The 72,089-nt window shown below is 34.7% G+C and overlaps 6 protein-coding genes across 15 annotated transcripts in view; all 6 read right to left on the minus strand.

Annotated features, from left to right (window-relative positions):
• Positions 1–4,424: 4,424 nt before the first annotated feature.
• On the minus strand, positions 4,425–8,938 carry LOC148606657 (transport and Golgi organization 2 homolog). Its single transcript, XM_088545920.1, has 3 exons — positions 7,761–8,938; positions 6,234–6,337; positions 4,425–5,147 (listed from the first exon to the last, which is right to left on the minus strand). Exons 2-3 carry the CDS (start codon positions 6,314–6,316, stop codon positions 5,009–5,011), a joined length of 222 nt encoding a protein of 73 aa, XP_088402046.1. The 5' UTR covers positions 6,317–6,337; positions 7,761–8,938; the 3' UTR covers positions 4,425–5,008.
• Positions 8,939–11,983: 3,045 nt separating this feature from the next.
• On the minus strand, positions 11,984–21,169 carry LOC148606658 (transport and Golgi organization protein 2 homolog). Of its 2 annotated transcripts, none has more exons than XM_088545903.1 (8): positions 21,145–21,169; positions 19,575–19,733; positions 17,753–17,869; positions 17,048–17,162; positions 15,389–15,459; positions 14,582–14,738; positions 13,034–13,153; positions 11,984–12,505 (listed from the first exon to the last, which is right to left on the minus strand). In XM_088545903.1, exons 2-8 carry the CDS (start codon positions 19,711–19,713, stop codon positions 12,367–12,369), a joined length of 858 nt encoding a protein of 285 aa, XP_088402029.1. In that variant the 5' UTR covers positions 19,714–19,733; positions 21,145–21,169; the 3' UTR covers positions 11,984–12,366. The 2 variants fall into 2 exon arrangements, with proteins under 2 accessions (XP_088402029.1, XP_088402028.1); XM_088545902.1 differs by having other exon boundaries at positions 21,089–21,169.
• A 2,466-nt stretch (positions 21,170–23,635) lies between these two features.
• On the minus strand, positions 23,636–26,436 carry LOC148606659 (uncharacterized). Its single transcript, XM_088546140.1, has 2 exons — positions 26,376–26,436; positions 23,636–25,083 (listed from the first exon to the last, which is right to left on the minus strand). Exons 1-2 carry the CDS (start codon positions 26,434–26,436, stop codon positions 23,636–23,638), a joined length of 1,509 nt encoding a protein of 502 aa, XP_088402266.1.
• Positions 26,437–37,753: 11,317 nt separating this feature from the next.
• On the minus strand, positions 37,754–46,948 carry LOC148606660 (transport and Golgi organization protein 2 homolog). Of its 6 annotated transcripts, none has more exons than XM_088545344.1 (9): positions 46,793–46,948; positions 45,107–45,265; positions 43,920–44,000; positions 43,311–43,427; positions 42,606–42,720; positions 40,956–41,026; positions 40,151–40,307; positions 38,802–38,949; positions 37,754–38,275 (listed from the first exon to the last, which is right to left on the minus strand). In XM_088545344.1, the coding sequence occupies exons 2-8, from the start codon at positions 45,243–45,245 to the stop codon at positions 38,850–38,852; spliced, it is 780 nt and encodes a 259-aa protein (XP_088401470.1). In that variant the 5' UTR covers positions 45,246–45,265; positions 46,793–46,948; the 3' UTR covers positions 37,754–38,275; positions 38,802–38,849. The 6 variants fall into 6 exon arrangements, 5 of the variants coding, with proteins under 5 accessions (XP_088401470.1, XP_088401471.1, XP_088401473.1 ...); XM_088545345.1 differs by having other exon boundaries at positions 46,737–46,838; XR_015915193.1 differs by lacking the exons at positions 45,107–45,265; positions 46,793–46,948 and adding an exon at positions 44,315–45,100 and having other exon boundaries at positions 38,802–38,964.
• A 2,317-nt stretch (positions 46,949–49,265) lies between these two features.
• LOC148606661 (uncharacterized) lies at positions 49,266–51,894 on the minus strand. Its single transcript, XM_088546141.1, has 2 exons — positions 51,837–51,894; positions 49,266–50,713 (listed from the first exon to the last, which is right to left on the minus strand). The coding sequence occupies exons 1-2, from the start codon at positions 51,892–51,894 to the stop codon at positions 49,266–49,268; spliced, it is 1,506 nt and encodes a 501-aa protein (XP_088402267.1).
• An 11,484-nt stretch (positions 51,895–63,378) lies between these two features.
• The window catches only part of LOC148606662 (transport and Golgi organization protein 2 homolog), a 9,435-nt gene continuing 724 nt past the window's right edge, over positions 63,379–72,089 (minus strand). For 2 of the 4 annotated variants that reach the window (XM_088544164.1, XM_088544165.1), the window contains exons 2-8: positions 70,968–71,126; positions 69,172–69,288; positions 68,467–68,581; positions 66,819–66,889; positions 66,014–66,170; positions 64,428–64,547; positions 63,379–63,900 (exon numbers count right to left, since the gene is read on the minus strand). In XM_088544164.1, coding sequence (XP_088400290.1) covers positions 63,762–63,900; positions 64,428–64,547; positions 66,014–66,170; positions 66,819–66,889; positions 68,467–68,581; positions 69,172–69,288; positions 70,968–71,106 — 858 coding nt within the window. In that variant the 5' untranslated portion in view covers positions 71,107–71,126 and the 3' untranslated portion in view covers positions 63,379–63,761. Of the gene's footprint in view, positions 63,901–64,427; positions 64,548–66,013; positions 66,171–66,818; positions 66,890–68,466; positions 68,582–69,171; positions 69,289–69,780; positions 69,862–70,175; positions 70,907–70,967; positions 71,127–72,089 lie in introns of those variants that run through there. The other 2 variants (XM_088544162.1, XM_088544163.1) reach the window with 2 other exon arrangements.

Below are 72,089 nucleotides of genomic sequence, written 5' to 3' on the forward strand. Positions count from 1 at the left end.
AAGGTTTTGTTGGGAGCAATGGACTGGTATCATGGACATGAAGTGAATGCTTATGCGCTACGATTTGAAGCGGGAACCAGATCAACAAAGATTTATTTTTATCAATAACTCGGCCTTGCCAGCCACACTATAAAACGTAATTTTTTCTCATTTCATTCAACTCTACACGTTAACGTACTCCCAAATAGAGAAGAGAAACGCTGTCGGACCCACATGGGGTCTGGGAATAGGCCAGAGCGTCATCAAAGCAGCCCAGTCTGTAGTAGAACATACTCTGACCGAGTTCTTTGGTCAGCTACAGTTGCGATCACTTCTAACCTCTCTTCGATCCTGTCAGGATTCGCTGTCATAGAACAGTTCTAAACTGTTAGAAACTGTTCTGACCCGCGACACACCTTGTCAGAGTCTGTCAGGACTTAAGACAAGCTCTATCATAATCTGCCATGGGTCCTGACACCCTCCTGTCAGGAACTGCTCTAGGTAGAACAGATACGTGGATTAGAAGTGTTCCTGACAGATTCTGACAGTCATTAGCTCGAGAATACTTCCCTGACCGAATTACATACAGTACATGTATGTGATTACGGAAAAAAGGCGTATTAGTACGACGTGAAGGAAGCCTTGCTATGTTTAAACTTGAATTTTTTTTTTTCAATTTATTACCCGATTTTTATGTATAGCATGCAGTACCAACAAAAATATTGCCTGCCGTACGTGCTACCCCCTGACAATTTCAAACAATTAATACAGAAATTTTAGACTTTTATGGAACTTTAAAGTGCTCACACTCATATACATTTTGTAAGAAGAAGATATTTTTTAAAGAATTCTGACTCCAACAAATGTGTCACTGCCACCCACATTATAGTTATATTGAAAAAAATAGCATTTTAGTTATTAATTTTAGACCCTCGTGGAAATAAAAAGTGTACGCACTCATACATTTGGCAAGAATATGACATTTTTTTTAAAGAATTTTACTCAAATTAAATTGTCACAGTCACTATATGATAGTTAAATTGAAAACTTTAGCATTTTAGTCATTAATTTTTTACCCTCATGCTACTTTGAAGTGTGCGCACCCATACATTTTGCAGTAAAATGACATTATTAAAGAATGTTGACTCAAAATAATATGTCGCAGCCACCACATGATAGTTATATTGAAAAATTTAGCATTTTCGTCATCAATTTTAGACCCTCATGGAAATAAAAAGTGCTTGCACTCACACATTTTACAAGAATATGACATTTTAAAAGATTTTTTTCTCAAATTAATGTGTCAGGGCCACTATATGATAGTTATAGTGAACAATTTAGCATTTTAGTCATTCATTTTAGACCCTCAAAGCAAGTGTGGGCACTCATACATATGCTAGAACTTTTTACTGAAATAAAGGTGTCACAGTCACTTATATGAAACTCACATTTTTAATTTCTACATTTTCTACATATAAGATCTAGACCATGTCGGGAAACCGGAAGTCTTCAAACTCATAGACTTAAACTTGGTCAATCTTAAACTACGTGTGAATTACCAAACATCTGAAAGTTATCTGTTATGACCTTTACACTTAGAACAGAAACATAGACCTTTAATTTTATAGGAAAAAAAATGATTTAATTAATATCAGTTGTATGAGAGAATGTAAACAAAAATTATAAATGAAAACAATGATATTTTTGAACGATGAGCGACTGGACCGTGATCGACGAAAATTGGAACATAAACAACGATCGAGTTACTGTGCGATGATGATCACGACGAGCTCTATAAATAAAATTGGAAATTCAATGTAAATTTTGAAATAAAGATTTTTTTTTCTAATCGGGTTAGCTAATTTACATTAGTCACACGGTTTCATTAATTAAACGCGGACTTCCTGTTCTAAATTACGTCACATGGAATAGAAAGATTTAGTGTCAGGAACTGCCCTGGGCTATGACAGTTTAAAACAGCTTTTCGTAGTTTCTTTGTCATGACCCAGGACAGTTTCTGTCAGAGTCTGTCAGGCAATAGGGGAACATGTGTCCTGACCCAGGACAGCCTCTGTCAGACCCTGTCAGGATCTGTCAGGATTTCTGTTCTATCTGCTGTCGTAGAACAGAAATCCTGACAGATTCTTACAGAATTTAAGAGAGGTTAGAAGTGATCGCAACTGTATCCCTAAGGCTGGGCTCCGCTACCAACACCAGTTGGTTCTACTAGCCACAAACATCGACCATTAGAGGCCTACATTGGTATTCAAGTCGTTAAAAACCCCAATCACCACGATTTCATTCTATAGAAACATGTACATTGCTGTCGTAAAAAAGATTTTTACGAAGAAAGATTAAACATATTTGTTAAGCAATTTCTCTGAACAGTTCCATACACGACGCGGTTGTGTTGTAGGCAGAATCTGGTAGATTTATTGCGATTATTAGTCGCTTGTATGGTTTAACTGGTAAAAATGCATTGTGTACGTCCGGTGCTTGTACCACTAGCATTTATACAATGTGGTGAACTTCTTCGCTACATTATTCCATAATAATATAGATCAACGTAACATGATTAATATTTTGGTTTAGTTGCACATGAAGGTGTACGCCAGTGTACCAGAAAATTAACTTTCGAAATTCCAACTATTTCAGATATCTTACTATAACGTCTTACTGTTTTGCGATTTTACAGTGTAAACATCTTATATTTATCTTGGTATACTTAATCATTGGCTTGCGAAATACGTGTATGGTTAAATTGCACACTGCTACCGCTGTTGATTTTATATTTCCTCAAACAAATGGAATAATAGTAATACGTTACAATGCAATACCCACAAAGTTCTAATTCGGGTCGACTTACATGAATATCAAGGAATATAAATAAAGAGCATGAGAATGACTCTTTTTACTTTATTATTCATATCGTTCATAAATACAAAAATACCAGTTTACATGTATATATTGTAAATTTCGATATGCTGTACAAGTGTTTCAAGGAGTAACCTCTCATCAGCAGCATATCTTTCATATTTACAATACAATGTACTTCGTGACTGTGTATGGATTTAAAACTATACTGATGAAATGACTTCTTAAGATTGTTTCAGTGCCCCATCAATAACTAAATACGTACATTGTTTTTATTTCAAGCAAATAAAGTGTTATTGTATTTATAATTCTGTTCGAGAAATCCCACTTAAATACGCCATTATTGTTGCTAATAGCCAAGTATTGATAAATGCTGCTCATTATGGTTTTTTCTTGTTTCTCTGTTAAAGGAGAAGACCAAATTATTGTGCAAGTCATAAATATCGAAACTAATCTTATTCTCTACATCAGAGTTCCAAACTGTTGTATTCAGTGTGTACCTGATATGATAAGCTTTCAGATGATACCCAGTTTGCATATACTGGCTAAATCAAAAAAAAATATACAATGCATCCTAAGAACTACTTTGGTTTTTACGGACTACTTTCTGGTATGTGCAGGCGACTGGTTCCCCTTAATAGTGGTATTATACCTTTACATTTAAATGATTTGTCCAAAAACCGAAGAACCCAGAATGCATTTCGGCGTTACTTCGGATATATCGGGTTTATTTTACGCGAACAACGTACAAACCGAGAAGTTGATCAAGCAGACGATTCTCACCGGAGTTCGACGGGAACTTACGAGCTTCGTTTGTAAACAAATCGTCCCGTAGAAACCAACATGGCGGATATTAGTACGAGTTAAGCCAATAAGCGACTCGTTGTTACCAACACGTCATGCATATATGCGAACTGTCTTCAGATTAAATAAAAGAGAGAAAACTCTAGCGGTAAGACCCGACGGTTTAAGAAGTAGAGCTTCAATTCGAAAATGTGCTGTATGTGACGTCGAGTATAATCGAGATTTATTATTTGGAAATTTGAATTGCACCAGCCTATGGGCGCCACCATGATTGGTTGAGCCGTGAGGTCACGAAGTCGGTTTGTAAAGTAAAAATAAATAGGTAATGAATTACGATGTGCGAAGGAACCGCAAATTTAGGACTTTTCCTCTATAATTTCAAATGCAAAGGTGGTCTTTCCCTTTAATAGAAATCCAAATTTCTCACGAAATTGAATATAAACAGACCTCGGGTAGGAACGACAACTTTCAAAGAATTTACACGGGAAATTGGGCGTAAATGTGATTTTTGTTCAAACTAAGCAACAATCGAAATTTGGCTTGTTTACAATATCACGACCGGTTCATTTAATGCTGAATTAAAATGATATCAGAATGGAACAATTCGAATTTTTGCCACAAGTGGAAGTCGTTTTGTAATACATTGCTACGACCGGGCCAGTCGTTATAAATACATGTGTAGCATAAACATAGATTAGAAGCAATAATCTTGCTGTTCTATATCTATGTAACGCAGAGTATTTTTTTAGGGTAAAGTTGGCGTCATTATTACATCTTAAAAAATACCAATGATAATCTGAAAGTCACAAGAAGAAGTTTTAGAGATTGTTAATCGTCTAAAATTTTTGTCAGGCTATAAAATAAAAAAAAATTTTTGTATAGGTAGTAAAAATATATATGCTTCGTGCTTTAATTTCAAAGAAACAAACCAGCGTCTCTTTTGAAAAGAGATGAGTACATCAAAATAACATAACATATAAGACTTAATATGTCTACGCACACTCCCAAAATTAAATTGTTTCCACAGTTATTTACTGCAATATTTAAAGACACCTACAGTAAATGACTTTGCATGGCACACTATTTTCAAAAACATATCCATTACAAGTTATTTTCTTTACTGCAAGATATTGCATTAAAATATTTCAGTTGTTTGTAATATGACAGAGATTATCACAACTGCCCAAAAACATATCTATCATTTTATTTCCGTTTGCCACAAAAAGACCTAGTGTTTGGTTATGCAGAAGCGTCAACATCATGGACCTATTGAATTATCATTTCAGTTTTTAATTTTTGTCGATATTGTACTCCACTTGCGACGGTGCCAAAATGTATCGAATTAGAACTTTCATTCATTTCTAGAATTGAATTTAAACTGGAAGGAGTTTGTTTCCCACTCAACGTTGTCAGGGTCTCTTGGTGTCTTCATTGTTTTCTCTATGAATTCACAATTACCATCATAATCAACTAACACTATGGAATGTGTTCTAAAATTATAAATTGTGTAAATGTGTAATATACATTTAGATCCTTACAATGTCGCCAAAAAGCAAAAATCCAACAAATGTCTTTTGTGTTCTCTTTTCGTTTGTATGAAAGAGTAATCAAGGGAACCAAGGTTATAGCGGTGATAAAAAATGTAATCTAGGGACAAAGACCAGACATGAAAAACAGACACACACGACAAAGAATATAAAGTATCTAAAATCATACCAAATAAGAAGATGTTTTAAAAAATGTTTCTATGAGCAGGATCAGGTGAACCGGTTAGTCATATATGTTTTACAAATGTATAGACCCCGCATGCTCCCAGTTTTTAGTGGAGTCCGAGTTACTCATTTAATTTTGTTACTTTGTACGTATGATTTTAGTTATTTTATGTTCTTTGTTGTATTTGTCTGTTTTCCATGTCTGGTTTTTGTCCCTGGATTGCATTCTTTTGATTAGCGCTATAACCTTGGTTCCCTTGATTACCCACATACATGTATGAAAATTTAGATAAAAAACATATTAAAGAAAAGCATACAAATAACAGCTAAATGGAAATGTATGTAAGTCATAAGATTTGATCGATGAAGATTGTATAGTTTTTGTACGAATTTCCGACGTATGTTTACACGTGTCGTTTAAGTTTCCAAAAAAACCGGTTTTAAAATTATAATTTCACTTCTTTTTCCGACGCAGTCGATATAGTTTCGCTTTTTATCCTTTGACCTTAAAGACGCTCTCCCTAGGAAACACAAGTCATCTGATTAAAATTCTGTTTTAATACTCTTTCATACAAACGAAAAGAGGAAATTAAAATTGATTGCCATGCGTTATTTTCTGATGAAAATTATAAGTAAAAAAAGAACAAATTTGACTGCGTCGGCTATGTACTTGTTTTTAATATAAACATATTTTGTACTCTTAGTGTGTCCAATTGTTAGTCCAGGTTGTCACTACTTTTAGTCTTTGTGTGTTAAGTTCGGTTTGAGGGTCTTTGTAACTTGACATTTTATTTACAGGTTCCGTTTCAATCATTCTAGACCAATGTCAGAAATTTAGCAATGTTAAAATGAGATAGATCCAACCTAGTTCCGAAATCGAGGAAATAAATGGAGAACTTATGTCGACAAAATCTTCCTCCATATTTGCATGCGCTACCTGTTGTCATAATTGACGGTCATCTGGATATCTAAATAGAATATAACCAGTGTCAGCAAAACATTGGAATGATTCAAAACAAGAATAAATGGGCGGGGTTGCCTTAAAAATTTCAATATTATTAATTCATAACAATATGCGGAGGTCAAAGTGTATCATGTAATGATATATAGTTGACACCTGTATAGTAAGACATATCTTTTTATTGCAATAGATTTCATAAATCTAATGCACATTTTGTGAATACTTTCCAATGGAATAATCAAGTTATCATTTTTTTGTCATGCGTCGCGCTTGGTTGTGCAACTTCTATAAAGTTTCCACAGTGACACCTTTTACAACAGTGTATAGTCATGTCCCAGATAGGATCGATAAAATGCTTGAAACGGTATATATATATAGTTTTTTCCAATTCTGTATATTTTCAGCATCATTTATCCAGAACATCAATGTTTATATAAGGTTAACATTTAAGCTGATAATCATATGGCGTCACCAAATGGTTGCCGACTTTAGTAAAATCGGTCGGTTTTCTTAAAAAAGGAGTCAATGCATTCTATTTCAGACTTTTTGTGATATGAGTTGTTTGAATTAAAACTGTATCTCCGGACCATTCAATCACCTAATGACTAAGCTCCACACAGCGACAGACGTGCGTTTTCTTTTCAACTATAAGTGCTGCAGACAGACCTTTCAAAATTATCGGGCGTTATTAATACCATAGGTCGTTTGACAATCGGACAGCCAGTCCTCACAGAAAATGAAAGAATCCGATTGTAACACGACGTATGATTTGAATTATGCTCGAGAATTTTGAAAGGGTCTGTCTGTTGCAGTTAGTAAGAAGGAAAGAAGGAAACAAACGTCTGCCGCTTTGTGAAGCTTGCTTCTAGAGATATTTCGAACGTCACACACTGTTGGGAGCTAACCAATCACCAACCTGCCAAAAAGGCAAAGGCGTATACGGACCAAATTACTGAAAACATTGGATTTCAAAACTAATTGTGTAAATCATGTAAAGATTCTTTTGATTTCTTATTATCAAACTGAGAATTTCATCAAGGCGTTCCTCAACACAATTTTGACCAATCACATAACTTTAAACTGACGATTTGAGAAAAAACTCAGGATTTGAGGAAATTCCAAACTTAAGATTTTTTATGGTAGCCAGCTGTAAAATAATTGTCGATCAAGTTCCATATATGGCAACCGATATATGCAATATTATTTACATGATAAAAAAAATCTTGTGGTTAACAGGAAATTAATATCAAGCAGGAACCAAAACTGAGTCTCGCGTACACATACAAGTGTAATAATTTAGACAGAATGATAAAATGACGGACGGACAAGATGTTTTCAAGAACCACCTACAAGCTCACTTGGTGATCAACATTGCACCGATCTTTGTATTACATATACGATAATGTAATATATGTATATAATACATGTACCTTGTCTCGTCTTTTAAAAGAGCGACAAGTTCTTCCACAAGTACTGTTTAGTGTTCTGTACTATTATGTTTCAGTACAATACTCTCAAATCTGTCTTTATTTTGTTCTGACTTCTTCCAAGTTGTATCTGGTGATGCGTTGTCACAGGTAAAGATGCCTGTAATGAAGGGCATATTAATTCAAAAATGTATAAAGCACAGACTTTCGAAAAAGGATGACTGGAATATATTTTTAGAAACATTCTGGCCCAGATTTTGCCTACGAATTAATATAGAAAGCATCTAGGAAGAAAAATTGAATTATCGTTCGCTTAAAAATTCCAAGTTTTGAAAATCAAATGGTTTGAGCCTAAATTTGTCAGATACCAGCTGGTCTGAATTACTGTTGCGATCTCTTCTAACCTCTCTTAAATTTTGTAAGAATGTCAGACTCTGTCAGTATTTCTGTTCTACGACAGCAGATAGAACAGAAATCCTGGCAGATTCTGACAAGGTCTGACAGAGGCTGTCCTGGGTCAGGACACATTTTGCCCTATTCCCGGACAGATCCTGACAGAAACTGTCCTGGTCGTGACAAAGAAAATACGAAAAGCTGTTTTAAACTGTCATACCCCTGGACAGTTCCTGACACTGAATTTTCTATCCTGTGTGAGGTAATTTAGAACAGGAAGTCTGCGATTTATAAACGAAACTGTGTGACTAACGTAAATTAGCAAATCCGATTAGGAAAAAATCTTTATGTCAAAATTTACAGTGAATTTCCAATTGCAATATATATATAAAGCTCGTCGTGATCATCATCCCACAGTCACTCGATCGTTGTTCATGTTCCAATTATCGTCGATCCAGTCCAGTCACCCATCGTTCAAAAATTATCATTGTTTACATGTATAACTTTTTTTACATTCTGTCATATACCTGTGATATTAATTAAATTGAATTATTTTATTATAAAATTAAAGGTCTATGTTTCTATTCTAATCAATATAAGAGTAAAAGTGGTAACCGATAACTTTAAGATGTTTGGTAATTCTCACGAAGTTAAAGATTAACAAAGTTCTTTTAGAGTGAAAGCTACTTTTAATAACATAAGGATCACAAATCATTCTAAAAAATGTTAAAATAGACAATTTTTTCTGTTCTGTAACTCTTTTTTTTTAATTTTATACAACAATAACTGACAAACTTGCAAATATTATTTACTAGTATTTCTGTATTAAAAGTGCCAGAACATAAGTACCATTTAAATATACACCATTATCTGACCATGATAGTGGTTTTGTGGGTCTACTCCAGAATTCGTCCCGATTATTGGCGATAATAATACGATATTTCCCTTCAAATCGGTCATCACTTAAGTACATAAACAATAAGCACATCGGTAAGTAAACTGTAAACACCTTTATCCGTAGTCTGACTGAAAACAGAAAAAAAAGTGCAATTCGTGTACTTGATTTCTGAGATTGTTCGGAATTACCGAACCCGGACCGGACTTATTTTATTAATCATGTGACTGTATCAGACAGGCCCGCAAAAATTGGCCAGAAAGAGTAATCAAGGGAACCAAGGTGATAGCGGTAATCAAAAGAATGTAATCCAGGGACAAAGACCAGACGGCATCCATAAGAACTTTAAAGTTATAATTCCAATTTATGGAGCGTGGTTCACGGACCTTTAGAAAGGATTTTACGCGGAGATTCGTTTTTGATAATGGTTAAATCTCCCGTAACGACGTCACCAGAAGGACCATATTTGAATGGAGAGAACAGTCAGGTGGTTTAGTCTTGAAGTCCTCAATCTCGAGGTTCTGCAATAGCCTTTTATAATTGAAAATGTTGGATGCAATGAGTGAGGTATAGGAATATGAAATAATTGGTATGGATTTGTCTTTGGAATATGGGAGAATTTTGTTGGTAACGTTTTTGTGATGGAGGATGTTAGCCAAATTAATTACATCTATACCTTTGTTGACAAACGGTAGTGGAAAAAATGATCGTTTTCCTTCATCTTGACTTTTCACACAAACTGGTTTAAAGAGTCTGTGGAAACCAATATCCAAAATGATGGCAACAAGTCTGTATAATGATGAAGTGGGGTCAGAAACAAGAGTGTCAAGACTTGTTTTGTAAAGGGAGTGTAGTAGAGTGAGAGGTATAGAATAAAGTTTGGTGCTAATGTGATGAAGTCCAAGAGGTTTTTGTATGAAAGGAAGGAGACCATCTATGGAGACATCATGTAACTTAGGTGACGTAAAGTGGCGATGGCCATGACTCCTTTCCCGTCTTGGATTTTTGTCAAATAAATTCATCACATTTATGCTATTGTTATATTGGCTTGAAAGGTTTCCTATACTTTTGATGTTGTCATTGCATCCGTAAGGTATTGCAATACCTAGTCTGCGTATCCAGTACTCCTCTCTTTCCCTACGATAGTTTTTACTTAGAACGGGACGATGTAGGATGGTAATTTTTTTTTCTAAAATACGAACTTTCATGTAGAGGATTGAATGATTTTGTCGATTAATGTGTTGATCAACTGTCGAGAATTTGATGGTGTTAATTCCCGAACGATGACCGCACATTCTTTTATAAAATCGTTCTTGCGTTTCTCCGACATATATTAAACCACATAAGTTGCATTCTAATCCATGTATTAAGTTTGTTGATTTGCAACTTAAGTCATCGTGACTTCTTGTATGGAAGGTTTTGTTTGTAAAGTAACTGGAGAAGTAAGGGTTGGTTATAAGAATATTGCATGTTTTGCCATTTTTAATACCACATTTTGATATGGTACAATGTGGTTCGTCATCGTTGTAGTCAAGTATTTCGTTTAAAGTGATGGAAAATGGTTTGATAATTTTAACTTTACAAAGAATTTTTCTACTGGAATAGATGGTCTGCAGACTGAACGTGTAATTGGCTACTTTTATTTGAATTGGTCGGGGTAGTTTCCATACCAGATGTGAGCGTGCTAAGATTCTAAGATTCCCATCTGGGGACACCACATACTCACAAGAAAACAGTGTGTCCGATCTGCTGTCAGGTTCGGACCTTTTTATACTGGATGACGTCCGAGCCAGTTATTCTTTCATTCCTCTTGTTAAAACCATTAATTTAACGATTATATTACTGGGTTGATAGTACCTTCGGGGACAAAATCCACCAGCAGAAGTATCGACCCAGTGATGTAAAATAGTAATCAAGGGAATCAAGAGTAATCAAGGGAACCAAGGTTATAGCGGTAATCAAAAGAATGTAATCCAGGGACAAAGACCAGACATGGAAAAAAAACATACACAACAAAGAACATAAAGTAACTAAAACCATACATACAAAGTAACAAAAGCAAATGAGCAACTCGGACTCCACTAAAAACAGGGCGCATGGACCAGGTGCACCGGTAGGGTAAGCATCCTCTGCTTTTCTAGAAACACCCGCCGAGTTGCTCATAAAAAGTCAAGTCCGGGGTAGACAAACGAGGAAAGGAAAACTATGACCCGTTGAATAAATCAGGTTTGAGTATTTGTGCAAAATTGGTCGTAAGTTATGACTTCACAATATTTTGATCAAATATGACGTCATGACTAAAGACTAATATTACACTTTCTTTATTCACATTACAACCACTTCAAATTTGATCAAATGATAGGGTACAATTAAAGGATCAAACACGGAGAGAAATATTTGGACAGTACTTAAGGATGCACTGTCAGTTTTCATGTTGCAGATTGATGCACCATAACGATCCACGAGTTCATGAAGACGACCATTAAACTTCTGTAGTGATGACATCAATCAAGTATATTTTATTTTTAAATATTGGCATAAATGGTGAGCCTGTGGTAAAACAATGGTAAACAGGAGTTTTCATGTTTTTTTCGATTCATATAGGGCAATTACGGTCCTTTTTTACTTTATCGTGACCTATTTACGGTAACCTTAGACCAGTCATATTTGTCTTTATTTGGCTCTATACTTTACGTTCTGTCTGTCGAAATGGTCGCTAGTTTAACTTAGTGCCTTGTATTATTTATAATGAAGAAGAGGCAAACTAAGTAAAGCGATGTTATGTATGACAATAGTTATTGCATTATAAGGTCACAGTGTTCACACATGGACAGGTACAACCTTTCATTCATTGACAATTTAGTGTTTGTTTCCATGCATGAAGACGCACGTGGCAAGTACTACCGTGTACATGTGTAAGTAACTTTATGCAATATAATAAAATATAACGTTTAATATTTTTATCAAAATATAAATTTGGTTTTCATTCACGCTACTGAAATGAATGAAAACAGCTGATACACATCGGAATGCTACGTGTGTCTATTTACATGATTTAAGGTGTGCAGTAATTTAAACACACACACACAAGCCACGTCCAGTAAGTTGCAGCAATCGAAAATCAACCGGTGCTGTGGTCTCAAAATCTTGTAAGGAAAACATTAAAATCAAACAAAATTTCGATTTCTAAAATACTAGTAGTTGGAATGTCTCTACCTAAGGTTTTTGTATTGAAATCATTTCTATACTGATGATAATAATGAAAAATTGGAATAAGATTATTAATCACAAATGTATACTTCTAAAGAAACACCAAAGCGTCTATCCCTCTCCAGAATTGAATTTAAACTGGAAGGAGTTTGTTTCCCACTCAATGTTGTCAGGGTCTCTTGGTGTCTTCATTGTTTTCTCTATGAATTCACAATTACCATCATAATCAACTAGCACTATGGAATGTGTTCTGAAATTATAAATTGTGTTTACATGTACAAGTTAGATCTGACCACAGTATTTTTAAGTTGATATCTCATTTTGGTCAACATGGTATATGTTGAGGTATTCCATGGGGAGAATGAATGTATTATTGAGTGAATTTGATGATGTTTATGTTTGTTGTTTCCGTCCAATTTTTTTTCCTTAAATTAAAGGAGGTGGTTACGACCTCGTTTAACTAGTTTACCCATGTATATTTCATGCGTCTATCCGTCTGTGTGTCCTTATATTTTTTTAGTTTGATTTTGAAGAATTGTTATTGTTCTGTTATGCTGATTTTATCATAAGGCCTTCAAGAGCTTACTTTAATGTGTGTTTACACTTGCTTAAGACTTTAGCTGATATCAGAAAGTATTAACAAGTGTGTACTTAAGTTATACGCTGGTTGGTTTGTAACATTTCATCATATCTATTTTTCCAATTGTATTTTTGAGGAATACATCTATTTACAATGTATTTATTTATTGCTGTCGATCATGTAACTAGCATATTATACCTAGTCCCAAAATCAAGTTTTGGCGAGCAAACAAACGGAGAACTTTGTTCAGAAATTAAATCTTCCTCCTCCATATTTACCAAAGCTGCCTGTTGCCGTAACTGCTTATCATCTGGATATCTGTAAAACCATCAGACAATGTTTAGACAGGTATGACACGAAAAGTTACAGTGGCTATGGTTCAAAATTATTCAGAAAGAGTAGGCAGGGTTGACATTTCAATATGAATGTGATCAACGCATTACAGGCGCGTAGCTGAGGCCAAATTGAAGTGTAGGCAAAATTATGGCAGGGGGTCTGGGGCGGAGCTCCGCGGAGATAGCGTTTTAGAGCATCATTTATGCCTCTCCTGAATGTATTTTATCTCCAAAAAAAAAAATTGGAAAATTAAGTGCAGGCAAAAGCTTTTTTGCCTAACGGCAGCTACGCGCCTCCATTAAGCTTTAGATAGGATAGGGTTCGTTATGTTGTGTTGATGATTGTATAGTAATAAAAATGCAATGTCTTACACTTAAAACAAATCTTCAAAACTAAATATAGCATTTACGTGCTCCGAAAAATTCAAATTTCCGTAAAACAGAAAGTTGATATCGAACTGACAATTGTTGAAACACAAAAAATGTATGGTCCTTCGCTATGAAGGTACATATAATTAAATATAATAGAAACAGCTGGGATAACTGAGAGGGAACTGAAACCCACACACATCGTATCTAACCCCTAACGCAGATTTTATTGTTCCAACGCTGAATTCACGGTTTATTCTAACGCCGGTGTTTGTTAAAATGTAGAATTTTAAATAATTTTCCACTAAGTGAGTTTCTCGTCATAACGATATAAGTAAAAAAATCTTTGATATTCATTTAATTTGTTTGAAGCAAGTATAATCACTGTCTGTGTGGATTTGTTTTTGTTTTTGGATGCCCCTCTTGAAAGTGAGAAAATTTACGAATTTTTTACCTATAAGATACAAATGTATATTTTTTAATCTATTAATATAAATCACGCTGATGATTTTGTTATATAAAACACTTTTGTCGTGAATATAACCAGCTAACTTAAGCCGTGCTGTATCATTAGTAATCAAAACGTCACGCCTGCAATATCTCAACATATGGATGTCAGAAAACATTGTTTAAAAGGAAGCCAAAAAAGATTGAAGTCATCACTACAGAAGATTTATGGTCATCATCATGAACTCGTGGATCGCTACGGTATATCCATCTGCGCCATGAAAACTGATTTATCCCACGTGTCATAGTTTTCTTTTCCTCTTTTGTCTACCCCAAACTCGGCGGGTGTTTCTAGAAAAGCAGAGGACGCTTACCCTACCGGTGCTCCTGGTCCATGCTCCCAGTTTTTAGTTGAGTCCAAGTTGCTCATTTGCTTTTGTTGCGTTGTATGTATGATTTTAGTTACTTTATGTTCTTTATTGTGACTGTCTGTTTTCCATGTCTGGTCTTTGTCCCTGGATTACATTCTTTTGATTACCGCTATAACCTTGGTTCCCTTGATTACTCTTTGATACAGGTATATGAATACATGTACCTTGTTTTGTCTTTAAGAAGATTGATCAGTTCCTCCACGAGTTCTGTTTTATGTTCAGTATTATTATATCGCCGTACAATGTTCTCAAATCGGTCTTTGTTCCGTTCGGACTTTTGCCAAGTTGTACCTGGTGCTGCATTGTCGCAGGTAAAGACGCCTATAAGATATGTACACCAAATCATTAATGTATAGACATAGAACTTCAACTTTATTTTCGATAGGGACTGGGATTATGCCACTAATTTGCGAAAAAAAAAAGTATTTAGCCATGATGGCCCACATGACAACCTTATCCCATCATTAAATCTTGCCCTGACCCGGGGTATAACAATGCCCATTTTGGAAGTAGTCTTATAAATCATTAGAACGTTTGTAATTTGTAACACCCACTCGGCGGGTGTTCAAAGAAAACATGCCCCCAGTTTTAGTGGCGTTCGAGTTGCTCTTTTACTTTTATTCTTTGTATGTATTATTTTAGTTACTTTATGTTCATTGTTGTGTTTGTCTGTTTTCCATGTCTGGTCTTTGTCTCTGAATTACATTCTTTTGATTTCCGCTAGAATCTTGGTTCCTTGATTACTCTTGTATTCAGCATTGGACATCAATCATGTAAGCATCCAAGTACATCGTTACTTGGATTGATTTCATTATGTTTCAAATGAAAGCTTGATAGGCTTCGGTGAAATTGAATATGATACAATAATATCACTGATTTCAAGTTATATCCCTTACCCTAGGTCTACCTCCTTAAAGTCAAATATTTCTAGTATATTTGTATAATGCAACTTATTATGCAAGACAACTTACCAGCTAAATTACTTCTAAGACTGACTTGTTTCCCAGACAAATCACAGCATAAAGATTCTGATTTCGACGAGCTAAATTAAATAGATTGCAATTTTAAAAAGTTCCGTTCTTTAAAACCATGAAAAAAGTGATTCATGCATACATCCAGCACAAATATATTTTGACTAATTAAGCATTTACAAAGGATATAGCAATATTTTATTTCAATAAACCAACCCAGAAAATGCAAAATGCAATATGTCCCTGTTCATTTCTCTTGGTTGACAGTGTAACGAAATGATATTGCAGACATTATTTTAAGAACGGTTTATTTAATACAAAACAATAATCAAAACAACTTCCCTCAGAAAATGCAACAACGAACAAGATTCTTTCAAGAGCCTGAATAGCTCACCTGGTTTAATACCTTAAAAACTGACAGGCAAAAACCTACAAAAGGGGGCAAACACCTTACACCAAATTAGCATTTTTAAACATTAATCATCGCTCTACTTATGTTAACTGAATAAAATGCTAAAATTTAAAATCATTAAAAACGAAATGATCATTTTTCCCCAAATTTATAACAATCATAAATCGTTACATAATACTTTACATATACATTTTTTTTTTAATTTACTAAATCATCAATCTGCTGTTGTTTTGTTCATAACATACAAAAAAAACCAGGAAAAATGACCAAAACAACATTTTCTGGGGGTCAAAATTCCGAGAAATGTCAACAGATTTTTCTGAAATTTGCCCAAAAATAGTTATCGAAATACTGAACATTTTATCAATTTACAATAATCATCAATCTGATTTCGTTTTCAAAATAATAGGCAAAAACTGATAAAAACGTCAAAAATAACACTACCAAGTGCTAAAAGAGTCAACAGATTTTTTCTGACATTTGCACCAAAAAAAGATATTGAAATACTGAATATTTTATCAATTTACAATAATCAACAATTTGCTATTGTTTTCTAAATAATAGACAAAAAACTGTCAAAAAAGGTAAAATTAGCAAAAATGTCAGTAACTCCAAAATTTGTAAATCGATCATTTGAAATTTTCAGTGAACCAAAATACCTAAGATGTTTCAGATTTCCTTTATCTGTTATTGTTTTTGAGATATAAACAACAATATATGATGATACTCCTATGTTCTATTTTTAACAACAGCGGCAATGTTGTTTGGGAAAAGCACCATGATAGCGGATACAATTCAGGGGCTGATCCAGGGTTTGAGTTTGGGGGTGCGTTAATTGAATTAAATGCCGTGCAAAGCAAGGCAAAAAATATTATGGGGTGAAACTTGTGAATTTTTTTTCTGACCGATTTAAGGGGGGGCGTACGCCCGGTGGGCCAGTCCTTTGATCCGCGCCTGCAATTTTAGGAGAAACCATGCCAAGGATGACTGTAAATAAGTTTTTTCAAATTATATTCAGTGGTTTCAGACGAGATTTTTAAAAGAAAAGTTAACGACGACAGACGCAAGGAGATGACAAAAGCTTGCATGACCTTTTATGCCAGGTGAGGTAAAAAAAATAATTTTGTATAGTGAAACACCGTTTTTAATTAAGTAATATTTAAATCATGTTTATTTATGATCCCCATAAAATATTTTGCAACAAAAAAATTCCTTAAAATTCAAATTCTCTTCTCCTCTACATGTACCTGAGATCCAGCAGAATGAGATGGAAAGCGTTGAAGTTTTCTGGATTTTTCACATTTTCTTCTGCAAACTGTTGACCAGATATATCATTAGATATGTATTCTCTGACGAGGTGACCTAAAAGTAAGACTATAGATTGATTGATCGTGGTTTGGAGTACTACCATGGATGTTTTGTTAATTCAAGGACAAAACGTTCAATCAATCGAGCACACACTGTTAGTACAAGACCGATGCGCTGAGCCAGAAATGGGTCGTGAGCGCGTAGCTATGCAATCAATGCAGCCTGTCCTATGGTGTGAGGGTTTCCTCGTCGTTCATTCGAGATCCATGAGTGGCCTTGACCTGATATTTTTCATCCCGTTGGGTTTGTATCTTCAGTTTTTAGTCGAGTCCGAGGACGTTTACCCAACCGGTGCACCTGGTCCATGCTCCAAGTTTTTAGTGGAGTCCGAGTTGCTCATTTACTTTTGTTACTTTGTATGTATTATTTTAATTACTTTATGTTCTTTGTTGTAATTGTCAGTTTTCCATGTCTGGTGTTTGTCCCTGGATTACATTCTTTTGATTTCCACAAGAATCTTGGTTCCCTTGATTACTCTATGACATATCCACCAGGTCAATTCTCTTCATGATAATATTTGTCTGTTTTGGTATCGCAGTGTCATATGATTTCTGGGATTTGAAAGGTTAACTTTACAGTCCTACCTCTTCCCTGCCTAGTTGTGTCAAGGATGCCAAGAATATTGAGAAGGACGCCTATTTTACCGGCTTTGGAAACTCCTAACCATGTACCTCCTTCCCGTCCAGGAAACAAATCTTGCCCTGAAAGGAAAAGTGTGACGCAGGGAACTCGTAGACCCAAAACATAAAAAGTTTGCAAGAAAAACAATTCTTTTGCAAATTTCACACGAAAAGAAAACACTTGTGTTCTGCGACAAATATCTACAAATGCTTCTACTTCTGCTATGGAAATTTTTCCAATTGACCACAAGTGAGGCTTTGTTTATCTACTATTTTAAGGACGAACACTTCTTGCCAGGCCGTGTAGAATAAGGTTTTCTCAACGAAATATGATTCTTTTTTCTTAGTTATCTCCTGACAGACAAACAAAAAAAACTTATCCTGCCATGGATGATATAAAATTACAGTCCAAGGAATAACCAAGCTCTAGCTCTTACTGAATCTTAACCAATCCAAAGAATGTGCAAGGACCTGACCAGATCAAACCTCCTGTTCTCAAAGAACTAGCCATTGGTATACATGTACAAGCAATTCTTTGTCTTATTAATGAAAAATCTCTAAATTCTGGTTAAGTACCATCTGACTGGAATACAACACGTCTCTCAAATTTACAAGAAATCCTGAAAATTATAGACCAATATCTTTGACATGCGTTTGCTGCAAAATCATTATTTAGTTAGTGCCATCATGAACAATTATGAAGACGAAAAACAATATTTTATATCTATTTTAACACGGCTTATGGCGACAAAGATCTTGTGAAACATAACTTTTATTTTAAATTTTATTGAAGATGTAACTACAATTTTTGAAAATTCTTTTCAGACAGACATATAATTAAGTATAATTAATCATGGATTTCATTTAGGCATTTGATGAAGTCAGTCGCAATGTACTACCTCTCAAGTAAAAAAAAACAGGTTTACAATGCAAAACTAATAAATGGATACATAGTTCCCTATCTTATCGTACTCAAGCAGTTGTCCTCGAAGCTGTAACATCCGCCTTTGTTGACGTCACAGTCAGTGGTACCCACATACCTCAAGATTCTGTACTGCGACCCAGTCTGTTTTATTTTATATTAATGATATGCCAGTAGGCCTGAAGTCCACATAACGTTTATTCGCCGATGAAACCACCGCCTATCGGCGACTGTAAGACACTGCCAACTGATTTAGATTAACTAGGAGAATGAGAGCAAAAAGGCACATGGCATTCCACGCTGAGAAATGTAATGTCTTTCGATTTCTAGTAACAAAAACCCTCATGTGAACAACCTATGCAATAAAGCCACCAATACATTAATCTTTCTTAAAATTTAAACATCCGTTCACCAAGGTAAAGGTGCAAGCATATGAATCGCTAGTCAGGTTATCACTAGAACTTGCCTGCTCAGTATGGGAGCCCATACACTGTAAATGTCATAAACAAAATAAAAATAGTACAAAGGCGTGCAGCTAGGATTGTGACCAAGAGACATCACAATACATCTATAGTGTGTCCAGAATGATACAACATCAAAATTGGAGAAGCCTAGCTCATAGAAGATCAGACAAAAGATTAATAATGTTATATAAAATCAATTACTTTCTAGTTGACATCACTAAAACAGACCGGTTAATTCCACCTCTCAGACAGTCCAGAAACATACACTCATTGTCCGACCAAATTCCTCAGTGTCTGATATGATTTCATGTATTTCGTTTTATTAATTGTTCCATTTGGATATATGGACAAATCTATCATTTTAAATCACTACATTACATGTATCTGCCAAAAACCGTACCACTTAAAAATACTCCATCTTCCGACCATGACAGTGGTTTTGTAGGTCTACTCCAAACTTCGTCCCGGTTATCGGCGATGATTAGACGATATTTTCCTGGAGTCCGTTCATCATTCAAATACATAAACAATAAACACATTTTTCTTTTTGGTAGATTATCTGCGATCAGAAAAAAAAATAGCGTGAACATAATCATATAAAAAGGCTTGGGCCAACTTTCCCGGTATTTAGTTCATTGAAACGTATAAGTACTAACAAGTAAATAATGTCATAGTTTTAGAGCGAGGGTGGACTCAAAACCCTGACTTGGGAGGATGGTCTTGACTTTGTACTGGCATTTCAAACGAAATAGTGGGTTAAATCTAATTAGGCATTTAAATACGTCACGAATCAATGATATATTTGGTTGATTTGGAAACACCTGGAAAACTGGTGTAACAACACGAACTTTTAAATACTGGTATACGAACTTTCCTGGGATAAAATATGACTAATCGATTATCGAAAGTGAGAAGTGGCGTTTTAATGATAACATTTATACAAAAAAATAAAAACATGAAAAAATATTCCCGGGTCAAACTCGAACCAAAAACCTCCGCATTATTGCAGAGTACAATTGTCAAACCAGGTAGGCTACGGACATAAGTAATATGGTCGTAATAAGATACATAACGTTAAACTGTTTTGGTGTTGTTTTTTTTTTTTTTTCTTTTTCAGCGAAAAGCACATTTCCAACTAATTTGTGCTTATAGAAAATGTTCTTATAAATCACACTACGCAAAAATTCCTAAACTGTGATGGTTGCGGAGGTGCTTCTATGGGTTGCGGATGTACTTCTTTGGGAATTCCTCATTAATAGTGTTCTATTTAGACAACAAATGTCGAAAATGCATTTTCAACGATTTTTTTGCGATTTTTTCGAAATTGGTCCCATTTATGGTCAGAATCCTGGGGAAAATGGCCTAGGTCATTTAATAGAATTTCCAGACTTGGTTTGAATGTGGTGGAAAGGGATTTCAACCTCTTATGTTGTATACTAAGGAGTAAACCAAAATTTATGTATCTTCCTGTATCTCCGGGAAGAGAATGGTTTTGCCATGCCCCACTTTTTTCGGAATGTTTTAACGGTCTTCCACAGGAATAACTTTATACTTATCAATGTCTATTAGTGGATCATCAAATAAAAATCAGAATTAAAACCTTGTAACTTGATTAGACAAATTGTATATCAAATAATTACAAAAGTATTTTTTTCATATCCAATTCATTTTATAGGAAAGTCAGTAACTCGAACAAAAAATTCAGTTGGCCTCTCTGAACAACATGTTTTGGACTTTATTGTGATTTATTGTGTTCGTATTGTTTTTGGTATCTAGATGTTGTATTATGATCAGTCATATATGTATATATTTATAGTAAACAACCAGTAAAAATTTAAACACAATTTAAACTTAAAAGAAATAAATAAGAGTGTATAAGCATAAGGTTTGAATAACCGAAATTAAATAACATACGTCATACGGCACATCAGCATTTTGATCATGTTCTTTACTAAATTGAGTAAACTTACTTTCAGTTTCGGATAACGCGAGTACATAGTAAAGGTAAAACCAATACGGAGAAATGAAATAATTATTTCCGGATATCTCCTTAACAAGTAATATAATATGCAGTTTCTTTCGGTTAGTCTTCCTCGTAAATCAAAAATCAATCGAATATATTTATTTTCTCGAAAGGGTTAACATATGGTACTATTGTGCACATATTTATTTTTAAATAAATCGTTGAGGGGGACAATTGCCTGATCGATAGACGGAAGATCATATATAGCTAAATGACAGATACGTTCTATAAATTGTAATGTAGTGCATTCTTACGAAGTTGACTTATATTTTTAAAATTATATTTCTAATCCATGTACATTTTTGATCAGATAGGAAATTAAAATTTATGAAGTGCACCTAATATTCATTCCATAACGCATGTTTATGGACAAAAACTAATTTCCTCAAGGACTAATACTGCAAACAGCCTTGAGTTGCTTAGAAGGGTAGGGATTGTCGTCGGAGCTACACGAATATTTCTTGTACCGTTAAATTTCTTACAAACAAGCTATTGGGTCATACTACATGACATCACGTACGGCGTCACGAAATAAATGTTATGGTGGGGTCACCCTCTTCATTTGGTATCGTACATGTACATATGCGCAACTCGGCGGTATTTACCATTGGTCAGTGCACCTAGTCCATTTTAATTTCTTTTTAGTGTGTATTTCTAGTTTACTCTTCAAGGACGACGTCAAGATGCAGATTACGTTTTCTTTTACGTTAGTATGTACTTCATTGGTCTACTCACATGTTCCATACATTTGCATTTACTTTCAAACAACTTAATTTTAGATTTAGCAGTACTTTCACTGTATGTGTTTTTCTTTTAATTTCAAGTTCTGTTTTGACATTGTCTTCGTTAGTACATATATAACTCAAATTTGATACATTTTGGGATTTAGTTAATACTTCAAAAAGTTGATCCAGGCATTTCATTTTTTTAAATGAAAAGGAGCCGTGTACAGCACTTTCACCACCACTAAAACCACACATCCACACAATACTGATGGTTCAAAATTTCATTTAAATTTCGTTTCCATTTTTTTTTGTTTCGTTTCATTTCGTTTTTATTTTGTTTCTTAAAATGTAATCTTGACAATCTACAGAATGTGTTTTAGGTTTAAACGTAGCCAATCACGTGGAATCAAAGGCATTGATACTTCTATTTATGTATTTTATTTTTTCCTTGACAATCATTTATGTAACTAAGGGTAACAACAAAATAACTGAACACTAATCTGATTCATAATCAATTCAAAATCAAAATAAATCAGGCAAAATAGATATTACACCATTGGATCAGCTTGCAATTGTACCACAATGGTCTTGACTCATCCTCCCAAGTCAGGGTTTTAGAGCGAGGGTGGACTCAAAACCCTGACTTGGGAGGATGGTCTTGACTTGGTACAGGCATTTCAAACGAAATGGTGGGTTAAATCTAAGTTTTACAGCATTTAACCTCCCTCTTTCATTGCGGCCTGACTTTACCAGTAGAGATTAAAAAGCACGTGCATACTATTGTTATGATCGGTAAATCAGCGGTCACAGCAGCACAAAGAACAATATATAAATGTAAAATGTTATTTCAATCGCAAACTGTAAACATGGGCAGTGCTTTTATACGAAATAATCGATTTGATACATTTTAAAATCCATCCACTAGATCTCTTTAGCGATGGAAGTACTTTCAACCGGATGTCCTTTTGATCGACACTTATGATGGTTATAAGACTCAGAATTTAAGTCACATGACTTCCGAGTAAAAATATTTTTTTATGATTTTTACCCGTCGATAAACCCAATCGTAATCCTTTAACTTTTGGCACGTGAAGATGAAATGGTTGATGCGGAACAGGACAACCTTTAACATTTTCACATTTTAAATACAATGTATGTCGAATAATTCATCATAAAACTTCCGGTCCATATTTATACGCGTTCTAATGATGTCAACTCAATAAATCAACTGCATGAGACTTTTTAATCACCAGGTCGAGTGGTATAGAAAATCGTCAAAAATTGGAAAAACAAACATTCAACATCAAATTTTAAATAAAATCTATGTTACTCCTTTTGGCCCCTTTTAGCAGAATGGTGTGGACCAGTGCCCCAATTTTTGATAGTAAATATGTAACAATTATAGTATATCAAAACTTCATGACATTTAGTTCACTACAATAGTTACCACACGGAAACAAATAATTAACAACGACGGTCCACGACGATGGCAACAACATGAATATAAATACGACAGCATTTTTTCGGTATCGATGGTATAGCAAATTCTGTCAAGCTTCAGTGTTCAAGGCATTACTCAGGCATACCACTAAAGTCACAATTTATAAATTAACAAATTTTGTCTATAGTCAATATATTGTTCACAATAGTCAATATATTGTTCACAATCTGTACATGCAATTTTTCTCTAAGGTCAAAATAGTCAGCAGCAGATTAACCGTTACCGGAAGTCGTCACATTGAAAATAGAAGCAGATCTGCTTTGGTTAGCGACTATCAATTGTCCCGTTGAAACATTATAATACAGGGCTTGTGGACTATCCACACCATTGATATGAGACAACACTTGAGTGATGGAAGTTCCGTCTGGTGAGATCCTGACCACATTATTTGACTTCCAACCTGCTACGTACAAACTACCGGTTCCATCCACAGTGACAACTAGCGGAAAAGATAAAACTGTCTGATCCTGAATTTGCCAATGCACCTTTCCCTCGAGGTCACAGCATGTAACAGTGTGCTTGTTTTTATTTGTAAAATACATTTTCTGACCGGATATTGCAAGATATGAGCATCCTGATATCAGGTTCTGCTTACGGTTAGGCGCTAAATTGACTTTACTAAAGGGCTCTGAACAGAGGTCTAACATCAACAACCCATATTCTCTGGAGCAATACCATAGTTTGTTATTTTTGTACGCAACGCCATCGCTTGGGCCATAGTTGTTGAACTGTTTAATAAATTTCATTGTATTTAAATCTAACAACTGGATCTTTCCTCCTGTATGTCCTGACGTCAACGCTACAGTCGTTCTGTCATCTACTGACACGACATCGAATGTTGGAATTTTCGACAAAACTTGATGTTTATTTGAACCGTCACCATTCATGACAGTGATAACGCCGTCTTCATAACTTGTGAAGACAAGTCGTCCGTCAAGTAACATTGTACATCCTGTGACGTCATTGCCTTCTGTACTCACCACACGTTTCAGTTTCAGTGTTGCTCTGTCGCAATTTATTGGAGTTGGAATGCCTGGTACCTGAAGCATAATTTGGGCCTGTTTATTTTTTTTGCATGAAGTATACACTTGGCATGGATTCATCGCCACTGTTATATCTCCAAGTTCTTTAATGGACGTCTCAAAATTTGTTAATGCGGGGTTAAGTTTCCACGTCAACGATGTTTGTCTCAAATCATCAGATTTCAATAGTTTGTTGACAAACTGCTCCTGGTGAGAGATTTCATGTTGAAAATGCCTGAGTCCCAAAAATGTCGTAAGATTTGATGCACATTCTTTTAATATCTTCAAGTTATCTTTGATTTCCGTGACAACTGTTTCTGACTGCTTTACCTTTCCAAGTACTAAATTACATTTTGCTCTTTCTGAAATTTTGTGTGCTGCTGTTTCATGTAGTATCACCTCTTCTAATCGATCTAGATGATTGCAGATGTTCAGTTTGGCCATTTGAATGTCCTTTACAATGCTGCGTTCATTTTTGTCCAGGCTTGAAATGTTTTCCTCTCGGTCTTTCAGGATTTTAGAAATGTTTTCAGCCAGTTCCACAGCCGTCTGCTCCAGTTCAAAAAACGAAGATGAAGACTTGACATTTTTGACAACTTCGTCGAGGTCTGATAACTCTTTGCAATCCTTGTGGGCAGCTAAAATTCAGTATGTTCCATTACATAATTGGTAGACATCACACTAAGTATCTGCCTTAAAACACTAACCTTACCGGTGCACCTTATTCATTCTTCAGTCTACTAAACGAGTAGCTTTTACACTCTTTTGAAATTTACTCCAGTAACTGTTACCTCATCAAAGAAAGGCCGAGATGTTATCTTTTTTAAAATGCGTTTAAAACGACTAGGACGGAAATTATTTGGTTAGTTTTTTACTACGCAATGCTTTTGCGCAAAAACATCTATTAGTTGTACCACAAACAATATGGAGAAAACGCACAACTTTTACACCCGAGACTTACAGTTTTGTATGAGTACAAATCGTTTACGGTTACCTGAACGAAAACAAAATAATCAGTATTTAGTGCAATTGTAATATGATATTGGAAAATTGGCGCAAATGCATATAACGCCCTTTTTTTCATTTTAATTGAGATATTTATCGATTACACATGAAATAGATTGCCTATCATTTTTTATTCTTTATTTTCATTGGGCAGCGTTTATGTACTAGTGTACTTGGCGCAGGTTATATAAAATTATGCTTTTGCATGAAATGTAAAAGAAGCATTAACTTAAAAATTGTTGCATTGATTGTTGCCCTTCGTAATTTATTTAATTTGTTTTGTCTTTCTCGTCTGAATGATTGATGCATTTAATTGGTTTATTTTTGTTTAATTTTTTCTTCCTACTTCTTATTTTAGCGATTTATGGGCACATCATTAACTATATATATAAAGACTATATCTGACTGAACGATAAACAAAACTCGCGTCAGTTCAACCCCTTTATTGAGTTAAGCCATATTCTAATCTCGGGTATTGATAAAATTCAAGCAAGGGTTCCTATGAGTGCCTCATCCCGCAAGCAGGGTCGAAGCGTCTCCAAAATTTTTGTTGGGAGCAATGGACTGGTATCATGGGCATGAAGTGAATGCTTATGCGCTACGATTTGAAGCGGGAACCAGATCAACAAAGATTTATTTTTATCAATAACTCGGCCTTGCCAGCCACACTATAAAACGTAATTTTTTCTCATTACATTCAACTCTACACATTAACGTACTTCCAAATAGAGAAGAGAAACGCTGTCGGACCCACATGGGGTCTGGGAATAGGCCAGAGCGTCATCAAAGCAGCCCAGTCTGTAGTAGGACATACTCTGACCGAGTTCTTTGGTCAGCTACAGTTGCGATCACTTCTAACCTCTCTTCGATCCTGTCAGGATTCGCTGTCATAGAATAGTTCTAAACTGTTAGAAACTGTTCTGACCCGCGACACACCTTGTCAGAGTCTGGCAGGACTTTAGACAAGCTCTATCATAATCTGCCATGGGTCCTGACACCCTCCTGTCAGGAACTGCTCTTGGTAGAACAGATACGTGGATTAGAAGTGTTCCTGACAGATTCTGACAGTCATTAGCTCGAGAATACTTCTCTGACCGAATTACATACAGTACATGTATGTGATTACGGAAAAAAGGCGTATTAGTACGACGTGAAGGAAGCCTTGCTATGTTTAAACTTGATTTTTTTTTTCAATTTATTACCCGATTTTTATGTATAGCATGCAGTACCAACAAAAAATATTGCCTGCCGTACGTGCTACGCCCCTGACAATTTTAAACAATTAATACAGAAATTTTAGACCTTTATGGAACTTTAAAGTGCTCACACTCATATACATTTTGTAAGAAGAAGATATTTTTTAAAGAATTCTGACTCCAACAAATGTGTCACAGCCACCCACATTATAGTTATATTGAAAAAAATAGCATTTAAGTCATTAATTTTAGACCCTCGTGGAAATAAAAAGTGTACGCACTCATACATTTGGCAAGAATATGACATTTTTTTAAAGAATTTTACTCAAATTAAATTGTCACAGCCACTATATGATAGTTAAATTGAAAACTTTAGCATTTTAGTCATTAATTTTATACCCTCATGCTACTTTGAAGTGTGCGCACTCATACATTTTGCAGTAAAATGACATTATTCAAGAATGTTGACTCAAAATAATATGTCGCAGCCACCACATGATAGTTATATTGAAAAATTTAGCATTTTCGTCATCAATTTTAGACCCTCATGGAAATAAAAAGGGCCACTATATGATAGTTATAGTGAACAATTTAGCATTTTAGTCATTCATTTTAGACCCTCAAAGCAAGTGTGGGCACTCATACATATGCTGGAATATGACATTTTTGAGAACTTTTTACTGAAATAAAGATGTCACTGTCACTTATATGAAACTCACATTTTTAATTTCTACATTTTCTACATATAAGATCTAGACCATGTCGGTAAACCGGAAGTCTTCAAACTCATAGACTTAAACTTGGTCAATCTTAAACTACGTGTGAATTACCAAACATCTGAAAGTTATCTGTTATGACCTTTACACTTAGAACAGAAACATAGACCTTTAATTTTATAGGAAAAAAAATGATTTAATTAATATCAGTTGTATGAGAGAATGTAAACAAAAATTATAAATGAAAACAATGATATTTTTGAACGATGAGCGACTGGACCGTGATCGACGAAAATTGGAACATAAACAACGACCGAGTTACTGTGCGATGATGATCACGACGAGCTCTATAAATAAAATTGGAAATTCAATGTAAATTTTGAAATAAAGATTTTTTTTTCTAATCGGGTTAGCTAATTTACATTAGTTACACGGTTTCAATAATTAAACGTGGACTTCCTGTTCTAAATTACGTCACATGGAATAGAAAGATTTAGTGTCAGGAACTGCCCTGGGCTATGACAGTTTAAAACAGCTTTTCGTAGTTTCTTTGTCATGACCCAGGACAGTTTCTGTCAGAGTCTGTCAGGCAATAGGGGAACATGTGTCCTGACCCAGGACAGCCTCTGTCAGACCCTGTCAGGATCTGTCAGGATTTCTGTTCTATCTGCTGTCGTAGAACAGAAATCCTGACAGATTCTTACAGAATTTAAGAGAGGTTAGAAGTGATCGCAACTGTATCCCTAAGGCTGGGCTCCGCTACCAACACTAGTTGGTTCTACTAGCCACAAACATCGACCATTAGAGGCCTACATTGGTATTCAAGTCGTTAAAAACCCCAATCACCACGATTTCATTCGATAGAAACATGTACATTGCTGTCGTAAAAAAGATTTTTACGAAGAAAGATTAAACATATTTGTTAAGCAATTTCTCTGAACAGTTCCATACACGACGCGGTTGTGTTGTAGGCAGAATCTGGTAGATTTATTGCGATTATTAGTCGCTTGTATGGTTTAACTGGTAAAAATGCATTGTGTACGTCCGGTGCTTGTACCACTAGCATTTATACAATGTGGTGAACTTCTTCGCTACATTATTCCATAATAATATAGATCAATGTAACATGATTAATATTTTGGTTTAGTTGCACATGAAGGTGTACGCCAGTGTACCAGAAAATTAACTTTCGAAATTCCAATTATTTCAGATATCTTACTATAACGTCTTACTGTTTTGCGATTTTACAGTGTAAACATCTTATATTTATCTTGGTATGCTTAATCATTGGCTTGCGAAATACGTGTATGGTTAAATTGCACACTGCTACCGCTTTTGATTTTATATTTCCTCAAACAAATGGAATAATAGTAATACGTTACAATGCAATACCCACAAAGTTCTAATTCGGGTCGACTTACATGAATATCAAGGAATATAAATAAAGAGCATGAGAATGACTCTTTTTACTTTATTATTCATATCGTTCATAAATACAAAAATACCAGTTTACATGTATTTATTGTAAATTTCGATATGCTGTACAAGTGTTTCAAGGAGTAACCTCTCATCAGCAGCATATCTTTCATATTTACAATACAATGTACTTCGTGACTGTGTATGGATTTAAAACTATACTGATGAAATGACTTCTTAAGATTGTTTCAGTGCCCCATCAATAACTAAATACGTACATTGTTTTTATTTCAAGCAAATAAAGTGTTATTGTATTTATAATTCTGTTAGAGAAATCCCACTTAAATACGCCATTATTGTTGCTAATAGCCAAGTATTGATCAATGCTGCTCGTTATGGTTTTTTCTTTTTTCTCTGTTAAAGGAGAAGACCAAATTATTGTGCAAGTCATAAATATCGAAACTAATCTTATTCTCTACATCAGAGTTCCAAACTGTTGTATTCAGTGTGTACCTGATATGATAAGCTTTCAGATGATACCCAGTTTGCATATACTGGCTAAATCAAAAAAAATATACAATGCATCCTAAGAATTACTTTGTTTTTTACGGACTACTTTCTGGTATGTGCAGGCGACTGGTTCCCCTTAATAGTGGTATTATACCTTTACATTTAAATGATTTGTCCAAAAACCGAAGAACCCAGAATGCATTTCGGCGTTACTTCGGATATATCGGGTTTATTTTACGCGAACAACGTACAAACCGAGAAGTTGATCAAGCAGACGATTCTCACCAGAGTTCGACGGGAACTTACGAGCTTCGTTTGTAAACAAATCGTCCCGTAGAAACCAACATGGCGGATATTAGTACGAATTAAGCCAATAAGCGACTCGTTGTTACCAACACGTCATGCATATATGCGAACTGTCTTCAGATTAAATAAAAGAGAGAAAACTCTAGCGGTAAGACCCGACGGTTTAAAAAGTAGAGCTTCAATTCGAAAATGTGCTGTATGTGACGTCGAGTATAATCGAGATTTATTATTTGGAAATTTGAATTGCACCAGCCTATGGGCGCCACCATGATTGGTTGAGCCGTGAGGTCACGAAGTCGGTTTGTAAAGTAAAAATAAATAGGTAATGAATTACGATGTGCGAAGGAACCGCAAATTTAGGACTTTTCCTCTATAATTTCAAATGCAAAGGTGGTCTTTCCCTTTAATAGAAATCCAAATTTCTCACGAAATTGAATATAAACAGACCTCGGGTAGGAACGACAACTTTCAAAGAATTTACACGGGAAATTGGGCGTAAATGTGATTTTTGTTCAAACTAAGCAACAATCGAAATTTGGCTTGTTTACAATATCACGACCGGTTCATTTAATGCTGAATTAAAATGATATCAGAATGAATGGAACAATTCGAATTTTTGCCACAAGTGGAAGTCGTTTTGTAATACATTGCTACGACCGGGCCAGTCGTTATAAATACATGTGTAGCATAAACATAGATTGGAAGCAATAATCTTGCTGTTCTATATCTATGTAACGCAGAGTATTTTTTTAGGGTAAAGTTGGCGTCATTATTACATCTTAAAAAATACCAATGATAATCTGAAAGTCACAATAAGAAGTTTTAGAGATTGTTAATCGTCAGGCTATAAAATAAAAAAAAAAAATTTGTATAGGTAGTAAAAATATATATGCTTCGTGCTTTAATTTCAAAGAAACAAACCAGCGTCTCTTTTGAAAAGAGATGAGTACATCAAAATAACATAACATATAAGACTTAATATATCTACGCACACTCCCAAAATTAAATTTTTTCCACAGTTATTTACTGCAATATTTAAACACACCTACAGTAAATGACTTTGCATGGCACACTATTTTCAAAAACATATCCATTACAAGTTATTTTCTTTACTGCAAGATATTGCATTAAAATATTTCAGTTGTTTGTAATATGACAACTGCGCAAAAACATATCTATTATTTTATTTCCGTTTGCCACAAAAAGACCTAGTGTTTGGTTATGCAGAAGCGTCAACATCATGGACCTATTGAATTATCATTTCAGTTTTTAATTTTTATCGATATTGTACTCCACTTGCGACGGTGCCAAAATGTATCGAATTAGAACTTTCATTCATTTCTAAAAGGCTTCCTTCCCGTCGTACGAATCACGCCATATTTGTTTTGTTTTGTTTTGTTTTGTTTTGTTTGTTTGTTTGTTTGTTTTGTTTTGTTTGTTTGTTTTTTTTTTGGAGGGGGGGTTATCATTTGTTTTTTTTTCCTTTTAACAGTCATATTATGGGCATATATCTATTGACTTTAAGGATGTTTGCTGCTCTCTCTGAGAAAACAAAGATATCAAAGGGTTGTAAAATCTTTTAAATTTTTCATGCTAGAACAATAAGAATTGAAAAATGATGGGTCGGTATACTCTTTACGAGATGTTAGCATTTGAAAAATGTGTCGGGAAAAGGATTTCTCTTTATTTTCCATAGGTTTTGTCCATAAACCAAAAGAAGAAATTTCATAGAAAAAAAATCAAAAACATTTCAAGGCGTGTTTAATATATTAAATTAAGAAAAGAAAGTAGGGTCACTGGAAAATTATATTTATTCTATGAAACGAATAAAACCAGAGGAGTCCGAAAATCTGACAAAAAGTGATTGAACATGTGCAGCGATCATCTTAAAGTAAAGTCCCAAACATATTTTACCGTAGGCAATTTCATTCTTGAAGAACATCAGTAAACCTCGTTAATTTGTCTAGGATGTGCATTTCAATGATATTTTAAATCAATGAGCAGGGGCGTAAGTCAGGTGAATGTGGAGCTCGAGGAATTGATTCAATATAGTATCGAATTTGATCTTAGATCGGTTAGAATTGTAAAAACGTTAGGTTAAAAATGAGGATAAAAATATGGCAAAATTGGCAAATTTAGTGGGTCGGTGCAATACAAGATAAATTACCAGTTAAATTGCTTCTAAGTCTGACATGTTTTCAAGCTACATCACAGCATAACGTTTCAGAGTTTGGTTTGCTAAATTCGATAAAGATATAATTTTCAATAAGACAGATAAGTAAAATTCTACTGTAATTACATTATAACATATACAAATTTATTCATGTATATCTTAAGTCTTAAAATATTTTGACTATGTACCAAACCCCACCGACCAAACGATGATTGTTCCGACGCAGTCGCCACGAGTTTGCTTTTTACCCGTTGACCTTAAAGACGCTCTTCAATGGAAGCGCAGATCACCTGATCACAATTATTTTTTTTGTATCCCGATTGGCCAAATACTGATAACTTAGTGGCGTTCGAAAAAGACTGTATCGAATATTGAAACTGTCATGTGTTATTACCTGGATGAAATGTAAAAAATTATAAGTTAAAAAAAAATTTAACTGCGTCGGCCATCTTTTTTTTTTAAGATTGTACTTGTTTTCTGTCGTTCTGTATATGTTATACGTTTTAAGTTATCTTTGTATATATATAGAAACATAACACTTAACTCGACCAAATAAAAAAACTCTTGCTAAGTGCCACTTTCATTCACAATCTTTTTTGTTTGAGTCTAAAAATGGAACATCAGAATAAGAAAGTAAAATTATCCGTAACTACATGTTAATATTGAAATTGGATACGTAAGAGAGTTGTGTTGGTTTATGGCATACATAGTAACAACATATTAATATTAAAATTTGATATGAAAGTAAATATATACATTAATGATTTTTATAAAGACTGCAACATAAATGTCTACTTTTACATCTTTTTTCAGCAACTACTTCACTTTACCTGTGTATAATGTTGTTTTATGAATAGCTTCAGCCTGCCTTGAGGAGTGAGGGTTTTCTCGTCGTTCATTGAAGACGAATGGCTGGCCTCTAGCTAACAATTTTCATCGTGATGGTGTTGTCTTTTTGACATACGCACAATATCCATTCTCTTCATAATTCGCTGACTTATGGTTAAATATCAAATTAACGAAGAAACACACCCTCTATACATAATTATTGATTATTAACTATATAGTCTCTGTAAGAGTCAGGCAGTGTGAAACATGATTTGAAGAAATTTATAAGTTTAATTTGACAATTCGCACCAACAGAATCAAAGAAGAGATTTTCCATACCACTTTTTAATTGAGTTTTAATAGAATTGAAATGCACTGGTAATGAACTTTTCAAGTATTTTTCAATGGCAGATAAATCTGTCAAAAACCTTAATTTTCAAAGATTCTGTTGAAAATTATTTCTGACCATATCCGGTGATGCAAAGATCAAATAATGGAATTATGGTCTTTTCAATTAGAGAAAGCATTCTTGAGTGACATCATATTATCAGATTGGTTGGTTTCGACATGCATGTTTCTGATATTTCTCATTTTGTCTGATTCTTGAAAAACAACTTACATTTAGAAAATGCGCTTTGTTTAAGAAAAAAACACATGTTTTAAAACAGTCAACTCAACAACTACAATAACAAGCGAAGGTACCTTAAGTCAAGAACAATAAGATGAAAAGGATTAAAGCTTTCTGGATTTCTTGTAACATTTTCTTCTATAAACTGTTGACATGATAAACCACTAGATATGTATTGTCTGACGAATTGACCTAACAAGGAAAAGAACATACAAAAATTCTAGAAAACTTAGAGAAAGAAGAAAAATAAATTGACCATACATTCATGACTTTTAATGTACTGTGGAAGTACTATTGTTCGTGGCGTAACCAGTTTTCTTCGTTTTCGTGGGTAGGCCAAACCACAAAATTTGCTTCCCAGCGAAAAGGAAATTTTCATAGATGTGTTCACTGAAAATCTCGAAACCACGAATTCAAGAATCCACGAACTTGTGTTCCACGAAAATTTGTATCCATCAGTTAAAGTACTTTCAAAGTATGTGTCTTATATATAGTTTGAATCTTAGTTAGTTTGCATGTAAAGTAGTATAATATTATCAATTGACATGGATGATAACTCCAACAAACATTTCATGTACTTGGTGCAGATGCTCCTATATTTTGTCTAACATGTCTAGGTACTAAACATCAATGAATCGGGTTATGGGCAGCGGATAGGAAATCCAAGCAACCCAATTCATTTTTAATGAACAGTATACTTAAGATCGAGTACCGACATCATGTTCCACTGATTTTTACTGATCGTCATCACTCAGTCCGCTTGTTTTACAGATGCATATGTAAAATTAATAGCCTTCCGTTTAAAAGAGATGGTCATCGATAAAAACTTTGCAGACATCTACGTTAAATTAATAGACATTTATGTAAAATTAGTACTAGATGCCGACCAAATGTGGTCTATAGTCAAGCGACACTAAATGGCTGCAAAGACAGTTAACAATTGTGTAGGTAAGACGTTCCAATCACAGACGGATAAACACAGATACTACTGTATTTTTGTACAGGAAATTGAATATTTTTGGCCGGGTCACTAATATCATATAAAAATGCACTCGTGCTGATTTGACAGATCAATTATACTAACTAACCTCTCCCACGCCTTGTCGTATCATAATTACCAAATATATTGAGAAGAACCGCTACTTTACCGGCTTTAGAAACTCCTGACAATGTGCCCCCCTTCTGTATCGAAAATAAATCTTGTCCTGAAACATTAAGTGGTAAATAAACCTTGTTTATCGCAGGAAAAAAAAAAGTAAGACGATTCCTTAAGAAAAGTCCTATTCACACATATACGACAAATGTCCGCCAATTTTCTATTCGCCAAGGTTTGGTTGAAAAAAAAAACTACGAGAAAAAGAACTTATTATATATAACATTTGTGTTTATTTGTTTGTTTGTCTGTGGTCTTCTTTAGCTTTTTAATTCTGAGTCCAAGCTTTTTTCTGTTCTGTAACTCTTTTTTTTTATTTTATACAACAATAACTGACAAACTTGCAAATATTATTTACTAGTATTTCTGTATTAAAAGTGCCAGAACATAAGTACCATTTAAATACACACCATTATCTGACCATGATAGTGGTTTTGTGGTCTACTCCAGAATTCGTCCCGATTATTGGCGATAATAATACGATATTTCCATTCAATTCGATCATCACTTAATTACATAAACAATAAGCACATCGGTAAGTAAACTGTAAACACTTTTATCCGTAGTCTGACTGAAAACAGAAAAAAAAGTGCAATTCGTGTACTTGATTTCTGAGATTGTTCGGAAGTACCGAACCCGGACCGGACTTATTTTATTAATCATGTGACTGTATCAGACAGGCCCGCAAAAATTGGCCAGAAAGAGTAATCAAGGGAACCAAGGTGATAGCGGTAATCAAAAGAATGTAATCCAGGGACAAAGACCAGACGGCATCCATAAGAACTTTAAAGTTATAATTCCAATTTATGGACCGTGGTTCACGGACCTTTAGAAAGGATATTACGCGGAGATTCGTTTTCGATAATGGTTAAATCTCCCGTAACGACGTGACCAGAAGGACCATATTTGAATGGAGAGAACAGTCAGGTGGTTTAGCCTTGAAGTCCTCAATCTCGAGGTTCTGCAATAGCCTTTTATAATTGAAAATGTTGGATGCAATGAGTGAAGTATAGGAATATGAAATAATTGGTATGGATTTGTCTTTGGAATATGGGGGAATTTTGTTGGTAACGTTTTTGTGATGGAGGATGTTAGCCAAATTAATTACATCTATACCTTTGTTGACAAACGGTAGTGGAAAAAATGATCGTTTTCCTTCATCTTGACTTTTCACACAAATTGGTTTAAAGAGTCTCTGGAAACCAATATCCAAAATGATGGCAACAAGTATGTATAATGATGAAGTGGGGTCAGAAACAGGAGTGTCAAGACTTGTTTTGTAAAGGGAGTGTAGTAGAGTGAGAGGTATAGAATAAAGTTTGGTGCTAATGTGATGAAGTCCAAGAGGTTTTTGTATGAAAGGAAGGAGACCATCTATGGAGAAATCATGCAACTTAGGTGACGTAAAGTGGCGATGGCCATGACTCCTTTCCCGTCTTGGATTTTTGTCAAATAAATTCATCACATTTATGCTATTGTTATATTGGCTTGAAAGGTTTCCTATACTTTTGATGTTGTCATTGCATCCGTAAGGTATTGCAATACCTAGTCTGCGTATCCAGTACTCCTCTCTTTCCCTACGATAGTTTTTACTTAGAACGGGACGATGTAGGATGGTAATTTTTTTTCTAAAATACGAACTTTCATGGAGAGGATTGAATGATCTTGTTGATTAATGTGTTGATAAACTGTCGAGAATTTGATGGTGTTAATTCCCGAACGATGACCGCACATTCTTTTATAAAATCGTTCTTGCGTTTCTCCGACATATATTAAACCACATAAGTTGCATTCTAATCCATGTATTAAGTTTGTTGATTTGCAACTTAAGTCATCGTGACTTCTTGTATGGAAGGTTTTGTTTGTAAAGTAACTGGAGAAGTAAGGGTTGGTTATAAGAATGTTGCATGTTTTGCAATTTTTAATACCACATTTTGATATGGTACAATGTGTTTCGTCATCGTTGTAGTCAAGTATTTCGTTTAAAGTGATGGAAAATGGTTTGATAATTTTAACTTTACAAAAAATTTTTGTACTGGAATAGATGGTCTGCAGACTGAACATGTGATTGGCTACTTTTATTTGAATTGGTCGGGGTAGTTTCCATACCAGATGTGAGCGTGCTAAGATTCTAAGATTCCCATCTGGGGACACCACATACTTACAAGAAAACAGAGTGTCCGATCTGCTGTCAAGTTCGGACCTTTTTATACTGGATGACGTCCGAGCCAGTTATTCTTTCATTCCTCTTGTTAAAACCATTAATTTAACGATTATATTACTGGGTTGATAATACCTTCGGGGACAAAATCCACCAGCAGAAGTATCGACCCAGTGGTGTAAAAGAGTAATCAAGGGAATCAAGAGTAATCAAGGGAACCAAGGTTATAGCGGTAATCAAAAGAATGTAATCCAGGGACAAAGACCAGACATGGAAAACAAACATACACAACAAAGAACATAAAGTAACTAAAACCATACATACAAAGTAACAAAAGCAAATGAGCAACTCGGACTCCACTAAAAACAGGGAGCATGGACCAGGTGCACCGGTAGGATAAGCATCCTCTGCTTTTCTAGAAACACCCGCCGAGTTGCTCATAAAAAGTCAAGTCCGGGGTAGACAAACGAGGAAAGGAAAACTATGACCCGTTGAATAAATCAGGTTACAGTATTTGTGCAAAATTGGTCGTAAGTTATGACTTCACAATATTTTGATCAAATATGACGTCATGACTAAAGACTAATATTACACTTTCTTTGTTCACCTTACAACCACTTCAAATTTGATCAAATGATAGGGTACAATTAAAGGATCAAACACGGAGAGAAATATTTGGACAGTACTTAAGGATGCACTGTCAGTTTTCATGTTGCAGATTGATGCACCGTAACGATCCACGAGTTCATGAAGACGACCATTAAACTTCTGTAGTGATGACATCAATCAAGTATATTTTATTTTTAAATATTGGCATAAATGGTGAGCCTGTGGTAAAACAATGGTAAACAGGAGTTTTCATGTTTTTTTCGATTCATATAGGGCAATTACGGTCCTTTTTTACTTTATCGTGACCTATTTACGGTAACCTTAGACCAGTCATATTTGTCTATATTTGGCTCTATACTTTACATTCTGTCAGTCGAAATGGTCGCTAGTTTAACTTAGTGCCTTGTATTATTTATAATGAAGAAGAGGCAAATTAAGTAAAGCGATGTTATGTATGGCAATAGTTATTGCATTATAAGGTCACAGTGTTCACACATGGACAGGTACAAACTTTCATTCATTGACAATTTAATGTTTGTTTCCATGCATGACGACGCACGTGGCGAGTACTACCGTGTACATGTGTAAGTAATTTTATGCAATGTAATAAAATATAACGTTTAATATTTTTATCAAAATATAAATTTGGTTTTCATTCACGCTACTGAAATGAATGAAAACAGCTGATACACATCGGAATGCTACGTGTGTCTATTTACATGATTTAAGGTGTGCAGTAATTTAAACACACACACACAAGCCACGTCCAGTAAGTTGCAGCAATCGAAAATCAACCGACGCTGTGGTCTCAAAATCTTGTAAGGAAAACATTAAAATCAAACAAAATTTCGATTTCTAAAATACTAGTAGTTGGAATGTCTCTACCTAAGGTTTTTGTATTGAAATCATTTCTATACTGATAATAATAATGAAAAATTGGAATTAAATTATTAATCACAAATGTCTACTTCTAAAGAAACACCAAAGCGTCTATCCCTCTCCAGAATTGAATTTAAACTGGAAGGAGTTTGTTTCCCACTCAATGTTGTCAGGGTCTCTTGGTGTCTTCATTGTTTTCTCTTTGAATTCACAATTACCATCATAATCAACTAGCACTATGGAATGTGTTCTGAAATTATGAATTGTGTTTACATGTACAAGTTAGATCTGACCATAGTATTTTTAAGTTGATATCTCATTTTGGTCAACATGGTATATGTTGAGGTATTCCATGGGGAGAATGAATGTATTATTGAGTGAATTTGATGATGTTTATGTTTGTTGTTTCCGTCCAATCTTTTTTCCTTAAATTAAAGGAGGTGGTTACGACCTCGTTTAACTAGTTTACCCATGTATATTTCATGCGTCTATCCGTCTGTGTGTCCTTATATTTTTTTAGTTTGATTTTGAAGAATTGTTATGTTCTGTTATGCTCATTTTATCATAAGGACTTCAAGAGCTTACTTTAATGTGTGTTTACACTTGCTTAAGACTTTAGCTGATATCAGAAAGTATTAACAAGTGTGTACTTAGGTTATACGCTGGTTGGTTTGTAACATTTCATCATATTTATTTTTCCAATTGTATTTTGAGGAATACATCTATTTACAATGTATTTATTTATTGCTGTCGATCATTTAACTAGCATATTATACCTAGTCCCAAAATCAAGTTTTGGCGAGCAAACAAACGGAGAACTTTGTTCAGAAATTAAATCTTCCTCCTCCATATTTACCAAAGCTGCCTGCGAAGTCCCCCGAAGCTCCGCGGAGATAGCGTTTTAGAGCATCATTTATGCCTCTCCTGAATGTATTTTATCTCCAAAAAAAAAAAAATTGGAAAATTAAGTGCAGGCAAAAGCTTTTTTGCCTAACGGCAGCTACACGCCTCCGTTAATCTTTAGATAGGATAGGGTTCGTTATGTTGTGTTGATGATTGTATAGTAATAAAAATGCAATGTCTTACACTTAAAACAAATCTTCAAAACTAAATATAGCATTTACGTGCTCCGAAAAATTCAAATTTCCGTAAAACAGAAAATTGATATCGAACTGACAATTGTTGAAACACACAAAATGTATGGTCCTTCGCTATGAAGGTACATATAATTAAATATAATAGAAACAGCTGGAATAACTGAGAGGGAACTGAAACCCACACAAATCGTATCTAACCCCTAACGCAGATTTTATTGTTCCAACGCTGAATTCACGGTTTATTCTAACGCCGGTGTTTGTTAAAATGTAGAATTTTAAATAATTTTCCACTAAGTGAGTTTCTCGTCATAACGATTTAAGTAAAACAATCTTTGATATTCATTTAATTTGTTTGAAGCAAGTATAATCACTGACTGTGTGGATTTGTTTTTGTTTTTGGATGCCCCTCTTGAAAGTGAGAAAATTTACGAATTTTTTACCTATAAGATACAAATGTATATTTTTTAATCTATTAATATAAATCACGCTGATGATTTTGTTATATAAAACACTTTTGTCGTGAATATAACCAGCTTACTTAAGCCGTGCTGTATCATTAGTAATCAAAACGTCACGCCTGCAATATCTCAACATATGGATGTCAGAAAACATTGTTTAAAAGGAAGCCAAAAAAGATTGAAGTCATCACTACAAAAGATTTATGGTCATCATCATGAACTCGTGGATCGCTACGGTATATCCATCTGCGCCATGAAAACTGATTTATCCCACGTGTCATAGTTTTCTTTTCCTCTTTTGTCTACCCCAAACTCGGCGGGTGTTTCTAGAAAAGCAGAGGACGCTTACCCTACCGGTGCTCCTGGTCCATGCTCCCAGTTTTTAGTTGAGTCCAAGTTGCTCATTTGCTTTTGTTGCGTTGTATGTATGATTTTAGTTACTTTATGTTCTTTATTGTGACTGTCTGTTTTCCATGTCTGGTCTTTGTCCCTGGATTACATTCTTTTGATTACCGCTATAACCTTGGTTCCCTTGATTACTCTTTGATACAGGTATATGAATACATGTACCTTGTTTTGTCTTTAAGAAGATTGATCAGTTCCTCCACGAGTTCTGTTTTATGTTCAGTATTATTATATCGCCGTACAATGTTCTCAAATCGGTCTTTGTTCCGTTCGGACTTTTGCCAAGTTGTACCTGGTGCTGCATTGTCGCAGGTAAAGACGCCTATAAGATATGTACACCAAATCATTAATGTATAGACATAGAACTTCAACTTTATTTTCGATAGGGACTGGGATTATGCCACTAATTTGCGCAAAAAAAGTATTTAGCCATGATGGCCCACATGACAACCTTATCCCATCATTAAATCTTGCCCTGACCCGGGGTATAACAATGCCCATTTTGGAAGCAGTCTTATAAATCATTAGAACGTTTGTAATTTGTAACACCCACTCGGCGGGTGTTCAAAGAAAACATGCCCCCAGTTTTAGTGGCGTTCGAGTTGCTCTTTTACTTTTATTCTTTGTATGTATTATTTTAGTTACTTTATGTTCATTGTTGTGTTTGTCTGTTTTCCATATCTGGTCTTTGTCTCTGAATTACATTCTTTTGATTTCCGCTAGAATCTTGGTTCCTTGATTACTCTTGTATTCAGCATTGGACATCAATCATGTAAGCATCCAAGTACATCGTTACTTGGATTGATTTCATTATGTTTCAAATGAAAGCTTGATAGGCTTCGGTGAAATTGAATATGATACAATAATATCACTGATTTCAAGTTATATCCCTTACCCTAGGTCTACCTCCTTAAAGTCAAATATTTCTAGTATATTTGTATAATGCAACTTATTATGCAAGACAACTTACCAGCTAAATTACTTCTAAGACTGACTTGTTTCCCAGAAAAATCACAGCATAAAGATTCTGATTTCGACGAGCTAAATTAAATAGATTGCAATTTTAAAAAGTTCCGTTCTTTAAAACCATGAAAAAAAGTGATTCATGCATACATCCAGCACAAATACATTTTGACTAATTAAGCATTTACAATGGATATAGAGCAATGTGTTTTTTTATTTCAATAAACCAACCCAGAAAATGCAAAATGCAATATGTCCCTGTTCATTTCTCTTGCTTGACAGTGTAACGAAATGATATTGCAGACATTATTTTAAGAACGGTTTATTTAATACAAAACAATAATCAAAACAACTTCCAACAGAAAATGCAACAACGAACAAGAAGCTTTCAAGAGCCTGAATAGTTCACCTGGTTTAATACCTTAAAAACTGACAGGCAAAAAACCTACAAAAGGGCCAAACACCTTAAACATTAATCATCGCTCTACTTATGTTAACTGAATAAAATGCTAAAATTTAAAATCATTAAAAACGAAATGATCATTTTTTCCCCAAATTTATAACAATCATAAATCTTTACATAATACTTTACATATACATTATTTTTTTTTAATTTACTAAATCATCAATCTGCTGTTGTTTTGTTCATAACATACAAAAAAACAGGAAAAATGACCAAAACAACATTTTCTGGGGGTCAAAATTCCGAGAAATGTCAACAGATTTTTCTGAAATTTGCCCAAAAATAGTTATCGAAATACTGAACATTTTTTTCAATTTACAATAATCATCAATCTGATTTCGTTTTCAAAATAATAGGCAAAAACTGATAAAAACGTCAAAAATAACACTACCAAGTGCTAAAAGAGTCAACAGATTTTTTCTGACATTTGCACCAAAAAAAGATATTGAAATACTGAATATTTTATCAATTTACAATAATCAACAATTTGCTGTTGTTTTCTAAATAATAGGCAAAAAACTGTCAAAAAAGGTAAAATTAGCAAAAATGTCAGTAACTCCAAAATTTGTAAATCGATCATTTGAAATTTTCAGTGAACCAAAATACCTAAGATGTTTCAGATTTCCTTTATCTGTTATTGGTTTTGAGATATAAACAACAATATATGATGATACTCCTATGTTCTATTTTTAACAACAGCGGCAATGTTGTTTGGGAAAAGCACCATGATAGCGGATACAATTCAGGGGCTGATCCAGGGTTTGAGTTTGGGGGTGCGTTAATTGAATTAAATGCCGTGCAAAGCAAGGCAAAAAATATTATGGGGTGAAACTTGTGAATTTTTTATCTTACCGATTTAAGGGGGGGGCGTACGCCCGGTGGGCCAGTCCTTTGATCCGCGCCTGCAATTTTAGGAGAAACCATGCCAAGAATGACTGTAAATAAGTTTTTTTCAAATTATATTCAGTGGTTTCAGACGAGATTTTTAAAAGAAAAGTTAACGACGACAGACACAAAGAGATGACAAAAGCTTGCATGGCCTTTTATGCCAGGTGAGGTAAAAAATAATTTTGTATAGTGAAACACCGTTTTTAATTAAGTAATATTTAAATCATGTTTATTTATGATCCCCATAAAATATTTTACAACGAAAAAAATCCTTAAAATTCAAATTCTCTTCTCCTCTACATGTACCTGAGATCCAGCAGAATGAGATGGAAAGCATTGAAATTTTCTGGATTTTTCACATTTTCTTCTGCAAACTGTTGACCAGATATATCATTAGATATGTATTCTCTGACGAGGTGACCTAAAAGTAAGACTATAGATTGATTGATCGTGGTTTGGAGTACTACCATGGATGTTTTGTTAATTCAAGGACAAAACGTTCAATCAATCGAGCACACACTGTTAGTACAAGACCAATGCGCTGAGCCAGAAATGGGTCGTGAGCGCGTAGCTATGCAATCAATGCAGCCTGTCCTATGGTGTGAGGGTTTCCTCGTCGTTCATTCGAGATCCATGAGTGGCCTTGACCTGATATTTTTCATCCCGTTGGGTTTGTATCTTCAGTTTTTAGCCGAGTCCGAGGACGTTTACCCAACCGGTGCACCTGGTCCATGCTCCAAGTTTTTAGTGGAGTCCGAGTTGCTCATTTACTTTTGTTACTTCGTATGTATTATTTTAATTACTTTATGTTCTTTGTTGTAATTGTCAGTTTTCCATGTCTGGTGTTTGTCCCTGGATTACATTCTTTTGATTTCCACAAGAATCTTGGTTCCCTTGATTACTCTATGACATATCCACCAAGTCAATTCTCTTCATGATAATATTTGTCTGTTTTGGTATCGTAGTGTCATATGATTTCTGGGATTTGAAAGGTTAACTTTACAGTCCTACCTCTTCCCTGCCTAGTTGTGTCAAGGATGCCAAGAATATTGAGAAGGACGCCTATTTTACCGGCTTTGGAAACTCCTAACCATGTACCGCCTTCCCGTCCAGGAAACAAATCTTGCCCTGAAAGGAAAAGTGTGACGCAGGGAACTCGTAGACCCAAAACATAAAAAGTTTGCAAGAAAAACAATTCTTTGGCAAATTTCACACGAAAAGAAAACACTTGTGTTCTGCGACAAATATCTACAAATGCTTCTACTTCTGCTATGGACATTTTTCCAATTGACCACAAGTGAGGCTTTGTTTATCTACTATTTTAAGGACGAACACTTCTTGCCAGGCCGTGTAGAATAAGGTTTTCTCAACGAAATATGATTCTTTTTTCTTAGTTATCTCCTGACAGACAAAAAAACACTTATCCTGTCATGGATGATATAAAATTACAGTCCAAGGAATAACTAAGCTCTAGCTCTTACTGAATCTTAACCAATCCAAAGAATGTGCAAGGACCTGACCAGATCAAACCTCCTGTTCTCAAAGAACTAGCCATTGGTATACATGTACAAGCAATTCTTTGTCTTATTAATGAAAAATCTCTAAATTCTGGTTAAGTACCCTCTGACTGGAATACAACACGTCTCTCCAATTTACAAGAAATCCTGATAATTATAGACCAATATCTTTGACATGCGTTTGCTGCAAAATCATTATTTAGTTAGTGCCATCATGAACAATTATGAAGACGAAAAACAATATTTTATATCTATTTTAACACGGCTTATGGCGACAAAGATCTTGTGAAACATAACTTTTATTTTAAATTTTATTGACGATGTAACTACAATTTTTGAAAATTCTTTTCAAACAGACATATAATTAAGTATAATTAATCATGGATTTCATTTAGGAATTTGATGAAGTCAGTCACAATCTACTACCTCTCAAGTAAAAAAAACTGGTTTACAATGCAAAACTAATAAATGGATACATAGCTCCCTATCTTATCGTACTCAAGCAGTTGTCCTCGAAGCTGTAATATCCGCCTTTGTTGACGTCACAGTCAGTGGTACCCACATACCTCAAGATTCTGTACTGCGACCCAGTCTGTTTTATTTTATATTGATGATATGCCAGTAGGCCTGAAGTCCACATAACGTTTATTCGCCGATGAAACCACCGCCTATCGGCGACTGTAAGACACTGCCAACTGATTTAGATTAACTAGGAGAATGAGAGCAAAAAAGGCACATGGCATTCCACGCTGATAAATGTAACAAGAACCCTCATGTGAACAACCTATGCAATAAAGCCACCAATACATTAATCTTTCTTAAAATTTAAACATCCGTTCACCAAGGTAAAGGTGCAAGCATATGAATCGCTAGTCAGGTTATCACTAGAACTTGCCTGCTCTGTATGGGAGCCCATACACTGTAAATGTCATAAACAAAATAAAAATAGTACAAAGGCGTGCAGCTAGGATTGTGACCAAGAGACTTCACAATACATCTATAGTGTGTCCAGAATGATACATCAAAATTGGAGAAGCCTAGCTCATAGAAGATCAGACAAAAGATTAATAATGTTATATAAAATCAATTACTTCCTAGTTGACATCACTAAAACAGACCGGTTAATTCCACCTCTCAGACAGTCCAGAAACATACACTCATTGTCCTCCCAAATTCCTCAGTGTCTGATATGATTTCATGTATTTCGTTTTATAAATTGTTCCATTTGGATATATGGACAAATCTATCATTTTAAATCACTACATTACATGTATCTGCCAAAAACCGTACCACTTAAAAATACTCCATCTTCCGACCATGACAGTGGTTTTGTAGGTCTACTCCAAACTTCGTCCCGGTTATCGGCGATGATTAGACGATATTTTCCTGGAGTTCGTTCATCATTCAAATACATAAACAATAAACACATTTTTCTTTTTGGTAGATTATCTGCGATCAGAAAAAAACGATTTTTTTAACATGTAAATAGCGTGAACATAATTATATAAAAAGGCTTGGGCCAACTTTCCCGGTATTTAGTTCATTGAAATGTATAAGTACTAACAAGTAAATGATGTCAGAGTTTTAGAGCGAGGGTGGACTCAAAACCCTGACTTGGGAGGATGGTCTTGACTTGGTACTGGCATTTCAAACGAAATAGTGGGTTAAATCTAATTAGGCATTTAAATACGTCACGAATCAATGATATATTTGGTTGATTTGGAAGCACCTGGAAAACTGGCGTAACAACACGAACTTTTAAATACTGGTATACGAACTTTCCTGGGATAAAATATGACTAATCGATTATCGAAAGTGAGAAGTGGCGTTTTAATGATAACATTTATACCAAAAAATAAAAACATGAAAAAATATTCCCGGGTCAGACTCGAACCAAAAACCTCCGCATTATTGCAGAGTACAATTGTCAAACCAGGTAGGCTACGGACATAAGTAATGTGGTCGTAATAAAATACATAACGTTAAACTGTTTTGGTGTTGTTGTTTTTTTTTTTTTTTTTTTTTCAGCGAAAAGCACATTTCCAACTAGTTTGTGCTTATAGAAAATGTTCTTATAAATCACACTACGCAAAAAATCCTAAACTGTGATGGTTGCGGAGGTGCTTCTATGGGTTGCGGATGTACTTCTTTGGGAATTCCCGATTAATAGTGTTCTATTTAGACAATAAATATCGAAAATGCATTTTCAACGATTTTTGTTGCAAATTTTTGTACTTTTCACCTATCCATATTTTCACAAATTTGCATTTCTAGGACCAATAAGAGTTTTTTCTAAAGACTCAAATAAAAATTCCGGACTTTTCGAAATTGGTCCCATTTATGGTCAGAATCCTGGGGAAAATGGCCTAGGTCATTTAATAGAATTTCCAGACTTGGTTTGAATGTGGTGGAAAGGGATTTCAACCTCTTATGTTGTATACTAAGGAGTAAACCAAAATTTATGTATCTTCCTGTATCTCCGGGAAGAGAATGGTTTTGCCATGCCCCACTTTTTTCGGAATGTTTTAACGGTCTTCCACAGGAATAACTTTATACTTATCAATGTCTATTAGTGGATCATCAAATAAAAATCAGAATTAAAACCCTGTAACTTGATTAGACAAATTTTATATCAAATAATTACAAAAGTATTTTCTTCATATCCAATTCATTTTATAGGAAAGTCAGTAACTCGAACAAAAAATTCAGTTGGCCTCTCTGAACAACATGTTTTGGACTTTATTGTGATTTATTGTGTTCGTATTGTTTTTGGTATCTAGATGTTGTATTATGATCAGTCATATATGTATATATATATATAGTAAACAACCAGTAAATATTTAAACACAATTTAAACTTAAAAGAAATAAATAAGAGTGTATAAGCATAAGGTTTGAATAACCGAAATTAAATAACATACGTCATACGGCACATCAGCATTTTGATCATGTTCTTTACTAAATTGAGTAAACTTACTTTCACTTTCGGATAATGCGAGTACATAGTAAAGGTAAAACCAATACGGAGAAATGAAATAATTATTTCCGGATATCTCCTTAACAAGTAATATAATATGCAGTTTCTTTCGGTTAGTCTTCCCCGTAAATCAAAAATCAATCGAATATATTTATTCTCTCGAAAGGGTTAACATATGGTACTATTGTGCACATATTTATTTTTAAATAAATCGTTGAGGGGGACAATTGCCTGATCGATAGACGGAAGATCACATATAGCCAAATGACAGATACGTTCTATAAATTGTAATGTAGTGCATTCTTACGAAGTTGACTTACATTTTTAAAATTATATTTCTAATCCATGTACATTTTTTATCAGATAGGAAATTAAAATTTATACAGTGCACCTAATATTCATTCCATAACGCATGTTTATGGACAAAAACTAATTTCCTCGAGGACTAATACTGCAAACAGCCTTGAGTTGCTTAGAAGGGTAGGGATTGTCGTCGGAGCTACACGAATATTTCTTGTACCGTTAAATTTCTTACAAACAAGCTATTGGGTCATACTACATGACATCACGTACGGCGTCACGAAATAAATGTTATGGTGGGGTCACCCTCTTCATTTGGTATCGTACATGTACATATGCGCAACTCGGCGGTATTTACCATTGGTCAGTGCACCTGGTCCATTTTAATTTCTTTTTAGTGTGTATTTCCAGTTTACTCTTCAAGGACGACGTCAAGATGCAGATTACGTTTTTTTTTTTACGTTAGTATGTATTTCACTGGTCTACTCACATGTTCCATACATTTGCATTTACTTTCAAACAACTTAATTTTAGATTTAGCAGTACTTTCACTGTATGTGTTTTTCTTTTAATTTCAAGTTCTCTTTCGACATTGTCTTCGTTAGTACATATATAACTCAAATTTGGTACATTTTGGGATTTAGTTAATACTTCAAAAAGTTGATCCAGGCATTTCATTTTTTTAAATGAAAAGGAGCCGTGTACAGCACTTTCACCACCACTAAAACCACACATCCACACAATACTGATGGTTCAAAATTTCATTTAAATTTCGTTTCCATTTTTTTTTTGTTTCGTTTCATTTCGTTTTTATTTTGTTTCTTAAAATGTAATCTTGACAATCTACAGAATGTGTTTTAGGTTTAAACGTAGCCAATCACGTGGAATCAAAGGCATTGATACTTCTATTTATGTATTTTATTTTTTCCTTGACAATCATTTATGTAACTAAGGGTAACAACAAAATAACTGAACACTAATCTGATTCATAATCAATTCAAGTTCAAAATAAATCAGGCAAAATAGATATTACACCATTGGATCAGCTTGCAATTGTACCACAATGGTCTTGACTCATCCTCCCAAGTCAGGGTTTTAGAGCGAGGGTGGACTCAAAACCCTGACTTGGGAGGATGGTCTTGACTTGGTACCGGCATTTCAAACAAAATGGTGGGTTAAATCTAAGTTTTACAGCATTTAACCTCCCTCTTCCATTGCGGCCTGACTTTACCAGTAGAGATTAAAAAGCACGTGCATACTATTGTTATGATCGGTAAATCAGCGGTCACAGCAGCACAAAGAACAATATATAAATGTAAAATGTTATTTCAATCGCAAACTGTAAACATGGGCAGTGCTTTTATACGAAATAATCGATTTGATACATTTTAAAATCCATCCACTAGATCTCTTTAGCGATGGAAGTACTTTCAACCGGATGTCCTTTTGATCGACACTTTTGATGGTTATAAGACTCAGAATTTAAGTCACATGACTTCCGAGTAAAAATATTTTTTGATGATTTTTACCCGTCGAGTAACCCAATCGTAATCCTTTAACTTTTGACACGTGAAGATGAAATGTTTGATGCGGAACAGGACAACCTTTAACATTTTCACATTTTAAATACAATGTATGTCGAATAATTCATCACAAAACTTCCGGTCCATATTTATACGCGTTCTAATGATGTCAACTCAATAAATCAACTGCATGAGACTTTTTAATCACCAGGTCGAGTGGTATAGAAAATCGTCAAAAATTGGAAAAACAAACATTCAACATCAAATTTTAAATAAAATCTATGTTACTCCTTTTGGCCCCTTTTAGCAGAATGGTGTGGACCAGTGCCCCAATTTTTGATAGTAAATATGTAACAATTATAGTATATCAAAACTTCATGACATTTAGTTCACTACAATAGTTACCACACGGAAACAAATAATTAACAACGACGGTCCACGACGATGGCAACAACATGAATATAAATACGACAGCATTTTTTCGGTATCGATGGTATAACAAATTCTGTCAAGCTTCAGTGTTCAAGGCATTACTCAGGCATACCACTAAAGTCACAATTTATAAATTAACAAATTTTGTCTATAGTCAATATATTGTTCACAATTTGTACATGCAATTTTTCTCTAAGGTCAAAATAGTCAGCAGCAGATTAACCGTTACCGGAAGTCGTCACATTGAAAATAGAAGCAGATCTGCTTTGGTTAGCGACTATCAATTGTCCCGTTGAAACATTATAATACAGGGCTTGTGGACTATCCACACCATTGATATGAGACAACACTTGAGTGATGGAAGTTCCGTCTGGTGAGATCCTGACCACATTATTTGACTTCCAACCTGCTACGTACAAACTACTGGTTCCATCCACAGTGACACCTAGCGGAAAAGATAAAACTGTCTGATCCTGAATTTGCCAATGCACCTTTCCCTCGAGGTCACAGCATGTAACAGTGTGCTTGTTTTTATTTGTAAAATACATTTTCTGACCGGATATTGCAAGATATGAGCATCCTGATATCAGGTTCTGCTTACGGTTAGGCGCTAAATTGACTTTACTAAAGAGCTCTGAACAGAGGTCTAACATCAACAACCCATATTCTCTGGAGCAATACCATAGTTTGTTATTTTTGTACGCAACGCCATCGCTTGGGCCATAGTTGTTGAACTGTTTAATAAATTTCATTGTATTTAAATCTAACAACTGGATCTTTCCTCCTGTATGTCCTGACGTCAACGCTACAGTCGTTCTGTCATCTACTGACACGACATCGAATGTTGGAATTTTCGACAAAACTTGATGTTTATTTGAACCGTCACCATTCATGACAGTGATAACGCCGTCTTCATAACTTGTGAAGACAAGTCGTCCGTCAAGTAACATTGTACATCCTGTGACGTCATTGCCTTCTGTACTCACCACACGTTTCAGTTTCAGTGTTGCTCTGTCGCAATTTATTGGAGTTGGAATGCCTGGTACCTGAAGCATAATTTGGGCCTGTTTATTTTTTTTGCATGAAGTATACACTTGGCATGGATTCATCGCCACTGTTATATCTCCAAGTTCTTTAATGGACGTCTCAAAATTTGTTAATGCGGGGTTAAGTTTCCACGTCAACGATGTTTGTCTCAAATCATCAGATTTCAATAGTTTGTTGACAAACTGCTCCTGGTGAGAGATTTCATGTTGAAAATGCCTGAGTCCCAAAAATGTCGTAAGATTTGATGCACATTCTTTTAATATCTTCAAGTTATCTTTGATTTCCGTGACAACTGTTTCTGACTGCTTTACCTTTCCAAGTACTAAATTACATTTTGCTCTTTCTGAAATTTTGTGTGCTGCTGTCTCATGTAGTATCACCTCTTCTAATCGATCTAGATGATTGCAGATGTTCAGTTTGGCCATTTGAATGTCCTTTACAATGCTGCGTTCATTTTTGTCCAGGCTTGAAATGTTTTCCTCTCGGTCTTTCAGGATTTTAGAAATGTTTTCAGCCAGTTCCACAGCCGTCTGCTCCAGTTCAAAAAACGAAGATGAAGACTTGACATTTTTGACAACTTCGTCGAGGTCTGATAACTCTTTGCAATCCTTGTGGGCAGCTAAAATTCAGTATGTTCCATTACATAATTGGTAGACATCACACTAAGTATCTGCCTTAAAACACTAACCTTACCGGTGCACCTTATTCATTCTTCAGTCTACTAAACGAGTAGCTTTTACACTCTTTTGAAATTTACTCCAGTAACTGTTACCTCATCAAAGAAAGGCCGAGATGTTATCTTTTTTAAAATGCGTTTAAAACGACTAGGACGGAAATTATTTGGTTAGTTTTTTACTACGCAATGCTTTTGCGCAAAAACATCTATTAGTTGTACCACAAACAATATGGAGAAAACGCACAACTTTTACACCCGAGACTTACAGTTTTGTATGAGTACAAATCGTTTACGGTTACCTGAACGAAAACAAAATAATCAGTATTTAGTGCAATTGTAATATGATATTGGAAAATTGGTGCAAATGCATATAACGCCCTTTTTTTTCATTTTAATTGAGATATTTATCGATTACACTTGAAATAGATTGCCTATCATTTTTTATTCTTTATTTTCATTGGGCAGCGTTTATGTACTAGTGTACTTGGCGCAGGTTATATAAAATTATGCTTTTGCATGAAATGTAAAAGAAGCATTAACTTAAAAATTGTTGCATTGATTGTTGCCCTTCGTAATTTATTTAATTTGTTTTGTCTTTCTCGTCTGAATGATTGATGCATTTAATTGGTTTATTTTTGTTTAATTTTTTCTTCCTACTTCTTATTTTAGCGATTTATGGGCACATCATTAACGTATATATATAAAGACTATATCTGACTGAACGATAAACAAAACTCGCGTCAGTTCAACCCCTTTATTGAGTTAAGCCATATTCTAATCTCGGGTATTGATAAAATTCAAGCAAGGGTTCCTATGAGTGCCTCATCCCGCAAGCAGGGTCGAAGCGTCTCCAAAATTTTTGTTGGGAGCAATGGACTGGTATCATAGACATGAAGTGAATGCTTATGCGCTACGATTTGAAGCGGGAACCAGATCAACAAAGATTTATTTTTATCAATAACTCGGCCTTGCCAGCCACACTATAAAACGTAATTTTTTCTCATTACATTCAACTCTACACATTAACGTACTTCCAAATAGAGAAGAGAAACGCTGTCGGACCCACATGGGGTCTGGGAATAGGCCAGAGCGTCATCAAAGCAGCCCAGTCTGTAGTAGGACATACTCTGACCGAGTTCTTTGGTCAGCTACAGTTGCGATCACTTCTAACCTCTCTTCGATCCTGTCAGGATTCGCTGTCATAGAACAGTTCTAAACTGTTAGAAACTGTTCTGACCCGCGACACACCTTGTCAGAGTCTGTCAGGACTTTAGACAAGCTCTATCATAATCTGCCATGGGTCCTGACACCCTCCTGTCTGGAACTGCTCTAGGTAGAACAGATACGTGGATTAGAAGTGTTCCTGACAGATTCTGACAGTCATTAGCTCGAGAATACTTCTCTGACCGAATTACATACAGTACATGTATGTGATTACGGAAAAAAGGCGTATTAGTACGACGTGAAGGAAGCCTTGCTATGTTTAAACTTGATTTTTTTTTCAATTTATTACCCGATTTTTATGTATAGCATGCAGTACCAACAAAAAATATTGCCTGCCGTACGTGCTACGCCCCTGACAATTTTAAACAATTAATACAGAAATTTTAGACCTTTATGGAACTTTAAAGTGCTCACACTCATATACATTTTGTAAGAAGAAGATATTTTTTAAAGAATTCTGACTCCAACAAATGTGTCACAGCCACCCACATTATAGTTATATTGAAAAAAATAGCATTTAAGTCATTAATTTTAGACCCTCGTGGAAATAAAAAGTGTACGCACTCATACATTTGGCAAGAATATGACATTTTTTTAAAGAATTTTACTCAAATTAAATTGTCACAGCCACTATATGATAGTTAAATTGAAAACTTTAGCATTTTAGTCATTAATTTTTTACCCTCATGCTACTTTGAAGTGTGCGCACTCATACATTTTGCAGTAAAATGACATTATTCAAGAATGTTGACTCAAAATAATATGTCGCAGCCACCACATGATAGTTATATTGAAAAATTTAGCATTTTCGTCATCAATTTTAGACCCTCATGGAAATAAAAAGGGCCACTATATGATAGTTATAGTGAATTTAGCATTTTAGTCATTCATTTTAGACCCTCAAAGCAAGTGTGGGCACTCATACATATGCTGGAATATGACAGTTTTGAGAACTTTTTACTGAAATAAAGATGTCACTGTCACTTATATGAAACTCACATTTTTAATTTCTACATTTTCTACATATAAGATCTAGACCATGTCGGGAAACCGGAAGTCTTCAAACTCATAGACTTAAACTTGGTCAATCTTAAACTACGTGTGAATTACCAAACATCTGAAAGTTATCTGTTATGACCTTTACACTTAGAACAGAAACATAGACCTTTAATTTTATAGAAAAAAAATTGATTTAATTAATATCAGTTGTATGAGAGAATGTAAACAAAAATTATAAATGAAAACAATGATATTTTTGAACGATGAGCGACTGGACCGTGATCGACGAAAATTGGAACATAAACAACGACCGAGTTACTGTGCGATGATGATCACGACGAGCTCTATAAATAAAATTGGAAATTCAATGTAAATTTTGAAATAAAGATTTTTTTTTCTAATCGGGTTAGCTAATTTACATTAGTCACACGGTTTCAATAATTAAACGTGGACTTCCTGTTCTAAATTACGTCACATGGAATAGTAAGATTTAGTGTCAGGAACTGCTCTGGGCTATGACAGTTTAAAACAGCTTTTCGTAGTTTCTTTGTCATGACCCAGGACAGTTTCTGTCAGAGTCTGTCAGGCAATAGGGGAACATGTGTCCTGACCCAGGACAGCCTCTGTCAGACCCTGTCAGGATCTGTCAGGATTTCTGTTCTATCTGCTGTCGTAGAACAGAAATCCTGACAGATTCTTACAGAATTTAAGAGAGGTTAGAAGTGATCGCAACTGTATCCCTAAGGCTGGGCTCCGCTACCAACACTAGTTGGTTCTACTAGCCACAAACATCGACCATTAGAGGCCTACATTGGTATTCAAGTCGTTAAAAACCCCAATCACCACGATTTCATTCGATAGAAACATGTACATTGCTGTCGTAAAAAAGATTTTTACGAAGAAAGATTAAACATATTTGTTAAGCAATTTCTCTGAACAGTTCCATACACGACGCGGTTGTGTTGTAGGCAGAATCTGGTAGATTTATTGCGATTATTAGTCGCTTGTATGGTTTAACTGGTAAAAATGCATTGTGTACGTCCGGTGCTTGTACCACTAGCATTTATACAATGTGGTGAACTTCTTCGCTACATTATTCCTTAATAATATAGATCAATGTAACATGATTAATATTTTGGTTTAGTTGCACATGAAGGTGTACGCCAGTGTACCAGAAAATTAACTTTCGAAATTCCAATTATTTCAGATATCTTACTATAACGTCTTACTGTTTTGCGATTTTACAGTGTAAACATCTTATATTTATCTTGGTATGCTTAATCATTGGCTTGCGAAATACGTGTATGGTTAAATTGCACACTGCTACCGCTTTTGATTTTATATTTCCTCAAACAAATGGAATAATAGTAATACGTTACAATGCAATACCCACAAAGTTCTAATTCGGGTCGACTTACATGAATATCAAGGAATATAAATAAAGAGCATGAGAATGACTCTTTTTACTTTATTATTCATATCGTTCATAAATACAAAAATACCAGTTTACATGTATTTATTGTAAATTTCGATATGCTGTACAAGTGTTTCAAGGAGTAACCTCTTATCAGCAGCATATCTTTCATATTTACAATACAATGTACTTCGTGACTGTGTATGGATTTAAAACTATACTGATGAAATGACTTCTTAAGATTGTTTCAGTGCCCCATCAATAACTAAATACGTACATTGTTTTTATTTCAAGCAAATAAAGTGTTATTGTATTTATAATTCTGTTCGAGAAATCCCACTTAAATACGCCATTATTGTTGCTAATAGCCAAGTATTGATCAATGCTGCTCGTTATGGTTTTTTCTTTTTTCTCTGTTAAAGGAGAAGACCAAATTATTGTGCAAGTCATAAATATCGAAACTAATCTTATTCTCTACATCAGAGTTCCAAACTGTTGTATTCAGTGTGTACCTGATATGATAAGCTTTCAGATGATACCCAGTTTGCATATACTGGCTAAATCAAAAAAAATATACAATGCATCCTAAGAATTACTTTGTTTTTTACGGACTACTTTCTGGTATGTGCAGGCGACTGGTTCCCCTTAATAGTGGTATTATACCTTTACATTTAAATGATTTGTCCAAAAACCGAAGAACCCAGAATGCATTTCGGCGTTACTTCGGATATATCGGGTTTATTTTACGCGAACAACGTACAAACCGAGAAGTTGATCAAGCAGACGATTCTCACCAGAGTTCGACGGGAACTTACGAGCTTCGTTTGTAAACAAATCGTCCCGTAGAAACCAACATGGCGGATATTAGTACGAATTAAGCCAATAAGCGACTCGTTGTTAGCAACACGTCATGCATATATGCGAACTGTCTTCAGATTAAATAAAAGAGAGAAAACTCTAGCGGTAAGACCCGACGGTTTAAAAAGTAGAGCTTCAATTCGAAAATGTGCTGTATGTGACGTCGAGTATAATCGAGATTTATTATTTGGAAATTTGAATTGCACCAGCCTATGGGCGCCACCATGATTGGTTGAGCCGTGAGGTCACGAAGTCGGTTTGTAAAGTAAAAATAAATAGGTAATGAATTACGATGTGCGAAGGAACCGCAAATTTAGGACTTTTCCTCTATAATTTCAAATGCAAAGGTGGTCTTTCCCTTTAATAGAAATCCAAATTTCTCACGAAATTGAATATAAACAGACCTCGGGTAGGAACGACAACTTTCAAAGAATTTACACGGGAAATTGGGCGTAAATGTGATTTTTGTTCAAACTAAGCAACAATCGAAATTTGGCTTGTTTACAATATCACGACCGGTTCATTTAATGCTGAATTAAAATGATATCAGAATGGAACAATTCGAATTTTTGCCACAAGTGGAAGTCGTTTTGTAATACATTGCTACGACCGGGCCAGTCGTTATAAATACATGTGTAGCATAAACATAGATTAGAAGTAATAATCTTGCTGTTCTATATCTATGTAACGCAGAGTATTTTTTTAGGGTAAAGTTGGCGTCATTATTACATCTTAAAAAATACCAATGATAATCTGAAAGTCACAATAAGAAGTTTTAGAGATTGTTAATCGTCAGGCTATAAAATAAAAAAAAAATTTTTGTATAGGTAGTAAAAATATATATGCTTCGTGCTTTAATTTCAAAGAAACAAACCAGCGTCTCTTTTGAAAAGAGATGAGTACATCAAAATAACATAACATATAAGACTTAATATATCTACGCACACTCCCAAAATTAAATTTTTTCCACAGTTATTTACTGCAATATTTAAAGACACCTACAGTAAATGACTTTGCATGGCACACTATTTTCAAAAACATATCCATTACAAGTTATTATCTTTACTGCAAGATATTGCATTAAAATATTTCAGTTGTTTGTAATATGACAACTGCGCAAAAACATATCTATTATTTTATTTCCGTTTGCCACAAAAAGACCTAGTGTTTGGTTATGCAGAAGCGTCAACATCATGGACCTATTGAATTATCATTTCAGTTTTTAATTTTTATCGATATTGTACTCCACTTGCGACGGTGCCAAAATGTATCGAATTAGAACTTTCATTCATTTCTAAAAGGCTTCCTTCCCGTCGTACGAATCACGCCTTTTTTGTTTTGTTTTGTTTTGTTTTGTTTTGTTTTGTTTGTTTGTTTGTTTGTTTTGTTTTGTTTGTTTGTTTGTTTTTTTTTTTTTTTTTTGGGGGGGGGGGGTTATCATTTGTTTTTTTTTCCTTTTAACAGTCATATTATGGGCATATATCTATTGACTTTAAGGATGTTTGCTGCTCTCTCTGAGAAAACAAAGATATCAAAGGGTTGTAAAATCTTTTAAATTTTTCATGCTAGAACAATAAGAATTGAAAAATGATGGGTCGGTATACTCTTTACGAGATGTTAGCATTTGAAAAATGTGTCGGGAAAAGGATTTCTCTTTATTTTCCATAGGTTTTGTCCATAAACCAAAAGAAGAAATTTCATAGAAAAAAAATCAAAAACATTTCAAGGCGTGTTTAATATATTAAATTAAGAAAAGAAAGTAGGGTCACTGGAAAATTATATCTATTCTATGAAACGAATAAAACCAGAGGAGTCCGAAAATCTGACAAAAAGTGATTGAACATGTGCAGCGATCATCTTAAAGTAAAGTCCCAAACATATTTTACCGTAGGCAATTTCATTCTTGAAGAACATCAGTAAACCTCGTTAATTTGTCTAGGATGTGCATTTCAATGATATTTTAAATCAATGAGCAGGGGCGTAAGTCAGGTGAATGTGGAGCTCGAGGAATTGATTCAATATAGTATCGAATTTGATCTTAGATCGGTTAGAATTGTAAAAACGTTAGGTTAAAAATGAGGATAAAAATATGGCAAAATTGGCAAATTTAGTGGGTCGGTGCAATACAAGATAAATTACCAGTTAAATTGCTTCTAAGTCTGACATGTTTTCAAGCTACATCACAGCATAACGTTTCAGAGTTTGGTTTGCTAAATTCGATAATTTAAAGTAAAGTAAAATTGTACTGTAATTACATCATAACATATACAAATGTATTCATGTATATCTTAAGTCTTAAAATATTTTGACTATGTACCAAACCCCACCGACCAAACGATGATTGTTCCGACGCAGTCGCCACGAGTTTGCTTTTTACCCGTTGACCTTAAAGACGCTCTTCAATGGAAGCGCAGATCACCTGATCACAATTATTTTTTTTGTATCCCGATTGGCCAAATACTGATAACTTAGTGGCGTTCGAAAAAGACTGTATCGAATATTGAAACTGTCATGTGTTATTACCTGGATGAAATGTAAAAAATTATAAGTTAAAAAACAATTTAACTGCGTCGGCCATCTTTTTTTTTAAGATTGTACTTGTTTTCTGTCGTTCTGTATATGTTATACGTTTTAAGTTATCTTTGTATATATATAGAAACATAACACTTAACTCGACCAAATAAAAAAACTCTTGCTAAGTGCCACTTTCATTCACAATCTTTTTTTGTTTGAGTCTAAAAATGGAACATCAGAATAAGAAAGTAAAATTATCCGTAACTACATGGTAATATTGAAATTGGATACGTAAGAGAGTTGTGTTGGTTTATGGCATACAGAGTAACAACATATTAATATTAAAATTTGATATGAAAGTAAATATATACATTAATGATTTTTATAAAGACTGCAACATAAATGTCTACTTTTACATCTTTTTTCAGCAACTACTTCACTTTACCTGTGTATAATGTTGTTTTATGAATAGCTTCAGCCTGCCTTGAGGAGTGAGGGTTTTCTCGTCGTTCATTGAAGACGAATGGCTGGCCTCTAGCTAACAATTTTCATCGTGATGGTGTTGTCTTTTTGACATACGCACAATATCCATTCTCTTCATATTTCGCTGACTTATGGTTAAATATCAAATTAACGAAGAAACACACCCTCTATACATAATTATTGATTATTAACTATATAGTCTCTGTAAGAGTCAGGCAGTGTGAAACATGATTTGAAGAAATTTATAAGTTTAATTTGACAATTCGCACCAACAGAATCAAAGAAGAGATTTTCCATACCACTTTTTAATTGAGTTATAATAGAATTGAAATGCACTGGTAATGAACTTTTCAAGTATTTTTCAATGGCAGATAAATCTGTCAAAAACCTTAATTTTCAAAGATTCTGTTGAAAATTATTTCTGACCATATCCGGTGATGCAAAGATCAAATAATGGAATTATGGTCTTTTCAATTAGAGAAAGCATTCTTGAGTGACATCATATTATCAGATTTGTTGGTTTCGACATGCATGTTTCTGATATTTCTCATTTTGTCTGATTCTTGAAAAACAACTTACATTTAGAAAATGCGCTTTGTTTTAGAAAAAAACACATGTTTTAAAACAGTCAACTCAACAACTACAATAACAAGCGAAGGTACCTTAAGTCAAGAACAATAAGATGAAAAGGATTAAAGCTTTCTGGATTTCTTGTAACATTTTCTTCTATAAACTGTTGACATGATAAACCACTAGATATGTATTGTCTGACGAATTGACCTAACAAGGAAAAGAACATACAAAAATTCTAGAAAACTTAGAGAAAGAAGAAAAATAAATTGACCATACATTCATGACTTTTAATGTACTGTGGAAGTACTATTGTTCGTGGCGTAACCAGTTTTCGTCGTTTTCGTGGGTAGGCCAAACCACAAAATTTGCTTCCCAGCGAAAAGGAAATTTTCATAGATGTGTTCACTGAAGATCTCGAAACCACGAATTCAAGAATCCACGAACTTGTGTTCCACGAAAATTTGTATCCATCAGTTAAAGTACTTTCAAAGTATGTGTCTTATATATAGTTTGAATCTTAGTTAGTTTGCATGTAAAGTAGTATAATATTATCAATTGACATGGATGATAACTCCAACAAACATTTCATGTACTTGGTGCAGATGCTCCTATATTTTTTCTAACATGTCTAGGTACTAAACATCAATGAATCGGGTTATGGGCAGCGGATAGGAAATCCAAGCAACCCAATTCATTTTTAATGAACAGTATACTTAAGATCGAGTACCGACATCATGTTCCACTGATTTTTACTGATCGTCATCACTCAGTCCGCTTGTTTTACAGATGCATATGTAAAATTAATAGCCTTCCGTTTAAAACAGATGGTCATCGATAAAAACTTTGCAGACATCTACGTTAAATTAATAGACATTTATGTAAAATTAGTACTAGATGCCGATGTGGTCTATAGTCAAGCGACACTAAATGGCTGCAAAGACAGTTAACAATTGTGTAGGTAAGACGTTCCAATCACAGACGGATAAACACAGATACTACTGTATTTTTGTACAGGAAATTGAATATTTTTGGCCGGGTCACTAATATCATATAAAAATGCACTCGTGCTGATTTGACAGATCAATTATACTAACTAACCTCTCCCACGCCTTGTCGTATCATAATTACCAAATATATTGAGAAGAACCGCTACTTTACCGGCTTTAGAAACTCCTAACAATGTGCCCCCCTTCTGTATCGAAAATAAATCTTGTCCTGAAACATTAAGTGGTAAATAAACCTTGTTTATCGCAGGAAAAAAAAAGTAAGACGATTCCTTAAGAAAAGTCCTATTCACACATATACGACAAATGTCCGCCAATTTTCTATTCGCCAAGGTTTGGTTGAAAAAAAAAAAACTACGAGAAAAAGAACTTATTATATATAACATTTGTGTTTATTTGTTTGTTTGTCTGTGGTCTTCTTTAGCTTTTTAATTCTGAGTCCAAGCTTTTTTCTGTTCTGTAACTCTTTTTTTTTAATTTTATACAACAATAACTGACAAACTTGCAAATATTATTTACTAGTATTTCTGTATTAAAAGTGCCAGAACATAAGTACCATTTAAATATACACCATTATCTGACCATGATAGTGGTTTTGTGGTCTACTCCAGAATTCGTCCCGATTATTGGCGATAATAATACGATATTTCCATTCAATTCGATCATCACTTAATTACATAAACAATAAGCACATCGGTAAGTAAACTGTAAACACTTTTATCCGTAGTCTGACTGAAAACAGAAAAAAAAGTGCAATTCGTGTACTTGATTTCTGAGATTGTTCGGAAGTACCGAACCCGGACCGGACTTATTTTATTAATCATGTGACTGTATCAGACAGGCCCGCAAAAATTGGCCAGAAAGAGTAATCAAGGGAACCAAGGTGATAGCGGTAATCAAAAGAATGTAATCCAGGGACAAAGACCAGACGGCATCCATAAGAACTTTAAAGTTATAATTCCAATTTATGGACCGTGGTTCACGGACCTTTAGAAAGGATATTACGCGGAGATTCGTTTTCGATAATGGTTAAATCTCCCGTAACGACGTGACCAGAAGGACCATATTTGAATGGAGAGAACAGTCAGGTGGTTTAGCCTTGAAGTCCTCAATCGCGAGGTTCTGCAATAGCCTTTTATAATTGAAAATGTTGGATGCAACGAGTGAAGTATAGGAATATGAAATAATTGGTATGGATTTGTCTTTGGAATATGGGGGAATTTTGTTGGTAACGTTTTTGTGATGGAGGATGTTAGCCAAATTAATTACATCTATACCTTTGTTGACAAACGGTAGTGGAAAAAATGATCGTTTTCCTTCATCTTGACTTTTCACACAAACTGGTTTAAAGAGTCTCTGGAAACCAATATCCAAAATGATGGCAACAAGTATGTATAATGATGAAGTGGGGTCAGAAACAGGAGTGTCAAGACTTGTTTTGTAAAGGGAGTGTAGTAGAGTGAGAGGTATAGAATAAAGTTTGGTGCTAATGTGATGAAGTCCAAGAGATTTTTGTATGAAAGGAAGGAGACCATCTATGGAGACATCATGCAACTTAGGTGACGTAAAGTGGCGATGGCCATGACTCCTTTCCCGTGTTGGATTTTTGTCAAATAAATTCATCACATTTATGCTATTGTTATATTGGCTTGAAAGGTTTCCTATACTTTTGATGTTGTCATTGCATCCGTAAGGTATTGCAATACCTAGTCTGCGTATCCAGTACTCCTCTCTTTCCCTACGATAGTTTTTACTTAGAACGGGACGATGTAGGATGGTAATTTTTTTTCTAAAATACGAACTTTCATGGAGAGGATTGAATGATCTTGTTGATTAATGTGTTGATAAACTGTCGAGAATTTGATGGTGTTAATTCCCGAACGATGACCGCACATTCTTTTATAAAATCGTTCTTGCGTTTCTCCGACATATATTAAACCACATAAGTTGCATTCTAATCCATGTATTAAGTTTGTTGATTTGCAACTTAAGTCATCGTGACTTCTTGTATGGAAGGTTTTGTTTGTAAAGTAACTGGAGAAGTAAGGGTTGGTTATAAGAATGTTGCATGTTTTGCAATTTTTAATACCACATTTTGATATGGTACAATGTGTTTCGTCATCGTTGTAGTCAAGTATTTCGTTTAAAGTGATGGAAAATGGTTTGATAATTTTAACTTTACAAAAAATTTTTGTACTGGAATAGATGGTCTGCAGACTGAACATGTGATTGGCTACTTTTATTTGAATTGGTCGGGGTAGTTTCCATACCAGATGTGAGCGTGCTAAGATTCTAAGATTCCCATCTGGGGACACCACATACTTACAAGAAAACAGAGTGTCCGATCTGCTGTCAAGTTCGGACCTTTTTATACTGGATGACGTCCGAGCCAGTTATTCTTTCATTCCTCTTGTTAAAACCATTAATTTAACGATTATATTACTGGGTTGATAATACCTTCGGGGACAAAATCCACCAGCAGAAGTATCGACCCAGTGGTGTAAAAGAGTAATCAAGGGAATCAAGAGTAATCAAGGGAACCAAGGTTATAGCGGTAATCAAAAGAATGTAATCCAGGGACAAAGACCAGACATGGAAAACAAACATACACAACAAAGAACATAAAGTAACTAAAACCATACATACAAAGTAACAAAAGCAAATGAGCAACTCGGACTCCACTAAAAACAGGGAGCATGGACCAGGTGCACCGGTAGGATAAGCATCCTCTGCTTTTCTAGAAACACCCGCCGAGTTGCTCATAAAAAGTCAAGTCCTGGGTAGACAAACGAGGAAAGGAAAACTATGACCCGTTGAATAAATCAGGTTACAGTATTTGTGCAAAATTGGTCGTAAGTTATGACTTCACAATATTTTGATCAAATATGACGTCATGACTAAAGACTAATATTACACTTTCTTTGTTCACCTTACAACCACTTCAAATTTGATCAAATGATAGGGTACAATTAAAGGATCAAACACGGAGAGAAATATTTGGACAGTACTTAAGGATGCACTGTCAGTTTTCATGTTGCAGATTGATGCACCGTAACGATCCACGAGTTCATGAAGACGACCATTAAACTTCTGTAGTGATGACATCAATCAAGTATATTTTATTTTTAAATATTGGCATAAATGGTGAGCCTGTGGTAAAACAATGGTAAACAGGAGTTTTCATGTTTTTTTTCGATTCATATAGGGCAATTACGGTCCTTTTTTACTTTATCGTGACCTATTTACGGTAACCTTAGACCAGTCATATTTGTCTATATTTGGCTCTATACTTTACATTCTGTCAGTCGAAATGGTCGCTAGTTTAACTTAGTGCCTTGTATTATTTATAATGAAGAAGAGGCAAATTAAGTAAAGCGATGTTATGTATGGCAATAGTTATTGCATTATAAGGTCACAGTGTTCACACATGGACAGGTACAAACTTTCATTCATTGACAATTTAATGTTTGTTTCCATGCATGACGACGCACGTGGCGAGTACTACCGTGTACATGTGTAAGTAATTTTATGCAATGTAATAAAATATAACGTTTAATATTTTTATCAAAATATAAATTTGGTTTTCATTCACGCTACTGAAATGAATGAAAACAGCTGATACACATCGGAATGCTACGTGTGTCTATTTACATGATTTAAGGTGTGCAGTAATTTAAACACACACACACAAGCCACGTCCAGTAAGTTGCAGCAATCGAAAATCAACCGACGCTGTGGTCTCAAAATCTTGTAAGGAAAACATTAAAATCAAACAAAATTTCGATTTCTAAAATACTAGTAGTTGGAATGTCTCTACCTAAGGTTTTTGTATTGAAATCATTTCTATACTGATAATAATAATGAAAAATTGGAATTAAATTATTAATCACAAATGTCTACTTCTAAAGAAACACCAAAGCGTCTATCCCTCTCCAGAATTGAATTTAAACTGGAAGGAGTTTGTTTCCCACTCAATGTTGTCAGGGTCTCTTGGTGTCTTCATTGTTTTCTCTATGAATTCACAATTACCATCATAATCAACTAGCACTATGGAATGTGTTCTGAAATTATGAATTGTGTTTACATGTACAAGTTAGATCTGACCATAGTATTTTTAAGTTGATATCTCATTTTGGTCAACATGGTATATGTTGAGGTATTCCATGGGGAGAATGAATGTATTATTGAGTGAATTTGATGATGTTTATGTTTGTTGTTTCCGTCCAATCTTTTTTCCTTAAATTAAAGGAGGTGGTTACGACCTCGTTTAACTAGTTTACCCATGTATATTTCATGCGTCTATCCGTCTGTGTGTCCTTATATTTTTTTAGTTTGATTTTGAAGAATTGTTATTGTTCTGTTATGCTGATTTTATCATAAGGCCTTCAAGAGCTTACTTTAATGTGTGTTTACACTTGCTTAAGACTTTAGCTGATATCAGAAAGTATTAACAAGTGTGTACTTAGGTTATACGCTGGTTGGTTTGTAACATTTCATCATATTTATTTTTCCAATTGTATTTTGGGGAATACATCTATTTACAATGTATTTATTTATTGCTGTCGATCATTTAACTAGCATATTTTACCTAGTCCCAAAATCAAGTTTTGGCGAGCAAACAAACGGAGAACTTTGTTCAGAAATTAAATCTTCCTCCTCCATATTTGCCAAAGCTGCCTGTTGCCGTAACTGCTTATCATCTGGATATCTGTAAAACCATCAGACAATGTTTAGACAGGTATGACACGAAAAGTTACAGTGGCTATGGTTCAAAATTATTCAGGAAGAGTAGGCAGGGTTGATATTTCAATATGAATGTGATCAACGCATTACAGGCGCGTAGCTGAGGCCAAATTGAAGTGTAGGCAAAATTATGGCAGGGGGTCTGGGGCGGAGCCCTGGTAGGGGGTCCAGGGGGGCGAAGTCCCCCGAAGCTCCGCGGAGATAGCGTTTTAGAGCATCATTTATGCCTCTCCTGAATGTATTTTATCTCCAAAAAAAAAAATTGGAAAATTAAGTGCAGGCAAAAGCTTTTTTGCCTAACGGCAGCTACACGCCTCCGTTAAGCTTTAGATAGGATAGGGTTCGTTATGTTGTGTTGATGATTGTATAGTAATAAAAATGCAATGTCTTACACTTAAAACAAATCTTCAAAACTAAATATAGCATTTACGTGCTCCGAAAAATTCAAATTTCCGTAAAACAGAAAATTGATATCGAACTGACAATTGTTGAAACACACAAAATGTATGGTCCTTCGCTATGAAGGTACATATAATTAAATATAATAGAAACAGCTGGAATAACTGAGAGGGAACTGAAACCCACACAAATCGTATCTAACCCCTAACGCAGATTTTATTGTTCCAACGCTGAATTCACGGTTTATTCTAACGCCGGTGTTTGTTAAAATGTAGAATTTTAAATAATTTTCCACTAAGTGAGTTTCTCGTCATAACGATTTAAGTAAAACAATCTTTGATATTCATTTAATTTGTTTGAAGCAAGTATAATCACTGACTGTGTGGATTTGTTTTTGTTTTTGGATGCCCCTCTTGAAAGTGAGAAAATTTACGAATTTTTTACCTATAAGATACAAATGTATATTTTTTAATCTATTAATATAAATCACGTTGATGATTTTGTTATATAAAACACTTTTGTCGTGAATATAACCAGCTAACTTAAGCCGTGCTGTATAATTAGTAATCAAAACGTCACGCCTGCAATATCTCAACATATGGATGTCAGAAAACATTGTTTAAAAGGAAGCCAAAAAAGATTGAAGTCATCACTACAGAAGATTTATGGTCATCATCATGAACTCGTGGATCGCTACGGTATATCCATCTGCGCCATGAAAACTGATTTATCCCACGTGTCATAGTTTTCTTTTCCTCTTTTGTCTACCCCAAACTCGGCGGGTGTTTCTAGAAAAGCAGAGGACGCTTACCCTACCGGTGCTCCTGGTCCATGCTCCCAGTTTTTAGTTGAGTCCAAGTTGCTCATTTGCTTTTGTTGCGTTGTATGTATGATTTTAGTTACTTTATGTTCTTTATTGTGACTGTCTGTTTTCCATGTCTGGTCTTTGTCCCTGGATTACATTCTTTTGATTACCGCTATAACCTTGGTTCCCTTGATTACTCTTTGATACAGGTATATGAATACATGTACCTTGTTTTGTCTTTAAGAAGATTGATCAGTTCCTCCACGAGTTCTGTTTTATGTTCAGTATTATTATATCGCCGTACAATGTTCTCAAATCGGTCTTTGTTCCGTTCGGACTTTTGCCAAGTTGTACCTGGTGCTGCATTGTCGCAGGTAAAGACGCCTATAAGATATGTACACCAAATCATTAATGTATAGACATAGAACTTCAACTTTATTTTCGATAGGGACTGGGATTATGCCACTAATTTGCGCAAAAAAAGTATTTAGCCATGATGGCCCACATGACAACCTTATCCCATCATTAAATCTTGCCCTGACCCGGGGTATAACAATGCCCATTTTGGAAGCAGTCTTATAAATCATTAGAACGTTTGTAATTTGTAACACCCACTCGGCGGGTGTTCAAAGAAAACATGCCCCCAGTTTTAGTGGCGTTCGAGTTGCTCTTTTACTTTTATTCTTTGTATGTATTATTTTAGTTACTTTATGTTCATTGTTGTGTTTGTCTGTTTTCCATATCTGGTCTTTGTCTCTGAATTACATTCTTTTGATTTCCGCTAGAATCTTGGTTCCTTGATTACTCTTGTATTCAGCATTGGACATCAATCATGTAAGCATCCAAGTACATCGTTACTTGGATTGATTTCATTATGTTTCAAATGAAAGCTTGATAGGCTTCGGTGAAATTGAATATGATACAATAATATCACTGATTTCAAGTTATATCCCTTACCCTAGGTCTACCTCCTTAAAGTCAAATATTTCTAGTATATTTGTATAATGCAACTTATTATGCAAGACAACTTACCAGCTAAATTACTTCTAAGACTGACTTGTTTCCCAGAAAAATCACAGCATAAAGATTCTGATTTCGACGAGCTAAATTAAATAGATTGCAATTTTAAAAAGTTCCGTTCTTTAAAACCATGAAAAAAAGTGATTCATGCATACATCCAGCACAAATACATTTTGACTAATTAAGCATTTACAAAGGATATAGAGCAATGTGTTTTTTTATTTCAATAAACCAACCCAGAAAATGCAAAATGCAATATGTCCCTTTTCATTTCTCTTGCTTGACAGTGTAACGAAATGATATTGCAGACATTATTTTAAGAACGGTTTATTTAATACAAAACAATAATCAAAACAACTTCCAACAGAAAATGCAACAACGAACAAGAAGCTTTCAAGACCCTGAATAGCTCACCTGGTTTAATACCTTAAAAACTGACAGGCAAAAAACCTACAAAAGGGCCAAACACCTTAAACATTAATCATCGCTCTACTTATGTTAACTGAATAAAATGCTAAAATTTAAAATCATTAAAAACGAAATGATCATTTTTTCCCCAAATTTATAACAATCATAAATCTTTACATAATACTTTACATATACATTTTTTTTTTAATTTACTAAATCATCAATCTGCTGTTGTTTTGTTCATAACATACAAAAAAACAGGAAAAATGACCAAAATAACATTTTCTGGGGGTCAAAATTCCGAGAAATGTCAACAGATTTTTCTGAAATTTGCCCAAAAATAGTTATCGAAATACTGAACATTTTATCAATTTACAATAATCATCAATCTGATTTCGTTTTCAAAATAATAGGCAAAAACTGATAAAAACGTCAAAAATAACACTACCAAGTGCTAAAAGAGTCAACAGATTTTTTCTGACATTTGCACCAAAAAAAGATATTGAAATACTGAATATTTTATCAATTTACAATAATCAACAATTCGCTGTTGTTTTCTAAATAATAGGCAAAAAACTGTCAAAAAAGGTAAAATTAGCAAAAATGTCAGTAACTCCAAAATTTGTAAATCGATCATTTGAAATTTTCAGTGAACCAAAATACCTAAGATGTTTCAGATTTCCTTTATCTGTTATTGGTTTTGAGATATAAACAACAATATATGATGATACTCCTATGTTCTATTTTTAACAACAGCGGCAATGTTGTTTGGGAAAAGCACCATGATAGCGGATACAATTCAGGGGCTGATCCAGGGTTTGAGTTTGGGGGTGCGTTAATTGAATTAAATGCCGTGCAAAGCAAGGCAAAAAATATTATGGGGTGAAACTTGTGAATTTTTTTTCTTACCGATTTAAGGGGGGGGGCGTACGCCCGGTGGGCCAGTCCTTTGATCCGCGCCTGCAATTTTAGGAGAAACCATGCCAAGAATGACTGTAAATAAGTTTTTTTCAAATTATATTCAGTGGTTTCAGACGAGATTTTTAAAAGAAAAGTTAACGACGACAGACACAAAGAGATGACAAAAGCTTGCATGGCCTTTTATGCCAGGTGAGGTAAAAAATAATTTTGTATAGTGAAACACCGTTTTTAATTAAGTAATATTTAAATCATGTTTATTTATGATCCCCATAAAATATTTTACAACGAAAAAAATCCTTAAAATTCAAATTCTCTTCTCCTCTACATGTACCTGAGATCCAGCAGAATGAGATGGAAAGCATTGAAATTTTCTGGATTTTTCACATTTTCTTCTGCAAACTGTTGACCAGATATATCATTAGATATGTATTCTCTGACGAGGTGACCTAAAAGTAAGACTATAGATTGATTGATCGTGGTTTGGAGTACTACCATGGATGTTTTGTTAATTCAAGGACAAAACGTTCAATCAATCGAGCACACACTGTTAGTACAAGACCAATGCGCTGAGCCAGAAATGGGTCGTGAGCGCGTAGCTATGCAATCAATGCAGCCTGTCCTATGGTGTGAGGGTTTCCTCGTCGTTCATTCGAGATCCATGAGTGGCCTTGACCTGATATTTTTCATCCCGTTGGGTTTGTATCTTCAGTTTTTAGCAGAGTCCGAGGACGTTTACCCAACCGGTGCACCTGGTCCATGCTCCAAGTTTTTAGTGGAGTCCGAGTTGCTCATTTACTTTTGTTACTTCGTATGTATTATTTTAATTACTTTATGTTCTTTGTTGTAATTGTCAGTTTTCCATGTCTGGTGTTTGTCCCTGGATTACATTCTTTTGATTTCCACAAGAATCTTGGTTCCCTTGATTACTCTATGACATATCCACCAAGTCAATTCTCTTCATGATAATATTTGTCTGTTTTGGTATCGTAGTGTCATATGATTTCTGGGATTTGAAAGGTTAACTTTACAGTCCTACCTCTTCCCTGCCTAGTTGTGTCAAGGATGCCAAGAATATTGAGAAGGACGCCTATTTTACCGGCTTTGGAAACTCCTAACCATGTACCGCCTTCCCGTCCAGGAAACAAATCTTGCCCTGAAAGGAAAAGTGTGACGCAGGGAACTCGTAGACCCAAAACATAAAAAGTTTGCAAGAAAAACAATTCTTTGGCAAATTTCACACGAAAAGAAAACACTTGTGTTCTGCGACAAATATCTACAAATGCTTCTACTTCTGCTATGGACATTTTTCCAATTGACCACAAGTGAGGCTTTGTTTATCTACTATTTTAAGGACGAACACTTCTTGCCAGGCCGTGTAGAATAAGGTTTTCTCAACGAAATATGATTCTTTTTTCTTAGTTATCTCCTGACAGACAAAAAAACACTTATCCTGTCATGGATGATATAAAATTACAGTCCAAGGAATAGCTAAGCTCTAGCTCTTACTGAATCTTAACCAATCCAAAGAATGTGCAAGGACCTGACCAGATCAAACCTCCTGTTCTCAAAGAACTAGCCATTGGTATACATGTACAAGCAATTCTTTGTCTTATTAATGAAAAATCTCTAAATTCTGGTTAAGTACCCTCTGACTGGAATACAACACGTCTCTCCAATTTACAAGAAATCCTGATAATTATAGACCAATATCTTTGACATGCGTTTGCTGCAAAATCATTATTTAGTTAGTGCCATCATGAACAATTATGAAGACGAAAAACAATATTTTATATCTATTTTTACACGGCTTATGGCGACAAAGATCTTGTGAAACATAACTTTTATTTTAAATTTTATTGACGATGTAACTACAATTTTTGAAAATTCTTTTCAAACAGACATATAATTAAGTATAATTAATCATGGATTTCATTTAGGAATTTGATGAAGTCAGTCACAATCTACTACCTCTCAAGTAAAAAAAACTGGTTTACAATGCAAAACTAATAAATGGATACATAGCTCCCTATCTTATCGTACTCAAGCAGTTGTCCTCGAAGCTGTAATATCCGCCTTTGTTGACGTCACAGTCAGTGGTACCCACATACCTCAAGATTCTGTACTGCGACCCAGTCTGTTTTATTTTATATTGATGATATGCCAGTAGGCCTGAAGTCCACATAACGTTTATTCGCCGATGAAACCACCGCCTATCGGCGACTGTAAGACACTGCCAACTGATTTAGATTAACTAGGAGAATGAGAGCAAAAAAGGCACATGGCATTCCACGCTGACAAATGTAACAAGAACCCTCATGTGAACAACCTATGCAATAAAGCCACCAATACATTAATCTTTCTTAAAATTTAAACATCCGTTCACCAAGGTAAAGGTGCAAGCATATGAATCGCTAGTCAGGTTATCACTAGAACTTGCCTGCTCTGTATGGGAGCCCATACACTGTAAATGTCATAAACAAAATAAAAATAGTACAAAGGCGTGCAGCTAGGATTGTGACCAAGAGACTTCACAATACATCTATAGTGTGTCCAGAATGATACATCAAAATTGGAGAAGCCTAGCTCATAGAAGATCAGACAAAAGATTAATAATGTTATATAAAATCAATTACTTCCTAGTTGACATCACTAAAACAGACCGGTTAATTCCACCTCTCAGACAGTCCAGAAACATACACTCATTGTCCTCCCAAATTCCTCAGTGTCTGATATGATTTCATGTATTTCGTTTTATAAATTGTTCCAATTGGATATATGGACAAATCTATCATTTTAAATCACTACATTACATGTATCTGCCAAAAACCGTACCACTCAAAATTACTCCATCTTCCGACCATGACAGTGGTTTTGTAGGTCTACTCCAAACTTCGTCCCGGTTATCGGCGATGATTAGACGATATTTTCCTGGAGTTCGTTCATCATTCAAATACATAAACAATAAACACATTTTTCTTTTTGGTAGATTATCTGCGATCAGAAAAAAACGATTTTTTTAACATGTAAATAGCGTGAACATAATTATATAAAAAGGCTTGGGCCAACTTTCCCGGTATTTAGTTCATTGAAACGTATAAGTACTAACAAGTAAATGATGTCAGAGTTTTAGAGCGAGGGTGGACTCAAAACCCTGACTTGGGAGGATGGTCTTGACTTGGTACTGGCATTTCAAACGAAATAGTGGGTTAAATCTAATTAGGCATTTAAATACGTCACGAATCAATGATATATTTGGTTGATTTGGAAGCACCTGGAAAACTGGCGTAACAACACGAACTTTTAAATACTGGTATACGAACTTTCCTGGGATAAAATATGACTAATCGATTATCGAAAGTGAGAAGTGGCGTTTTAATGATAACATTTATACCAAAAAATAAAAACATAAAAAAATATTCCCGGGTCAGACTCGAACCAAAAACCTCCGCATTATTGCAGAGTACAATTGTCAAACCAGGTAGGCTACGGACATAAGTAATGTGGTCGTAATAAAATACATAACGTTAAACTGTTTTGGTGTTGTTGTTTTTTTTTTTTTTTTTTTCAGCGAAAAGCACATTTCCAACTAGTTTGTGCTTATAGAAAATGTTCTTATAAATCACACTACGCAAAAAATCCTAAACTGTGATGGTTGCGGAGGTGCTTCTATGGGTTGCGGATGTACTTCTTTGGGAATTCCCGATTAATAGTGTTCTATTTAGACAATAAATGTCGAAAATGCATTTTCAACGATTTTTGTTGCAAATTTTTGTACTTTTCACCTATCCATATTTTCACAAATTTGCATTTCTAGGACCAATAAGAGTTTTTTCTAAAGACTCAAATAAAAATTCCGGACTTTTCGAAATTGGTCCCATTTATGGTCAGAATCCTGGGGAAAATGGCCTAGGTCATTTAATAGAATTTCCAGACTTGGTTTGAATGTGGTGGAAA

Source organism: Perna viridis, chromosome 9 (genome assembly GCF_037379345.1).
Source record: "Perna viridis isolate PV_CMFRI_1.1 ecotype Kerala chromosome 9, ASM3737934v1, whole genome shotgun sequence".
NCBI classification, from domain to species: Eukaryota; Metazoa; Mollusca; class Bivalvia; order Mytilida; family Mytilidae; genus Perna; species Perna viridis.

Excerpts from the sequence above, each read along its gene's own strand:
- LOC148606659 (XM_088546140.1), bottom strand. The coding sequence starts at position 26,436 with ATGGCAGATTATGATAGAGCTTGTCTAAAGTCCTGCCAGACTCTGACA. Across the intron at positions 25,084-26,375 it reads TCTGACAAGGTGTGTCGCGG|CTGCCCACAAGGATTGCAAA; the intron begins GTCAGAACAGTT and ends ACTGAATTTTAG.
- LOC148606660 (XM_088545343.1), bottom strand. The coding sequence starts at position 44,456 with ATGTGGACTTCAGGCCTACTGGCATATCATCAATATAAAATAAAACAG. Across the intron at positions 44,001-44,314 it reads CTTCGAGGACAACTGCTTGA|CAAACGCATGTCAAAGATAT; the intron begins GTACGATAAGAT and ends ATGATTTTGCAG. Across the intron at positions 42,721-43,310 it reads CACAACTAGGCAGGGAAGAG|GTCACCTCGTCAGAGAATAC; the intron begins GTAGGACTGTAA and ends TCTTACTTTTAG.
- LOC148606657 (XM_088545920.1), bottom strand. The coding sequence starts at position 6,316 with ATGACAACAGGTAGCGCATGCAAATATGGAGGAAGATTTTGTCGACAT. Across the intron at positions 5,148-6,233 it reads TTCCTCGATTTCGGAACTAG|AACACATTCCATAGTGTTAG; the intron begins GTTGGATCTATC and ends TTATAATTTTAG.
- LOC148606661 (XM_088546141.1), bottom strand. The coding sequence starts at position 51,894 with ATGTCCTACTACAGACTGGGCTGCTTTGATGACGCTCTGGCCTATTCC. Across the intron at positions 50,714-51,836 it reads GGCCTATTCCCAGACCCCAT|CTGCCCACAAGGATTGCAAA; the intron begins GTGGGTCCGACA and ends ACTGAATTTTAG.
- LOC148606658 (XM_088545903.1), bottom strand. The coding sequence starts at position 19,713 with ATGTGTTTATTGTTTATGTATTTGAATGATGAACGGACTCCAGGAAAA. Across the intron at positions 17,870-19,574 it reads AGATGGAGTATTTTTAAGTG|GGCAAGATTTGTTTCCTGGA; the intron begins GTACGGTTTTTG and ends TTTTCCTTTCAG. Across the intron at positions 14,739-15,388 it reads TCTTAGAAGTAATTTAGCTG|GCGTCTTTACCTGCGACAAT; the intron begins GTAAGTTGTCTT and ends CATATCTTATAG.